This window comes from Cricetulus griseus, chromosome 2 (genome assembly GCF_003668045.3).
Source record: "Cricetulus griseus strain 17A/GY chromosome 2, alternate assembly CriGri-PICRH-1.0, whole genome shotgun sequence".
NCBI lineage: Eukaryota > Metazoa > Chordata > Mammalia > Rodentia > Cricetidae > Cricetulus > Cricetulus griseus.
The window spans coordinates 225,873,882-225,931,680 of NC_048595.1; the positions used below are offsets into that span (position 1 = coordinate 225,873,882).

The 57,799-nt window shown below is 39.9% G+C and overlaps 1 protein-coding gene across 11 annotated transcripts; it reads left to right on the forward strand.

The window, feature by feature from the left end:
* The first annotated feature begins 11,756 nt into the window (after positions 1–11,756).
* On the forward strand, positions 11,757–55,693 carry Esco1 (establishment of sister chromatid cohesion N-acetyltransferase 1). Of its 11 annotated transcripts, none has more exons than XM_027404316.2 (12): positions 11,757–11,893; positions 15,613–15,703; positions 18,942–19,044; positions 19,504–21,632; positions 29,152–29,263; positions 32,321–32,384; positions 34,788–34,902; positions 36,612–36,743; positions 45,342–45,431; positions 47,711–47,854; positions 49,849–50,036; positions 54,558–55,693. In XM_027404316.2, exons 4-12 carry the CDS (start codon positions 20,100–20,102, stop codon positions 54,703–54,705), a joined length of 2,526 nt encoding a protein of 841 aa, XP_027260117.1. In that variant the 5' UTR covers positions 11,757–11,893; positions 15,613–15,703; positions 18,942–19,044; positions 19,504–20,099; the 3' UTR covers positions 54,706–55,693. The 11 variants fall into 11 exon arrangements, 10 of the variants coding, with proteins under 10 accessions (XP_027260117.1, XP_027260119.1, XP_035296181.1 ...); XM_027404318.2 differs by having other exon boundaries at positions 29,179–29,263; XM_027404317.2 differs by lacking the exon at positions 11,757–11,893 and adding an exon at positions 12,330–12,477.
* Positions 55,694–57,799: the final 2,106 nt, after the last annotated feature.

A 57,799-nucleotide genomic window follows, 5' to 3' on the forward strand; every position in this document is an offset into this window, starting at 1 on the left:
ATCATCTTTTCAGATGTTTGTGCATGTAATCTTATAATCTAGCTGACACCTATTCATTGTCTCTCAGCTATGTGGGCCCAGTATAATTGTATGTATATGCTAGTGCTGAGTCTCTCAGATGTTAAATTGAAAAGCATTGTCAGTGGTGGTGCATGCCTTTAATCCCAGCACTCAGGAGGCAGAGGCAGGGGGATTGCTGAGTTTGGTCTACAGAGTGAGTTTCAGGACAGCCAGGGCTATACAAAAGTAGCCTAAACAAAGAGAAGGAGGAGAGGAGGAGGAGGAGGAGGAGGAGGAGGAGGAGGAGGAGGAGGAGGAGGAGGAGGAGGAGGAGGTAGGGAAGGAAGGAAGGAAGGAAGGAAGGAAGGAAGGAAGGAAAGATAGAAAAGAAAAGCTTAGAAGAGCCATGGTCAACAGGCTGTAGTGCTGAATGCCTTTATTCCCAGCATTTGGGAGGCAAATTCAGTCCAATCTCTGTGAGTTTAAGGCCACCCTGGTCTACAAAGTTCCAGGACAGCCAGGACTATCACACAAAGAAAGTCTGTCTCAAAAAAACCAAAAAAAAAAAAAAAAAAGAAAGAAAGAAAAGAAAAGAAAAGAAAAAAGAGAAAAAGAAAAGCCATTGTTGGTAGATTAAAATCAAGCATGTTTTCGTTTGTCTTTATTTTGGAGCTTGATTTTTTTTTTTTTAATTTAGTATGTTGAAGGGTCAGCAAGACCAGTACTAACAAGAATACTGGTGAAGCCTTGAACTTTTTAAAAAAGAATGTATTGCTCTCTCACAGTATGAAACTGTTGTGTGCTCTGAAGTTAAGAAAGCAGGGTGGAACAAGGTTAAACCCTCTATTTGCTGCTAGCAATAGGGTCAGTTTGAAAGTGGGATTGTTCTGTCCTCTATGAGTTAGTGGAGATTTTGTATCATGCAGCAATTAGATTGGTCACAAGAGAGAAAAAAAAGAGTAAGGGAATGAGAATGTGCCAGGTGGTGGTGCTGCACGCCTTTAATCCCAGCACTGGGGAGGCAAAAGCAGGTGGATCTCTGTGAGTTCGAAACTAGCCTGGTCTACAAGAACTAGTTCCAGGACAACCTCCAAAGCCACAGAGAAACCCTGTCTCGAAACCACCCCCCATCAAAAAAAAAAAAATGGAATGAGAATGTGATGAATGTGGGGGGCAATGTGCCTGTTTAGAGAACTGGGTGGGTTTGTTTTATTTTGTTTTTTGAGACAGGGTTTCTCTGTGTTGCCTTGGCTGTCCTGGAACTAGCTCTGTAGTGGTCCTCAAACTCAGAGATCTGCCTGCCTCTGTCTCACAAGTGCTGGGTTTAAAGGTGTGTGGAATCACCACCAAGCTTTTTTTAAATGATTTATTTCTATTTTCTTATGTGCATTGGTGCTTTGCCTGCTTGTATGTCTGGGTGTCAGATCCCCTGGAACTAGAGTTACAACAGTTGTGAGGTGCCATGTGGGTGCTGGGAATTGAATCAGGATCTTTTGGAAGAGCAGCCAGTGCTCTTAACTGCTGAGCCATCTTTCCAGCCCCTGAACTGAGTGTTACTATTACAAGCAAGTATGGAAAGCCACATCTTGAGCTAGAGATATAGTTCAATTGGTAATGTTTGCCTAGCAAGCACAAAGCTCCATATTTAGTCTCCAGCACAGCATAAACTGGGTGTGGTGGTGTATTTCTGTAACCTCAGCACTGGGTAGACAGGAGCAAACAACTCAGAAATTGAAGGTCATCTTTAGCTGCATAATGAGTTCCAGGACCCTGTCTTAAAAAACAAAACCCCACACAAACAAGTTTGGAGTCATTGAGGAAAAGAGATGTGGGTAACAAGTCCAGGAGATAGATTCACAGTTCTTAGCTAAGCCAGCAAGGATATTTGTAGGCACAGCCTTTATTTCAGGCATGGGCAAAGTTGAACCAATCAGAACTTTCTCCAAGGACTTTCATTCGGCTGATACTAGTTTGTGCTGAGCTTAAGTGATCTTTGTCCAGTTGCCAGAAGAGCCTACTTGAGAATGAATACAGAGCAAAGAAAAGGTGTAGCGTAGAAGGTCTTTGCACACTTCTGGGGCTCCAAATCACATCAACCCCTAAGCTTGTCCCACACCCAGAGTTGAAATCCCACCAATACCCACCCTGGAAAACTCCGCCTGTAAGAATCCCAATATAAGCCCTTCTCCCCCTCTGTTGTATTTTCCCCAAGCAGAGGCGGCCACCCTCCTGTGTCCTTCCCAATAAATGTCATTTGTGAGGTTTGTTGTGTGGTGTGACTGTGTAGTAGATTCCTTGACTCCAGACTGCCAAGGTACTGTTTTCCCTCAGAGAGGTGAGCTTGCAGTGTTCTGTTGATGTAAAGGGAGTTTTGAGTTTCAGGATGGCCTGAGGTCAGCTGCCCCCCCCCCAGCTTCCAGCTGTGATAGTAAAAACAAAACAAAACAAAAAACTGTAAAAAATGTTGCCTATATTAGTTTTAGATGGATTTTTAATAATTTCAAACTGACAAGATCTGGCTAATTTTTATTTGGATTATCAAACATTTCTTTCTCTTAAAAATAAAAGAATCATGGCTGAGTCATGATGGTGCTTGCCTTTAATCCCAGCACTTGGGAGGCAGATGCAAGTGGATCTCTATGAGCTAGAGGTCAGCCTGGTCTATAGAGCAAGTTCCAGGACAGCCAGAGCTATAGCATGGAGAAACCTTATCTTAAAAAATAAAAAATAAAAAAAATTCCCAGGGAGATGCAACACATGTATCTACTCACCCCAGATAGGGAGCCCACAAAGACCAAAGTACAGATACCTCCAAAGTCCACCTTGGTGAACCAATGAGTTTTAGCAAGGTTACTTACAAGAGTGTGGGTATGGGGTGAAGGAGACACCGGCTTAGCAGGGCTTCCTCCTGGACCCCAGATTAGGCACAAACCACACCCAAACACCTGTTTTCACTGAGATCCTTTATTAAGCAGGGAAGAAAAATGAAAGTGACTGCTTTCTGCTGGGTGGTGGTGGCACACGCCTTTAGTCCCAGCACTCGGGGGGCAGAGGCAGGTGGATCTCTGTGAGATTGAGGCCAGCCTGGTCTACAAAGTGAGTTCCAGGAACAGCGTCCAAAGCCACAGAGAAACCCTGTCTGGAAACCCCCCCACCCCCCCAAAAAGAAAGTGACTGCTTTCTGACTCCCGCAGGAAACAGCAGCAAATGACACTGCAGGCATCACTGGTAAGAGAAGGGGAGGTCTGTGTTAGAATGGGCTCCGATGCAGTGTTAAAGGAGATAGGGAACAAGGGAGATGGAAAAGGTCCTGGAGGGACCAAGGACTGCCTCTGCATAGAGAGGAGACACATAGGCAAATGGCAGCTTATTTTATTTTTATTTTCCAGCAAAGCATTTTTTTTTATTTTAAAACAACCTTTTCTCATTTTACATATCAATCCCAGTTCCCACTCCCTCCCCTCCTTCTGCTCCGTGCACCTTCCTTCCACACTCTCCCCTTCACTCCTCAGAGAGGGTAGGTAACACTTCCCATAGGGAGTCCACAAAGTCTGGCAGGACAAAAGCCCTTTCCCCTGTATCTAGGCTGAGCAAAGTATCCCTCCAAAGAGAATGGGCTCCAAAAAGCCAGTTCAAGCACTAGGAATAAATCCTGGTCCCACTGCCAGTGGCCCCACAGACTGCCCAAGACACACAGCTTTCACCTACATTCAGAGGGCCTAGTTATCCTATGCAGGGTCCCCTGCTGTCAGTCCAGAGTCAGTGAGCTTCCACTAGCTCAGGTCAGTTGTTTCTGTGGGTTTCCCCATCCCTGTCTTGACCCCTTTGTTCATATTATCGCTCCTAGCTCTCTGCGACTGTACTCTGGGAGCCCAGCCCAGTGCTTAACTGTGGATCTCTGCATCTGCTTCCATCCGTTGCTAGACAAAGGTTCTATGATGATAATTAAAGTAGTGATCAATCTGATTAAAGGGGAAGGCCAGTTCAGGCACCTTCTCCACTGATGCTTAGGGTCTTAGCTGGGGTTGTCCTTGTGGATTCCTGAGAATTTCCCTAGTGCCAGTTTTCTTGATAATCTCACAATGCCTCCCTCAATCAGGCTCCTCCTCTCTGTCGTTCCCCATCTCAACCATCCCATTCCCCCCCTAAGTTCTCCTCCCTGCTCCTTTCCCCTTCTGCCCTCCCTTCTCTCCCCCCCACCCCTGGCTCCCAATTTTCTCAGGAGCTCTTGCCTATTTCCCGTTCCTAGGTGGATCCATGTATGTCTCTCTTAGGTCTTCTTTGTTACCTAGCTTCTCTGGGGTCTTGGACTACAGGCTGGTTATCCTTTGCTAATATCCACTACCAGTGAGTACATACCATGTTTGTCTTTCTGGGTCTGGGTTACCTCACTCGGGATTTTTTTTTTCCTAGTTCCATACATTTACCTGCAAATTTCAAGATGTCATTGTTTTTTTTTTTTTTTTTCCCCCAGAGAGTACAAATGAACCACATTTTCTTTATCCATTCTTCAGTTGAGGGGCATCTAGGTTGTTTCCAGGTTCTGGTTATTACTTTTTTTTTTCCCCCAGAGAGTACAAATGAACCACATTTTCTTTATCCATTCTTCAGTTGAGGGGCATCTAGGTTGTTTCCAGGTTCTGGTTATTACTAAAAATGCTGCTATGAACATAGTTGAGCAAATGTCCAGTGTCCATCTTTTGGGTATATGCCCAAGAGTGATATTGCTGGGTCATTCCCAATTTTTTTAGAAACTAACATACTGATTTGTGGCTGTACCACCAGCAATGGAGAAGTGTTCCCTCTACTCTACATCTTCTCCAGCATAAACTGTCATCAGACAGGCCATTCTGACAGGTGTAAGAAGGTATCTCAGAGTATTTTGATTTGCATTTCCCTGATGGCCTAGGATGTTGAGCACTTTCCTTAAGTGTCTTTCAGCCATTTCAGATTGAGAATTCTCTGTTTAGGTACCCCCATTTTTAATTGGATTATTTGGTATTTTGGTGTCTAGTTTCTTAAGTTCTTTATATATTTTGGAGATCAGGCCTCTCTCTGTCAGAAGTGGAGTGAGTGAAGATATTTTCCCATTCTGTAGGCTGTGAATTTGTTTTTGTTTTTTTTTTTTTTTTTCATGTCCTTTGCCTTACAGAAGCTTCTCAGTTTTAGGAGGTCCCGTTTATTCATTGTTGCTCTCAATGTCTGTGCTACTGGTGTTATATTTAGGAAGTGCTCTCCTGTGCCAATGCATTCAAGGCTACTTCCCACTTTCCCTTCTGTGAGGGTTAGTGTGGATGGATTTATGTTGAGGTCTTTGATCCATTTGGATTGAGTTTTGTGCTTGGCCATAGATAAAGATCTATTTGCATTCTTCTACATGTTGACTCCAGCTATGCCAGCACCATTTGTTGAAGATGATTTCTTTCTTCCATTGTACAATTTTAGCTTCTTGCTGGGTATTAGTGGCACACGCCTTTAATCCCAGCACTCAGGAGGCAGATGCAGGTGAATCTCTGTGAGTTCGAGGCTAGGCTGGTCTACAGAGCAAGTTCCAGGACAGGCTCTAAAGCAATACAGAGAAACCCTGTCTAGGAAAACAAACAAACAAACAAAAAACAAAAAAACAAAACAAAAAACAATTTTAGCTTCTTTGCCAAAAAATCAGGTGTTTATAGGTGTGTGGATTAATGTCAAGGTCTTTAATTCAATTCCATTGGTCCACCTGTTTTTATGCCAATACAAGCTGTTTTCATTACTATAGCTCTATAACAGAGCTTGAAGTCATGGATGGTGATGCTTCTGGAAGTTGTTTTAGCTATCCTGGGTTTTTTGTTTTTCCACATGAAGTTGAGTATTGTCTTTTTGAGGTCTATGAAGAATTGTGTTGGGATTTTAAAGGGTATTGTATTGAATCTGTAGATTGCTTTTGGTAAGATCGCTGCAAATGGCAGCTTATATGTTAGGATGAGGTGTTTAATTAATTGGGCATGTTAATTAGATGAACCAAAGGGAGATTCTGATTGCTGGAACTTGGTAGTCAGCCTCAGGAGGAGGAAGTGTTCAAATAAGGAACTAGACCTTGGTGGCCAGCTTTAGGAATATAATCTAATGTTTTTTTAGCAAGGTAGAGGGAATACGGGAGAAGGGCAAGGCCTGCCAGAGTCACGTGTTTGAGTGCGCTAGTGACCCTTCAAGGGGTCACACACAGGAGCAGAAATAACTCCAAGACAGCTATATCACCAAAGCCCACCCAGCATAGGCTGAAAGGATAAAAAGCAAAGCTAATTGGATACATTTCGGTGGGCCCTGCCAAGGTATGCCACTAAGTGAAAAAGACATGCACAAAAGAGTTAGTGCACAGGTTCATTGGGAGAGGGGGAGGGGAGAGTGAAAGGGTGAAAGGGTGAAAGGTTGTATCAGATTGGGGGCATGAGAGAGAGAGAGAAAGACAGACAGGTGTTGTAGAATATTATTTTAACTATGTAAAGATGTGTTACATTTGTTTTTGCCACAGAACATTACTTTAACTGTGTAACAGTGTATTACTTTGGTTTATGTTGCATTTACTTATGTTTAATTATGTAAAGATATGCTGCATTTGTTTGACTGCCTAAGGCACCTAATTGGTCTAATAATGGCTGAACGGCCAACAGCTAGGCAGAGAAAGGACAGGCAAGGCTGGTGGGCAGAGAGAATAAATAAGAGGAGAAGTCTAGGCAAGTCAGCAGACATGGGAAGCAATGGAAAGCAAGGGATACAGGAAAAGTAAAAAGTCCTGAGGCAAAAGGTAGATAAAGAGAAACAGGTTAATTTAAGTTTAAAAGAGCTAGCCAGAAACAAGACTAAGCTAGCTAGTCGAAACTCATTCAAAACTAATGAGTTTCTGTGTCATGATTTGGGAGCTGGTTGGTGGCCCAAAAGAAAAAAAAACCTGGTACAAACAGGGAAGAGGCAAGAAACAAAAAAAGACGAGAGAAGCAGGAGAGGAAAGAAGAGGCATGAGAGGGACAAGAAGCAAGGGACGAGAGATCAAACTGTGCTTGGTGAACACTTTAGGGAAGAACATGCTGCACTGCTGATAATGGAACCGCCCCCGGCAACAGGTGAAGATATACGGTAGAGGAAGCCTGCTGCTGCAGAAACTAACATTGGTGACAGCTCACAAAACTGGGAGCCTAGAGTTCACTGCACAGCCTGCAGGAAGCTCAACAGGTTGGAGAGTGTTCTTTCTACATGCCTCAGTTGGACTAAACCTCTTCCAGTAGCTCAGCAGGTTTCTGCTTCTTCCAGGCAACTGGTCTGGTCTCAGAGTCTTCTTGGCAGCTCAACTTCTCTGAGAGTCTTTTTTGCAGCATGGCTCTGCTCTTCTGGGAGGGACTCTCAGCTTTGATTGTTTACTCTGACAAGGAGGGGCCTAGTGAATCCACTCAGTTTCAGGGACTACTGAAGCTGTTTTGAGTTGTTTACCTTCCTGCTTAAGGAGCTTCCTCCAGGTTGGAATGTTTTAATCTTGGAGAAAACTGTTAGGCAACAGGGCATAAGCATGAAGAGCATGACAAATTGCTGGGGTGGCTCTCTCTTTCTACCTCCTGGGTTACAGGGATCAAATTCAGGTGCCAGGGTTGGTAGTAAGCTCCAGCACTAAACCACAAGACAGCTTCCTGGTCCATTTTTGTTTGAAACCATTAAAAATTGTATTATTAGACACTTGTGCCACGGAGCACATATAGAGGTCAGAAAACAACTTTGTGGAGATAATTCAGGCAGACAGGCTTCAGGAGCCTTCATCAGCTGAGACATTCTACCCACCCTTTGTTTCAAGAGCAAGTCTTGCTATGCAGTTGTGGCTGGTGGACCCTGCCTGGATCCTCCTGCCTTTGCCCCATCCTTGCTGAAGGCTGAGATGGTAAGCTTGAGTTCCCACATCTCATGAGCTGGGGAATCAAATCTAGGGCCTCAAGGATGCCAAGCATGTGCTGTATAGCTGTTTCTTCCTAAGGTGAATGTCTTTCTATGCAGCAGCTTTTTTATTTATTTACTTTTGTTTTCCAAGACAGGGTCTCTCTGAAGCTCTGGCTGTTCTGAAACTCACTCTGTAGACCAGGCTGGCCTCAACCTCACAGAGATTTACCTGCCTTTGCCTCCTGAGTGCTGGGATTAAAGGTGCCCTGGTGTACAGCAGTTACATAACAAAATATTTTTTTCCTAGTCTCAGATCCCTAACCCAAGACTTGTTTTTTTTTCCCCCATTTGTGGCTTATATTCAATATTAGTCTTCTCATTTACCATTATTTGCAAAGCCTGAATTCTTTATTGTGTTGGAAGAGACTAAAAATTCAGTCAAGGGCTATCTTGAGTTTTTAGTGGGTAACCAGATTAACTGAGCCAAGTTCCAAAGTTCATTGACAGATAGTTGTAGAAGAAAACCATTGGCAAAGGCAAAAAAAAAAAAAAAATTGTAGTATGTGACATTACAGATAATTGGGGCTTAGTTCAACTATAGAGACCTCTGGTATTGAATCAGAGGTGGGAAATGCTCTTCAAATTATAAATAATAATGCCAGGAAAAGTTATTTTTCCCCAGGTGTTGTACAATGCAGAGTCCTCTGAGCTGTTCCTGCTTGCAAGAGGCTCTCACTCTTGATGAGGTTTGTTGACTGCTGCTGGACCCTCACAAAAGGAGTGGGTGGGGCCCTGGTTACACTTTTGGCAGCTCCTCCCAGGCATTGTACACAATTTCATGTGGTTGTATCTGGGACAGGTACCTCCTGAGGTGCTATAGTACATAGGCAAGGAAGGATAACTGAACTGGGACTCCAGCTGTGAGGGTATAGGCAAGCTGACATCCATGTGGGGTCAAGGCTTTACACTGCAGCTGCTGTGACCAAACCTTCATTCACCCTGTGAGCAATCCCAGTTTTCCAGGATGAAATTTGGTGGAATCATACTTTGGTTTGCTGTTGGGACTTTACAAGGAAGTAGACAAAACATTTTGTTCTTCATGTCACATTTAAGTAACTGGCTATATATAATTGTGTTTATTGTGTTTGTTCATTTGTTTTTTTTTTTGTTTGTTTGTTTGTTTTTGAGATAGGGTTTCTCTGTAGCTTTGGACCTGTCATGGAACTCTGTAGACAGACTAGCCTTGAACTAACAGAGATCCACTTACTTCTGCCTCCCGAGTGCTAGGGTTAAAGGTGTGTGCCACCACCACCCGGCTGGGCTATATCTAGTTTTAAAGTTGAACATCTACAACAAGCAGATTACTAATTATACTTTAAATTGCTTTTTGAGGGACTGTAACAAGATCTCCCTCTGTAGCCCAGGTCAGCCTTGCCTAAAGCTCATAATCTTCCTGTTTCAGCCTACTAAATTCTAGGATTATAGCCGGATGCTATGTATATTGTTAATCCTAAAGATCTGAGGAGAAAGATCACTAACCCAAATCATCATGGCAAAACTAATTCAAGCAAGCCTTTTAAATTTGTGTACATGGGCTACTTCCTCTTAAGGTGGGGTTCAAGAGGTCAGCACTGGATGTGAGGAAGACAAAGTTTTTATACCTCAAGGATAGGGGTTTCCAATTGGGGAATTTAGCAGGTAAAACAAAACAGGTGAGGTTACAAAAGCGGAACATAAGCATAACAAGTTAGTCATAAACGATCTCCTGAAACAAAGACATAATTGCACAGTGGTCCTAAGGTGGGTATAGTAGTTAGGGTTTCTATTCCTGTGAAGAGACTTCATGACCATGGAAACTATTCTAAAAGAGTTTGATTAGAGGTGGCTCACAGTTTCAGAGATTTAGTCCATTGCTATCATGGCAGGACACGGCACTGGAGAAGGTGAGAAGTTCTCCATCTTGATCTGCAGGCAGAGCAACAAGTGTGAATTGGACCTAGCTTGATTATAGGAGACCTCAGAGCCCACCCTACAGTGACACACTTCCTCTGACAAGGCCACACCCACCCCAACAAGCCACACTTAACAGTGCCACTCCCTATGAGGGCCATTTTTTTCAAACCACCTTTGTGGCCATAACAGGTAACCCTAACAACTGTTTGAAACAAAGGTAGGGTTGCAAGCAACTTTTTGAAACAAAGAAACGATTGCCATTCCTGGAACAGGCAGTATAGAACCATGTGTAGTTAAGTTACAGGTGTGGCAAAGCCTAATTCTTGAGAAAATGAGGTTTGATCATAAACAGGAATGAGCCTAGTTTGTCTTTACTATAAGATGGCTTTCAAGCCTAAGATGGAGACAGGCTGGCCCATCAAAAATAATTCCTGGTTTCAAATTACTTCCTCCCCCCCCACCCCCCGCCCCCCAGGGTTTCTCCGTGGCTTTTGGAGGCTATCCTGAACTAGCTCTTGTACACCAGGCTGGTATCCAACTCACTGAGATCCACCTGACTCTGCTTTGAGTGCTGGGATTAAAGGCGTGCGCCACCAATGCTGGAATTACTTTTCTTTTTTTTTAACCAAAAATAAGTACATATTGTTTATAGGGTCTGACACGGGTTTTTATGTTCTTATCTAAAGCTAACAGAGTAGAACACATTACTTAGAAGGCCTACTTGTAAGTGTGTGTGTGTGTGTGTGTGTGTGTGTGTAAAGAGAGAGAGAGAGAGAGAGAGAGAGAGAGAGAGAGAGAGAGAGAGAGGGGTTAGTGAAGATAAACTGAATCATCATACTAAAAAGAAACTTTACTAGTTGTTCGATCATCTTAAAGTGAAAAAAACTTTGAGTCATTTCCTATATGCCATTAGCATACATCAGTAGGCTGGGCATGGAGGCTCAGACCTTAGAGGGTGGAGACAGAGGATCTGGAGTTCAAGGTCATTCTAAACTACACAGAAAATGAGAGCCCTTCCTTACATTAAACTGTCTCAAAAAAAAAAAAAAAAAAAAGACCCGAAAAACAACCATTTTTTTTTTTTTTTGGCTCTTTCTTTGGACATTTCTAAAAGCCACAGCCTGTTTGAATATCACATTGACTAAACTTAGTGGGTTTAGGGTCTTAGCTCCCACACATAAGAACACTTGGTAAAGAAAGGGTGAATCCTGTGTTCTGGTGGCGCTTTCTGGTAAGGAGAATGGTCACTTAATCCCACCTCTTTTCTTTATATTGGCCCTTATTAGATCAAAGGTCTTGGAACAGCTCTCACAGAACGTGGTGCACACCGGGGGCAAACCCTCACCTTTTGGGGCCAGGGCGAGCTTATTATTTTAAAGGGTTTTTACAAATTCATCATAGTTCTCATTTATGTGTGTGTGGGGGTGCCTATGCTATAGCTCGCGTGTGGCAGTCCGAAGTCAGCTGTCTTCTCCTACCACGCGGCTCACGGGGATCGAACTCCGCTGTATTATTTGGCAGCAAGCTCTGTCCCCCTCCGAGCCATCTCACAGGCCCTAGAGCGGGTGCGGGAGACGATCACAAGGGCAAGCCGTCGTCAACAGGGGGCGCTGCCACCTCCTCGCAAGGCGCCCACCCGCGGAGACGCGCACGCTCGGCCTCCTACCGCGCCTGCGCCAAGTGTGGACGCCTGCTCGCCTTTCCCCCGACCCGGCTGGCCGTGTCGGCCCGGGTGAAAACTGCGTGACACGCAGAGAGCGTAGCGGCCATCTTCGTCTTCGGGGCACGTCAGCCGAGCGGGCTCGGGGCTGAAGAGGAACGCTGCGCAGGCGCACCCACGACGGCCGCAGGTAACTCCCATCTGACGGGAGAGGCGTCGCCGCCGCCGCCGCCGCCAACGCCGCCGCCGGAAGTTTGGTGTTTGTGCCGCGGGGCGGCGACGGCCGCGGCAGAAGCAGCTGAGTGTCCCCGGGTACCCGGATGTGAGGGAGGCGACCCGCGGGCTGCAGTCGGACCCCGGCCGTCGCGCAGCGGGAAGGTACGTGAGCATCCCCCACGGCTCCCCGCGTCCTCGCCGCCCCGTCCCGTCCTCCCTGCCTAGAGCCGACGGCCGTCCCGGCCCGCCCTCAGCGTCGCGCCCGCCGCACACCTCTTCCGCGTGGGTCCCGGCTCCTCGCGTCCCCGGAACCAGCTGGGAGGCTCGCCGACGCGGGCGCTCGAGGTGGGCGGCCGCGCGTCACCTGCCGCGGCTGTCCGGCTGTCAGTGCGCAGCAGCCGGTCGGCTTCCCCGGACGGCTGGAGGTGGCGCGCAGCAGCCATGGCGACTGCGGGCAGCCTGCGCTCCGACCCCGCAGGTAGCCGGGCCTGGTCCCCGCCCCCGGCCTCCCCCTCTCCCTCCTTCCGTCCGTCTCCCTTCCGCCGCCGCTCCCCAGCCTCCTGCAGCACCGGGCTGCGGCTCCTCGCCTCCCGCTGACCCGGCCTGAGCCCTGAGGCCCGCCCTGCAGCCTGCTGGGCGGCATGTGCGGGATCCCGGCTCCCGCGACTTCTTCTTGGGAGGGGAGCGATGTCCCGGTTCCCCATCTCGGGAAATAATACAGGCTGGAGATGGGGGCCGAAGCACAGGTAGGGTCCTCTGAGGGCCCGGGGGAAGTTTTGTGTCGGTAGAGAGAGGTGTGAGCGGAAGCGAACTGGGTCTTAAATTTTGATCGCACTCGTTAGATCATAACGAAGGTTTGTTTTGCACAGACAGAGTAACCTGTCTGTGTCACCAGAAGTCTAAAAACCGGATCCCCACGCCCCACATCTTAATGGTGCGCGATGAGAAATGCGACGGGTACAGAATTTTGTAGTGGGTGGCGGTAGGCGGGGGAGTGGGAAGTATAGAAGAAGATGCTAGAAGTACTGTAGTCTTAGCTGAAATGGGTTTCTTGTAGCAAGAAGCAGTGGCAGCAAACCTAAATGGTATTACAAATTACAAAACAGCTGTTTTTTTCTTACCCTTTCTCTGAGACTTTCCTCTTTTTAGGCTGGCCTGGAACTCAGATCCACCTGCCTTGCCTGCCTAGTGCTAGGATTAAAGGCGAGCACCGCTATGCCAGGCACAAAACAGTGTCTTATTTGGGGAAACGATAAGATGTGACCCGATGCTTCTTCTCCCCCAATCTAAACAATTTTTAAAAAGTAGGATTGAGAAGAAATAAAAAGAATGTACTTCTGAAAAAAAAAGAAAAAGTAGGAATGAGGGGCCGAGGAGATGACCCGGCTAGTTAAAAAAAAAAAAGGCTACTAAGCCTGATAGGCTGAGTTTTGATATCTGATGATGTGGAAGGAGAGAAATAACTGGAAGGGTCAGGTGTCTGCAGTATACATACATGTAAATAAATAAATAAATGCAGGCATGGTCTGGGCATGTCGTTCTGTGTGTAGAACTTAACATGAGCAAGGACCTGGGTCCAGTTACTAGTACAGAAATAAGAAACTTTGTGAAATACAATTTCAGTTGTGCTGGTCAAGGTTTCAGTGAACTAAGCTGTATTTGGCTTCTCTGATTGCATTTTACATAGGGTGATTTTTTTTTTAAACTTGAAGAAACTTTAACATTCTCATCGAGACTGTCGTGAACAAAACAAAACTAAATGAAAGTGCTTAATATGGATGCTCCTAATTCAGGCCTTTATTATCTAAGGAAATGAGGAAGTTAGAATTGTAGCAGATAGACTCTTCCGTGTGTGTGTGTGTGTGTGTGTGTGTGTGTGTGTGTGTGTGTGTGTGTGTGTGTGTGTCTGTCTGTCTGTCTGTCTGTCTGTCTCTGTCTGTCTTGTGTGTGTTTGTGGTTTTTTTTTTTTTTTTTACTGTATAGCAAAACAAGTGAGGATATCTTTTTTTGTGGTAGGAGGGTTTTGAGACAAGGATTTGGCAAATTTGAAGCTGGCCTGAAATACTTAATTTTAAAAAGTTGCTTAAATTTTAACTGTATGCCTCTTTTGTTCCCATGTGTGTCTTTGTACCAAATGTGTGCCCAGTGCCCTCAGAGGCTAAAGAAGGGTATCAGATCCCTTGGAACTGGAGTTACAGATGCTTGTGTGCTGGAGCCCAGTTCCAGGGGAGTTCTTGTCCCAAAGAGGAGGTGTGGAGATGTCGAAGGGAAGGAAGAAACTGACTTGATCTAAGGGCCAGTTGATCTAAGGATCAGTCAGGGTAGCTGCTGCTTTATTGAATAAAGGCTACACCTTTTTTTTTTCTTTTTCTTTTTCTTTTTCTTTTTTTTGAGACAGGGTTTCTCTGTGTAGCTTTGGAGCCTATCCTGGCACTCGCTCTGGAGACCACGCTGGCCTCGAACTCACAGAGATCCGCCTGCCTCTGCTTCCCGAGTGCTGGGATTAAAGGCGTGTGCCACCAACGCCCAGTTTAAGGTTACACCATTTTGTACTCCATAAGGGGATTTGAGAGCTGGGGTGGGGCTTTTAAGCAGGAATTGAGGTACCTATTAACCTTGACAAGTTAGTAGGCATCACAGTTATGTTAATGAGAGGTTCACAAGTTCCTCTTGCCAGAGATGAGGAGAATGGCTCCCTTTGTAGCAAGCAGGAACTTTCAAGTCCCTGAGGAAATGGGGGCTTTTGTTTAAATGCCTGACTTTAGGAGAGAGAACCTCTCAGGACCAGACACACCATTATAGATTATTGCAGTTTTTTATGTGGCTTAGTTTATCCAAATAGCTAAAGCTTTATTAAAGTGAGCAAAGATGAAGCCAGACAAATACTACTGTGAACCTGAGTAGACCTTAGGAATTTATAAATCTTGATTATCAAGTATACCTTATTTATCAAGTAGAAGCTAGGAGGTGGTGGTATACACCTTTAATCCCAGGACTCAGGATTAAAAGGTAGATGCATCTCTGTGAGTCCAAGGCCACCCAGGGATACACAGAGTGAATCAGTCTAAAAGATATAGAGCTCACACCTTTATCCCAGGACTCAGGAGAACTATTTAAGACAGGAACAGGGTCAATTTGAGGCATTCATTCTCCAGCTATGCTGAAGAAAGGCAGCAGTTTGAGACTTGGTGAAGAGCTCATGCCTGTATTAGCCCTTTCAGCCTGAGCTTGAGATAAGAGCTAGTGGCCGGCTGCTTTGCTTCCCTGATCTTCAGGTTGGACCCCAATATCTGTCTCTGGGTCTTTTATTAATTCATGTTACAGACCATATTGTAGTTCTGGGACATTCTGCATGTATTAAAAAGTCATCTGTAGACTGGTGTTTATAGGTGAACTTTTCTTAATCTACTTTTTTAAGATTTATATTTATTTTATATATGAGTGTTTTACTTGCATGTGTTCCTGGGGGCCTTGGAGGCCAGAAGAAGGTGTCATCAGATTCCACGGACCTGGCATTTCAGATATTTATAAAGTACCACGTAGATGTTAGGAACTGAATCTGGGTTCTCTCTGTAAGAGCAGCAAGTACTTTTATCTGCTGTGCCATCTCTTCAGCTCTGTTTTGGGTTTTTTTTTTTTTTTTTTTTGAGACAGGGTTTTACTGTGTAGCCCTGGCTGTCCTGGAACTGGCTCTAGAGACCAGGGTGGCCTCAAACTCACAGAGATCTTCCTGCCTCTGCCTCCGGAGTTCTAGGATTAAAGGTGTGAGCCACTGACACCCAGCTTGGTAATTTCAAATAACAATAGACTATTCTGTTTTTTGAATTCTGTAGTTTTTCAATAGCTTGTTTTGCTTCAGCTGTAGAATTTTTTTTTTTAAGGTTCCCAAGTATACAGAAGTAATTAGAAGTATCATTTAGAGGCATCATCAAGAAACTTAAAAAGATAATATAGGATTTCCATTTCATTAAGGTAAGTGGCTTCGAACTTCATTAATTTTGTGTATTTTGAGATGATTAAAAGGCTAGATATGTTTCATATTTTCAGGGAAGTTTTAGATTTATTTTGACTTTGAATGTATAAATGTTTTGCATATATGCATGTATGTACACCAGGTCTTTTCTTGTTGGATGCTCTGGAACTAAGGTTGTGGATAGTTGTGAGCCACTGTGTGGGTACTGGAAGTCAAACCTGGATCCTCTGGAAGAGTGTATCCATGGCTGACTTGGAACTTGCTATATAGGCTGAACTGACTTATGATCTGTGTGCTGAGATTAAAGGCATGAATACCACACCCAGTTTAAAATTTTTATTTTATGTTATTGATGGGATTTTGCCGTCTGTGGGTATGTTTATGTGTACCATTTGCATTTGGAGGCCACAAGAGGGTATCATATCCTCCCAATTGGAGTTATAGATGATTGTGAACTGTCCTGGGGGGTGCTGAGAACCTAGCCCGATCCTCTGGAAGGGCTACCTGTGCTCTTAACTGCTTTCTCTCCAGTCTCTACAGTTTTCCACTTCTCTTTCTCTCTGTCTCTGTCTCTAATTTATTTATCTTGTGCATGCAGGAATGTGTGTGTGCATACACAAGTGCATGTGTGTGCCTGCGCCTGCCAGATTATGTATATGGAGTTTAGGGAAATCAGTTCTCTAGTTCTACCATGTGGGTTTTGGAGGTCAGGCCTCAGGCTTGATATCAAATGCCTTTACCTGCTGACCCTGTAGTATCCCATCTTTGTGGGGCTTCAGTTGGATCCAGCAGACTTGCCTGGTTTTGTACCTGAGAAGGGGGGAGTGTGGATTGAGAAGCAGCAGAGACAAGGCAAAGACAGAGACAAAGAATAGAGTTGGGAGGCCAATCCAGTGTACTGAACGTGCCAAGTTTATTCTTCAACATTCTTTTTTTTTTAAGATTTTATTTATTATGTATACAACATTCTGCTTCCATGTATATCTGCTGGTATGAGAGGTGTGTGCCACTACTGCCTAGCCTCTCTTGGTTTTTGAGACAGGGTTTCTTTATGGAGCCCTGGCTATCCTCGACCAAGCTGTCCACAAATTCAGAGGTCCACTTGTCTCTGCCTCCCGAGTGTTGTGATAATTCGTGTGCTCCACTATAAAGCCCGATTTTCACTGTTTAAAGTAGTTCTTTGGCTTTTATACATGATATACATGTCCATATAATTTTTTTTTTTTTTTGAGACAGAGTAGTCAAGGTCTCAAGCTTTCTATATGACCTTGGACTTTTGACCCTCTTGTTTCTACTTCACAATTTCTGGACTTACATTCGTGTACCACCAAGATTTGTTTTAAAAACAAAAAATTATTTTGGGGGCTGGCATGGTGTTGCACACATTTAATCCCAGTACTCCTGAGGCAGATTTCTTTGAGTTCCTAGTCATCCAAAATTACATGGTGTGGTAGTGTGAGTAAGAGTGGCCCCCATAGGCTCACAATGGTTAGTCACCAGGGAGTGGACTTCTGATAGGATTATGATGATTGGGACAGTTCCATGTTAGAGGACTTGTGTCACTGGTGGTGGCCTTTGAGGTTTCAAGAGCCCATGTCAAGGCCAGAATCTCCTTTCTGCCTGTGGATCATGATGTAGCTCAGCTGCTTCTCCAGCACCATGTCTGCCTGCCTGCTGCTGCCATGCTCCTCACCATGAGGACGGTGGACCAAACCTCTGGAACTGTGAGCAAGCTGCAATTAAATGCCTTCTTTTCGAAGACTTGAATTTTCATGTACACATGTACACACAGCAATAGAACAGTGACTAAGACACGTGGTGAGACTGTCTAAAATAAAACAATAAATAAATTTGAAATAAAATTAAAATTAGGGTGTCACTTTGTATATGAAAAGGTTGTGGGACTTGGTGAGAAGTTGAATCTTGGAACTATGACACAGTTGCATGCTATTTTATTGTATAGTTGTCATCAATGATGTAACTAGTATTACAGTGATACTTATTTGTTGGGGTAATCTTTGTTATGGTATTGAAGTCAGTTTTGTGATTATGTATCTATGAATTTATGTAGGTATATTTGTAAAGTCCTAGAAATAAAATTCTTTGAAAGTCAATGTTTATAGTTTTTATTTTGTCTGTGTGTAGAGTATGTGAGTATACATGTTTATATGCATGCCTGGGCATGTACTTGTGGATGCCAGAGGTTGACACCCTGTGTCTTTCTGTATTCTTCCTCTTGTGTTTTACTTATTTATTTAGAGACAGGGTCTCACTTTGTAGCTCTGACTGTCCTTCTGTCTGACTGTCATTCTGTAGAGAAGACTGGCTTTGAACTCAAAGAGATCGGCCTGTCTCTGCCTCCTGAGTGCTGGGATTACAGACTTGTACCACTGCATCTGACTTTATGAGGTGTTGTAATTTTTAAAAAGTGGTGCTCGTGAGAAAGATGCTATGCACCAGTGTTCAAGTGGAGGGTTTTGTTTGTTTGTTTGTTTTCATTAGGGAAATGGATCATAAAAAAGGGAAAGGGGAGCAGGGAGACTGGCCTTTGGGGACAGGAGCCATGGGAGAGAAGCGAGAGGGGAGAGAGGAGAGAAAGAAAGAGAGGAGGATGGGGTGGGCAGGGCCCTCTTAAAAGGGAACGTAGTGAATGTGCACAGGTAGGGCTGCTCTTAGTGGCTGCAGCTGAGGGCATAGCCGGCCAGAACCTAAGGGCAGGACAGTATAGATGGAGTTTTGTGTGTTCTAGGCAATCATTCTACCAAGTGAGCTACATTTCCAGCTCTTAATGTCTTTTTTTTTTTTAACTTCTGTTTACTATTTTAGTATTGTTTATCTAATTCATAGATTTTCTTTACCTACTAAATGTTTTTAATTAAATCAACTTATATGCCTCATTTTTTCTACCTTGTATGTGTAGTTTTTTCATACAATTTTGCTTTGCTAGTTTAATCCATTTAATGTTTATATTGTGAAGTGTTTTTTTGTATTTTAATACTTCCCCCCCACAGTATATAATGGATGTATATTGTTCCAATGAGTGCATGTACCATAGTGTTCTTCAAAGTAGAAATAATGAAAATAAATTCTATGTATAAAATGAGCTTTGGTAAATATTAGACTAATGGTTGGTCAGGGTGGGAGGGTGGGATTATAGGATGTTATATTTGATGAGAGGTTACTAGATGATTACATCTTTATCTTTTTATACAGTTTAAGTTTCTTCCCTTTTTTTAGGTGCTGTATAATGTGTTAAGAAGAGATTATAAGGAATGGTTTTATCACATTATCTTGAGTTATGGTGGCTGAAACTTCATTTCTATCTTGTTGGGAAAGAACTGTAAGTGAATCTCTGGATGAATTAATTTTTAAGTATTCTATGTTTTTAATAAGATAAGTTGCTATTGAAGAATATATTGGGGGGGTTGGAGAAATGGCTCAGTGCTTTAGAATATACGTTGTTCTTGCAGAGGACCTGAGTTCTATGACCCTCACTCACGTGTTAACTCATGACCATCCAAATCATTGGCACCTCCCGTTTCCGGGATCCAACGTCTCTTTCTGACCTATGGGCACCAAGTGTGGTGCACATATATTCAGGCAAAATATTTATACACTTAAAATAAGTCTAAAAATGCAAGAAATTTATTTGGAAGACTTCATTGTGTTATTCTAAAGAATATGATCTAAAAGAAGGAGTTAAACTTTAATTAAATTGAGGTGTTTTTCTGCATAGTATTATGGTTGACCTGCTTCTTGGATTATATAAAAATTAATGTCTATTTTTTTAATTTTTCAGAAATGGCAGCACAAAAGGAAATCTAAATTAATAGAGTACTTTATTAAGCGAAGGAGATTAAATAGAAGCCACAAACCAACAAACTTGGCAAACAAGGAAAGAAACCTGTTAGCCATAAGACATGTTACAAATGCATCAATGTACAGTAGCTGTAGCCTTCAGAAGAAAAAAGTTGTCAGAAATTTTGTCAAAGCAGACAGGTCAGTGATAAATAGCTCCTAGTAATAGGGTTAGGCCTGAAACTAAAGTAATTAAAACAAATTGGATCTGAATGAAGTTTATTTTCATTAAAAAATAAAAACTTCTGAAAATATTAAATTAGAATTAAATTTTCTTCAGATTTCCATTTCCCTGTTCAGCATAAAGCAAGTATCTTTCAGCATTCACGCCAGCTTTTCTCATTCATGTCTTAGAAATTTCAGAGAGCAACCTTACTTGAAACAACCTGATATTTTTGTTGGAAATGTACATCAGTATAAGTTAAAGTTGATTTTTAAGATCTACTCCTTAGTAATAATACTAAGTACTTAGCATCTGCACCTACCTGGACACAATCCTCAAAAACTCCTTAGAAAGGAAGGCATTACTCAGGAATAATGTCCATTCAGGAGAAATCAAAGGAAAATTCCTCCGAAGTTACTAAAGAAATTGAAGATGAGAATTTAGAACTAGAAATTCAAGGTTCTCAAAACAGTTTAGCAAAGAGACCAGGTTCCAAGGAAGCTGAAAAGGCACTACTTAGATCTTCCAACAAAAGTAAAATAAATCAACCTGAATTGGGAACACGAATGAGTACAAGGTCAGGATCAGCAGCTGATAAAAATGCCACTAAATCCATTAATAAAAATATGATACCTGTGAAGGGACAATCCCAAGAATCTACAAAAAGGAAGAGATTATGTCAGGAAAAGTTAGCACTTGGAACCTTCAGAGGAAATGATCAATGTACCCGGAGATCGAAAAGACTACAACAGTTAACAGAGTGTTCAGTCAGGTCTTTGCGAAGTAGAGGGATTCACAGTCAAACTCAAGCAGTTAAACAGAGTTTACAACCAGCAAGAAGAGAACAGTGTAACAGTCCTCAAAATAAATCTAGCAAAGTTACAGTAAATCAAAAGCACGTGAAAAGAAAAGTGCTTGAAATAAAGTCTGATTGTAAGGAGGACAGAAATCCAGTTACAAATGAAGTAGTAAATTCTCCCAAAGGAAAGAAGCGTAAAGTGCAGCACCAGACATCTTCTACTTGTGGTTCTCAGTGCATCCAAGGATCTGAGAAGTGTTTCCAGAAGACTACTAGAAAAGAAGAAGCAAAACCTGTGCCTGAAACTTCTGAGATTAGAAAATTAAAAGCAGCTATTTCAGTGGTCTCTAAAAAGAATGAACCCAGGAAAGCAGCTCATACACAAGTGAATAATAGCACAAAATCCCCCCAGATTCCACAGCCATTAGTGCCTGAACAAAGTATTGATCATGAATTGGAGCAAGCTGGGAAGAGCAAGCGAGGAAGCATTCTCCAACTTTGTGAGGAAATTGCTGGTGAAATTGAATCAGATACTGTAGAAGTAAAAAAGGAATCATCACACGTGGAAAATGTAGAGGAAAGGCCGACAGAAGTAAAATCAGAAGGGACTGATGGTGAAAGACAAATACTCCATCAGAAAGAAACAAACCAGGATGTGCAGTGTAATCGTTTCTTTCCCAGTAGGAAAACAAAGCCTGTGAAATGCGTGCTAAATGGAATAAATAGCTCAACTAAGAGGAATTCCACCTGGACTAAAATTAAACTATCAAAATTTAACTCTGTGCAGCAACATAAGTTGGACTCTCAAGTATCTCCTAAATTGGGCTTATTACCAACTGGTTTTTCACCACCAGTTTTAGAAATGCCTCATTCAGTGTCTCAAAGTACATTTTTAGAGATGAAACCACATAGTAATGTAACTTGCCAACAGGATAATATGAAAGGAATTAAATCTGAAGAAGTTAAAGCTAATAATATTGCAATTGAAATTAATAAAGCCACAAAAAGGGCTTCTGGAAATTGCCATTTGGATAATCATATTAAACACTCTCCTGACTCACCATTGGATAATCAGATGAAACATTCTTGTGATTCAGCACCAGATAAGGTAATCAATCATTCTTCTTTGTGCTATAGAGCTGCTGAGTTCTTTCTACTAATAAATATTCGAAACACATTTTTCTCAAGAAATGATACAATTGTTCACCTAGTTTTATAGAGATGAAACTGAGCAACTCAGAATGTTCACCTTTATGTGTATGCTTCTCATGTAGTTTCTTTTTTCTTTTTTTTTTCAAGACAAGGTTTCTCTGTGTGGCCCTGGCTGTCCTGTAACTCACTTTGTAGACTAGGCTGGCCTTGAATTTACAGAGATCTGCCTGCCTCTGAGCGCTGGGATTAAGGCATGCACCACCACCACCACCACCACCACCAGTTCCCTTTAAGAAAAAATTTAATTTTAACAACAGAAAGCACATCTCTTAGTGATTTAAAATCTAGAACATAGAACTTGTGCCCCTTTCTGAGATATTAAGATTTTGGGTTGGAGATACATTTCAGTGGTAAAGGGCTTGCCTAGCACGTGTTCATCCTTGGCGCCCCCCACCCTAAAAAAATGAAAATGTAAAATTGATTTCAACTGTGATAAAACAACCTCTGTTTTATCTGAAGAAATGCAAAGTTAAATATCTTTAAAGGAATACCTTTGTGTTGATTTGTATGGCAATTTTGAACAATTGGCAAAGGAAATTTCTAAAAGTATAAATCAGTATTTTAAGAGAAGAAATTATAGTGTTTTGTTAAGTGGTGCTGAGGATCAAACTGAGAAGAGTCTTAGGTAGGCTTAGCAATCCTTATTTTACCACTAACCCAAACCTACCAAATCAAAAATATGAAATATTTGAAAACCAGAGCTTTATATCTGGAGTATCTAATACTTACCTTGAGAAATTATTTTCAACCTTTATAATGATGGATGAAGCATTTTCTTTCTAATTTCAAAGAAAGAATGATGATTAATGAATATCTTATGTGTTGAACTTGGGTGCTCTCCATAAGTAATACAAATTAATTATGTTAATTTAATTTTATGAGAAAACAGCAGAATGTGAAATAAGTCTCATGTATGGTGATAGATTTTAGAGCTAGCACACAAGTATTGTGATTCTCAGCACAGAGCTCTCTGTCCACCATACCCTAATACCCTGAACATGAGAAAATGATACAAGCCAAAAGGTCATTGTTAATAGACATAAGTCACTCTGAAGTTTTCAGAATACTTGAAATTCATATTAGAGACATTTGGGCTATGACCAGACTTGAATTCAATGAGATTGAATTTACAAAAAAACAATGAAAATCAGGGTCCATTGTTCCTGGATTGAAAACCAAAGTAAACTTAAAAAGAACAGATGCTAGTTCGTGCTTTTAGATTGAATTTTCTGTGTGAATGAAAATGAAAGCATAAATTAAAAAATGATCATTTAAAATGTTTAATAAATAGAAAGTAGCAGCAATTAGAAGTGAGCAGTGAATAGTATTATGAGCAAGTTGTAGGGCTGGAAATGTAGTTTAATGGTGAGCTGCTTGCCTAACATGTAATGTGCTGGTTCTAGTTCCAAATACAATGGGGGAAAATGTGGCTTTTTATTTGGGGTTGTGTCCAAGTGTAACCTGAGTGTATCTTCTAACTCCTGCTGCATAGATGCATTTCAAACTCTTAAGAGGTGGTTAATGAGAGAGGCAAGAAACCAAATCCATTTTTTTTTTTTTTTGGTTTTTAGAGACAGGGTTTCTCTGTGTAGCTTTGGAGCTTATCCTGACACTCGCTCTGGAGACCAGGCTGGCCTCGAACTCACAGAGATCCGCCTGCCTCTGCCTCCCGAGTGCTGGGATTAAAGGCTTGCGCCACCAACGCCTGGCCCAAATCCATTCTTTTGGACTAAGCTGTGCTAGAAGAATATTTAAACATTGTTTGGCCCTTTCTAACACCCTTCATAGTGACAAGTACTTGAATTTGTGCATTTTTTTTTCTTTTAACACACTAATCCCAGTTTCCCCTTCTGCTACCCCACTGCCCATTTGCTCCTCAGAGAGGTTAAGGCTTCCTTCCCATCGGAAGTAAACCAAGTCTGTCCCATCATCACCTGTAGGCAGCCCAAGGCTGTCCCCAACATGTCTAGGCTAAGCAAGGTATCTCTCCATAGGAAATGGGTTGCAAAAAGCCAGTTCATGAACTAAGGATAGATCCTGACCTTACTGTCAGTGGCCCCACAAACTGCCCAAGTCACCCACTGTCACCTGCATTCAGGGGGCCTAGTTTGGTCCTGTACAGGTTCCCCAGGTGTCAGTTCAGTGTCCATGAGCTCCCACTAGCTCTGGTCAGCCGTTTCTGTGGGTTTTCCCATCATGGCCTTGACCCCTTTGCTCATATTATCGCTCCTCCTCTTCAACTGGACTCCAGGAGCTTGACCTAGTGGTTAGTTATGGATCTCTGCATCTGATTCCATCAGTTACTGGATGAAGGTTCTATGGTGACAATTACTGTAGACCTTAATCTGATCGTGGGGGAGGGTCAGATTATCTGGAGTCATCCTTGTGGATTTCTGGGAATTTCCGTAGTGCCAGATTACTCCTAATCCTATAATGGGTCCCTCTATCAAGATAATTCTTTCCTTGCTTTCCTTCTCTCTGTTCTTCCCCCAACTGGATCATCTTGTTCCCTCATGATCTCCTCTCCACTCTTCCCTTCCACCCTCCCTTTCCCTTCCACACTCCCAATTTACTCAGGAGCTCTTGTCTATTTCCCCTTCATAGGTGGATCCACTATGTCTCTCTTAGGGTCTTCTTTGTTACCTAGCTTCTCTGGGGTTGTGGGCTGTAGTCTGGTTGTCTTTTGCTTTATGCCTAGTAGCCTTATGAGTGAGTACCATATTTGTCTTTCTGGATCTGGGTTACCTCACTCAGGATGGTTTTTTTCTAGTTCCATCCATTTGCCTGCAAATTTCATGAGGTCATCATTTTTTACCACTGAGTAGTACTCCATTGTGTAAATGAACCATATTTTCCTTATCCATTCTTCAGTTGATGGGCACCTAGGTTGTTTCCAGTTTCTGGCTATTACTAATAATGCTGCTATGAACATAGCTGAGCAAATGTCTTTGTGGTATGAGTGTGCATGCTCTGGGTATTTGCCCAAAAGTGATATTGCTGGGTCTTGAGGTAGATCGATTCCCCATTTTCTGAGGAGCTGCCGTACTGATTTTGAAAGTGGCTGTGTAAGTTTGTACAATGGAGGAGTGTTCCCCTTAATTCACATCCTCTCCAGCATAAGCTGCCATCAGTGTTTTTGATCTTAGCCATTCTGACAGGTATAAGATGGTATCTCAGAGTTGTTTTGATTTTTATTTCCCTGATGGCTAAGGATGTTGAGCATTTCCTTAAGTGTTTTTCCACCATTTGAGATTCCTCTGTTGAGAATTATCTGTTTGGATCTGTACCACATTTTTTAGTTGGATTATTTGGTGTTTTGGTGTTTAGTTTCTTGAGTTCTTTATATATTTTGGAGATCAGCCCTGTGCCAGATGTGGGAGTGGTGAAGATCTTTTCCTATTTTGGAATTTCTTTCTTTCTTTCTTTTTTTTTTTTTAACCATGTCTTTTGCCTTACAGAAGCTTCTCAGTTTCAGGAGGCCCCAGTTATTCATTGGTGCTCTCTGTGCCTTTGCTACTGGTGTTATATTTAGGAAGTGCTCTCCTGTGCCAATGCATTCAAGGCTACTTCCCACTTTCCCTTCTGTGAGGTTTAGTGTGGATGGATTTATGTTGAGGTCTTTGATCCATTTGGATTGAGTTTTGTGCTTGGCCATAGATAAAGATCTATTTTCATTCTTCTACATGTTGACCTCCAGCTATGCCAGCACCATTTGTTGAAGATGCTTTCAAAAGAAAGCATCCATTGTACAATTTTAACTTCATTGTCAAAAATCAGGTGCTCATGGGTGTGTGTGAATTAATGCCAGGGTCTTTAATTCAATTTCTTTGGTTCACCTGCCTATTTTTATGCCACTACCAAGCTGTTTTCCTTACTGTAGCTCTATAATGGAGCTTGAAGTCATTGATGGTGATGCTTCCAGAAGTTCCTTTGTTGTACAAGATTGTTTTGGCTATTCTGGGTTTTTGTTTTTCCATATGAAGTTGAGTATTATCTTTTTTGAGGTCTGTGAAGAATTTTGCTGGGTATTGATTGAATCTGTGGATTGCTTTTGGTAAAATTGCCATTTTAACTATGTTAATAGTTATGGGAGGTCTTTCCATTTTCGGATGTCATTGTCTTTTTTTTTTTCTTTTTTTCGACAGGGTTTCTCTGTGGCTTTGGAGGCTGTCCTGGAACTAGCTCTTGTAGACCAGGCTGGTCTCGAATTCACAGAGATCTGCTTGCCTCTGCCTCCCCAGTGCTGGAACTAAAGGTGTGCACCACCAACGCCCGGCTCTGATGTCTTCTCTAATTTCTTTCCTCAAAGACTTAAAGTTCTTGTCATATGGGTTTTTCATATGTTTATTTAGAATTACCTCAAGATATTTTGTTGTTTGTGGCTATTGTGAAGGGTGTTTCTCTGATTTCTTTCTCATCCCATCTGTATATAGGAGGGCTATTGATTTTTACGAGTTAATCTTGTATCCTGCTACATTACTGAAGGTGTTTCTCAGTTGTAGTAGTTCCTCGTAGAATTTTTGGGGTCAATTATGTTATCATTATCATCCTCAAATAATGAAAATTTGGCTTCTTTTCCGATTTGTATTCCCTTAATTTCTTTTTGTTGTTTTATTGCTCAAGTTAGAACTTCAACTACTATATTGAATAGATATAGAGAGATTGGACAGCCTTCTTTTGTTCCTGATTTCAGTGGGATTGCTTTGAATCTCTCTCTGTTTAGTTTGATGTTGGCTGCTGGTTTGCTATAATTGCCTTTATTATGTTCCTTGATATCCTTGCTCTCTCCAAGACTTTTATCATGAAGGGGTGTTGAATTTTATTGAAGGCTTTTTTGGCATCTAATGAGATGATCATTTTTTTTCCCTTTAAGTTTGTTTATATGGTGGATTACATTGATGGATTTTTTTATATGTTGAACCATCCTTGCATCTGGGATAAAGTCTACTTGGTTCCATGGTGGACCATTTTTTGATGTATGTGTTCTTGGATTCAGTTTGCTAGTATTTTTTTTTAATTAATTTTTTTTATTAGTTCAAATTAGGAACAAGCTTGCTTCACATGTCAATCCCTTCTCCCTCTCTCTCCCATCCCCCCAACCCTCTCCCCAACCCTCCACCTGCCCCCCATGCCTTCCACCCGTCACTCCCCAGGCAGGGTAGGGCCCTTGACAGTGGCTCCCCAAAGTCCACTACAATTCCTGGGCGGGGCCTAGGCCATGTGTACAGGCCAAGAGTGCATCCCTTCACATAGGATGGGCTCTTAAAGTCCCTTCTTACACCAGGGAAAAATACTAATCCACTACCAGGGGCCCCCTAGAGTGTGGAGGTCATCTAATTGACATCCATGTTCAGGGGTCTGGATCAGTCCTGTGCTGGCCTCCCAGACAGCAGTCCATGGGGCCCATGTGCTCCCCCTTGTTCATTTTTTTTTTTTTTTTTTTTTTTTTTCTGAGACAGGGTTTCTCTGTGGCTTTGGAGGCTGTCCTGGAACTAGCTCTTGTAGACCAGGCTGGTCTCGAACTCACAGAGATCCGCCTGCCTCTGCCTCCCAAGTGCTGGGATTAAAGGTGTGCGCCACCACTGCCCAGCAACTGTAGCCTCTTAAAAAGAGTTTGGCAATGTTCAGTTTCTATTGTGTGGAGCAATTTTAGGAGTATTGGTATTAACTCTTCTTTGAAATTCTGGTAGAATTCTGCAGTTGAAACCATCTGGCCCTGGGCTTTTCTTGATTGAGAGATTTTTGATGACTGTTTTTATTTCCATAGGGGTTATAGGTGTATTTAATTTGTTGATCTTGATTCAATTTTGGTATGTGATACTTATCCAGAAAATTGTCCATTTCCTTTAGATTTTCCAATTTTGTGGAGAACAGATTTTTGAAGTATGACCTGATAATTCTCTAGATTTCCTTAGTGTCTGTTGTCATGTCCCTCTTTTCATTTCTGATTTTGTTTAATTTGGATATTTTCTCTCCCCCCTTTTGGTTAATTTGGATAAAGGTTTGTCTATCTTGCTGATATCTGCTGCATCTGGGATACAGTATGGAAGATATGTTTCCTGCTTTAAAGAATTTATATTGTGGCCAACAGTGTTGGCACATGTCTTTAATCCCAGAACTCGGGAGGCAAAGGCAGGCATATCTTTGTGAGTTTGAGGCCAGCCTGGTTTACAAAGTGCTGTTACACACAGAAACACTGTCTTGAAGAACCAAAACCAACCAAACAAACATACAAAAAACAAACAAAAATCTACCCACAAAACGGCTAAGAGTGCATGCTGCTCTTGGAGAATAACTGAATTTGCTTCCCAGCATCCACATCAGGATGCTCAGAACAGGCTGTTGACTCCAGCATGAGGGGAGTCTGATACCTGCACTCCATTGGCTCCTACACTCAAATCTGAACTCTCCTAAAACACAGAAAGTAGTGTTACAAGATACCCAAAAAGTTGATTCCATGGATAGTCAACTTTGATAGAATTTGAAGTATATATTCTTGTTTCTAATGGACTGTCTGCTTTGATAAAGTTCTGAAATGAAGGTGTAGGTAATAAGCAGGTAGTTATAATATGGGCTTTGTGTTTTTAAGAGTTATTGATAAGTAAACTGATTAGAAAGTGAGAAGTGCATGAGAAAGTAGATGATGGTGGTAATTGGAAAAAAAATTGGAAGGTCTCATGAAAGGTTAATTTTTAAGTGATGAGTTAAAACTTTATAAGGGTAAGGGAAAGAACAATATAGAAATTTAATGTGAAACAGATTATGTAGTCATTAATGGAGCAGAAACTGGTAAAATTGTCTTTAATATATTTTAAATAGTCTATTACATAAAAATACTGTCATTTTAATGTGTGTGTACATTCTTGAATGTGCGCACATGTGCTGTAGTCTGTACATCCCACTTGATATGTGTTTACTACACATCTCAAACCATACAAATTACATTTCAAGTACCTAAAGTACCCACTAATCATGGTAGTGGATACCATATTGGACAGTACAGTAATGAAGTATTTTGAGGAAAGGCATAGGGCTAGGTGACTGTGAAGATAACATCTTTTTAAGTGTTTTTGTTTGTTTGTTTTGAGATAGGGACTCACTATGTAGTCCTTGCTGTCATAGAATTATATATGTAGACCAGGGTGACCTTGAACTAAGAGAGATCTGCTTGCTTTTGCTTCTTGAGTGTAGTAGGGATTATAGAGCCAGTGAGTTGTTTTAAATTTAGAGTAGGACTAATGGTAACTGATGCTTAGATGGTTACTTTTAAAGATCATGGATGAACTTTAGGCGTATCTATGAGAATTACTCCAGTTATAAAGTATTATCTTAATATTTTTAATAGGCAGAATTTTCTGGAAATGTATTAGAATAAGTCCCAGAGATTGACTTAAAAATGTTGGCATATTGTTCAGAATTTCAGCTTATGTTCGTTATCTAAGGTGGAAAATAGCTCATTAGAAGATATTGCTGCTGATTCAACTCTTCCCAGTCAAGCAAAGATTGATGGAGAAAGAAAATTGCCAGGTAATATTTTGACATTTTAATTTGAATTTTACAATGTTTAATGCTATATTTGTTACTGTTAGAGAAAATTTTCATGAGAAACAGGCCTGTTGACCATTGTTATATTTTTTGCTTTTGCGGTTTTTCAAGATAGGGTTTCTCTGTGTAACAGCTCTGGCTGTCCTGGAACTCACTTTGTAAACCAGGCTGACCTGGAACTCAACAGTGATCCATCTGCCTCTGCCTCCCAAGTGCTGGGATTAGAGGTGTGTGCCACCATGCCCAGTTTCTTTTTTTTTTTTTTAAATTCAGCTTTGTAACACTAACAGTTTATTCTTTTTTTTTTTAAGACCTTACATATTTAATACAGTGCATTACCCCTGTACAAATGGAAAAAAATTAAGTTCAACATTTCTAGACCAATATGGCTGTTAATTTCTGTACAATGCCAACTCAACATGGTAAACTGGGATACTTTTTTCCAAAGTTGACAGCACAGCTAAAGTTTCCAAAAATTCAAATTATATATATGTATATATATATATATATATATATCAATAATAGCAGTATGTTATGCATCAATAGCAGCAACAGCTTTTCCAGGTTCTGCAGTCATTTGAACAAAATTGTAGAGACATCCAGCACACTCCATTTAAAAACAACAACAACAACAAAAAGTAAAAAGCAAAATCCCAGAAAACAGCACAGTTCTGTTACTCTTGTGGTACCTGGCACCATTTTTTTTTTTTTTTTAAATTAGCTTCTCAGTCATCATCTGGGAGGAAACCATTCTGAGCAACATCATTAAAAACAGATCTGATAAAGCACGTCATTACTATGTATCATAAAGCAGGTCCACATATGAGTGAGTACATATCATGTTTGTCTTTTTGTGATTGGGTTACCTCACTCAGAATGGTTTCTTCGAGTTCCATCCATTTTCCTGCAAATTTCAAGAATCCATTGCTTTTTTCTGCGGAGTAGTACTCCATTGTGTAAATGTACCACATTTTCTGTATCCATTCTTCAGTTGAGGGGCATCTAGGCTGCTTCCAGTTTCTGGCTATTACAAATAGTGCTGCTATGAACATCGTTGAACAGATGTCCCTGTTATATGAATGTGCTTCTTTTGGGTATATGCCTAGGAGTGGAATTGCTGGATCTTGTGGTAGACCTATTCCCGTTTTCTTGAGGCGTTGCCATACTGATTTCCAAAGTTCACGCCCTGTTGTTATTGCTGTTTTTTTTTTTTTCTTTTCTAAATAGATTTAGAGAGTGTGTGCGTGCGTGTGTGCATGTGTCCCTATTTAGTCCAGAAGAGGGCAGCAGATCCCCTGAAGTTGTAGGTGGTTGAAAAGAATAGCAAATGCTCTTAGCTACTGAGTCATTTCTGTAGCCCTTTGATATGGTGGGGTTTTGTTTTGTTTTGTTGCCTTTTCAAGACAAGGTCTCGCTGTATAGTTCACTGTCCTGGAACTTGGCTCTGTAGACCAGGCAGGCCTCCAACTCAGAGATCCACTTGCCTCTGCCTCCTGAATGCTGGGACTAAAGGAGTGCACCACTTCTGTCTGGCCTTCTTGGTGTGGTTTTTAAATCTGTGGTTATTATTCATTCTTTCAGGGGAATTGCTTCTATTGACTGGTTTGTGGCAGTACCTAAATACTGTCTTTGCCTGCCTACCAAAAGTTCTTTTGTTTTGGTAGCTCCTGTTTTGAACTGAACTCCTAGAGAGTGCTCCTTAATGAATTACTTAAGTTGGGGATAGCAACTTATTTCTCAGATTTTTATCTGTTGTTTGTGCTTTAGCATTATGGGTTTTTCTCCTTGACCCGCAGTACTCAGTCTGTCTTTGAAATAAGGGTTATCTATGCTTCGTGACACTGCACAAAAGCTTTATCTATTTATTTATTTATTTAGCTATTTTATTTTTTCCGAGACAGAGTTTCTCTGTGTGTTGCTCTGTAGACCAGGCTGGCCTCTGCCTCCCAAGTGCTAGGATTAAAGTGTGTACCACTCCACCTAGCACAAAAGCTTTATTCTTATAGCTTATATTCTTATTCTTATATTCATGAATTTTAATATATTTTGAACTTTTGGATAGATATTTTCTCACCTGTGTCAAAAAAAGCAACAGAGGATCTAGAATTCTAATGTATGATTTCTTCTAAAGCAAAAGTATACTTGGAGCAAAGTGCCGAAGTCAAATAATCACAGCTGTTACTGAGTGTCTCAAATTTAGTCTGAGTAGGGGAGGAATGAGTATCTTACAAACATGAGAAATCCATTTACTGATTACTGCTTTAATTGAATTGAATTATTTATATAGTTAAAATTCCAAAAAAACCCAAAATTTTAAACAAAATGTTTTCCTTTATTACTTTTAGAGTTTAGTTATGCAGGCATTGAGCCAATTTCTTTTATTCAGTATCTGTTAATGATTGCTGAAATTAAGAGGTAAACTGAGCTGGTGGTGGTGCATGCCTATAATCCCAGCACTTGAGAGGCAGAGGCAGGTGGATCTGAGTTTGAGGCCAGCCTGGTCTACAGAGTGAGTTTCAGGACAGCCAGGACTACACAGAGAAACCCTGTCTTGAAAAAACAAAACAAACAAACAAAAAGAGTAAACTGAATTAGTAGACCTCTTTCAAGCATCTTAGTCTGACTTTGTATAGTACAGAGCTTTTCTGCCTTATTTTGAAAGGTTATTTCCAAAAGGAGATTCTGATTTTATTAGATGTGTATTTTAAAATTTATTTTTGAGATTATGTAATTTTCCCATTCCCTTTCGATCTCCTACCCTCCTGTGTACCTCTTCATGCTCTTTTTCATATTCATGGCCTCTTTTATTAAAGTAATTTCATGGGCCAGGAGAGATGGCTCAGCAGCTCTTAAAGTATCCAGGTTCAATTCCCATCACCCTCTTAGTGGCTCACAACTATCTGTAATTCCAGTCCCAGAAGATGTGATACCCTTTTTTGACCTCTGAGGGCCTAGACATACATGTAAGCACTCATACATGTAAAAAGAAATCTTTAAAAACTGTTTACTGTATGATCCATGTGCTTTATTAACTCACAGGCTCAGCTCCTAAGCCGCTCCATAGTGTACTCAGTAGTGAAGCTTCTATCAACAGCAAGCACAGGTAAGGCCTCACTTTAATTTACGACATTACACTTAGAGTTCCTAGACAGAGTCGCTATATAACAAGCCAAGCCTAGTGATCATCATTTACTCACTTTTTTTTTCTTGTTGAAACTGTTCTAGTCCTCTCTTCCTCCTCCTCCTCCACCTCCTCCTCCTCCTCTTCCTTCCTCCTCTTCCTCCCCCTTCCCCTCTTTCTGAGACAGGGTTTCTCTGTGTAGTCCTGGCTATGGACCAGGCTGGCCTTGAACTCAAAGATCCACCTGCCTCTGCCTCCTGAGTGCTGGGATTAAAGGTGTGCACCACCACATTTTCTATTCATGTAATAGACTTTTAAAAACTTCTAATGGTAATGGGCTCTGAGTATATTTTTCTACCTTCCTACCTCATCTAAATTCTACATTTTGATTTCCTTGTGAGAGCTTTTCTTGGTCTCTTATGCAGCTGTCTACTTAATGGACATTAGGTTAGTTTGTAGATTTTTTCTATTAAACAACAATAGTGACTGCTTATTCAGTGAAGACATAATATCTTTGTCCACTTGGGTGAATATATATGTGGGATAACTTGCTCAGCTGTCTTTTTCACAATTGTTATGATTTATGTGGCCAACAGTAGTGTTTAAGAATGCTGTTTTCCCTTTACTCTTTGAAATACTGGGTGTCATAGATATGTAAGTGTTTTAAGTAAAGGACAGGTTCTCTCTTTAATGCCAATGGTAAGTAAATCCTGACTTATTTGTTTGATCACCAGATAGTCTTTAGGACAAACTGAAGTGATTTAGGTGGCTAAAACTATAAAACCTAAGGCATTCAAGCAATAGAAGATGCTACAATTTTGTTTATTGATAATTAGTAGCCTTTTTTTCCTTTTGACTTAATTCCATCCTTCCTTCCTACCTTCCTTCCTTCCTTCCTTCCTTCCTTCCTCCCCCCTTTCTTTCTTTCTTTCTTTCTTTCTTTCTTTCTTTCTTTCTTTCTTTCTTTCTTTCTTTCTTTCTTTCTTTCTTTCTTTCTCTTTCTTTCTTTCTTTCTTTCTTTCTTTCTTTCTTTCTTTCTTTCTTTCTTTCTTTCTTTCTTTCGAGACATGGTTTCTCTGTATAGCCCTGGCTGTCCTAGAACTCACTTTGTAAACCAGGCTGGCCTCAAACTCATAGACATTGACCTGCCTCGTCTTCTTAGTGCTAGGATTAGAGTGTACCCCCACTGACTACCCGGCTTTTGACATAAAAGTTTTTAATTGATACTTAATGAGATACACTGTGATCTTTCAATATAGGTATCTAATGTGTAATGATTTAATAAGAGTAACTGACATAGTCATCACCTCATACATGTCATGTCTTTGTGTAGGAAATACTGGCAGTCCTTTCATAGCTATTTTGAAATACAGTTGTTTTATGTGCTATGAATATTAGAAGTTATTTTTTCTTTTCGTTTGCAGACTCCCCACCTGTCAGTCATCTTGTTTCCATCTTTAGACTTCCCTTTTTTCCTCTTCGCTTTGGCAACTACTTCTATGAGGTTAACTTTAGCTTCCATATGTGAGAACATACAATATTTGCTTTTTCTACCCTTGGTTATTTCATGTTACATAATATCCTCCAGGTGTATCTGCAAATGCCAAGATTTTTAATGCCTCCCCCAACTTGGTTTTGAACCTTTAATGAGAAAAAACAAAAACAAAAACAAAAACTACAGGTCTTAAGAACACTGTGCTCTGTGTGCCATTGGCGGAGATCTGATCACACATTTTATAACTAGTTAACAGATTGTAGCACCATAAATACAGTCACATAATGCCAGCATGGCTACTACTAGCAAGGTTATTTTTGGTTTTCTTTGTCACTTGGCAGCATTTTGGGAATCCCATGTCTGGAGGAAAGACAACCAGACTCATCATAGCCCTCAGTTGACTATTTGGGTACCTGGGGCAGGTTTGATGTGTCTGCTGCCTGCACAAGCACCTCCCACTTCACTTTGGAGATCATTGCTGCCACAAAGTCAGGGTTGATGAACTCTGTGGGATTGGTGTAGACCTCTAAAGCCTGCACATACATCAAAAAGTCTCATGTACCTATACCTGCACATAATATTCAGATACACCTACCCACCACATTTTCTTTACAACCCATTGGTAAAATATCTAAATCAATTTTATGGTTTGTCTTGTTTATTTGATTTTTATAATTCCCCTTTTAAATTTGATACTGGGTGTTGAGCCTAGCCTAGGGCCTTGTACATGTACTATTACCACTGATTACATCTCCAAAGAGTTCACCTTGGTTTCTAAGAGGTTATCTTTTTCCTCCTTGAAATTGAAATTTGTTGTATAGAAATGTGTTCTTGTCTTTAATGATTGACATTATATGGATGTGTATTATCTAATAATTTCTTTTTTTAAGGGCTATACCACCAAATCATTCTCAGCTGAAGTGTAATTCTCATTTGGAGATAACAATTCCAAAGGCCTTGAAACTGAAAGAATCAGAGAAAGTGGATGAAAAACAGCTGGTCATAGTAAGTACCCAACTTACTCATTGGTAAAAGTATTGTTGGAAACAAATTATTTATGCAGGGTTCCTTTTTCTCCTCCCTCCTTCCCTCCTTTTTTTTCTGAGACAGGGTTTCTCTGTGTAGCTCTTGGTCTGTAGACCAGACTGGCCTCAAACTCAGACTTTGCCTCCTGAGTGTTGGATTAAAGGAGTGCACCACCATCTGATGCAAGGTTTTTAAAATACAAATGAATTCTTTCTTGGTCATTGTAAATTTTCATTATAGAAAGCATTCCTGGTATTAGTATAGTCTCATCTTGCCACAATAAATAATAATATTTCAGCTTCCTTGCTTCTGGTTTTATTTATAACAAATTATTATACTTTGTTTTTTAAACATCTATAGCTTTCTTAGATGAGTGGCTTGATCACACCCTCCTCCCAGAAGTTTATTTAAAAATTAAAATGACATGGAAGTTAGTACAAATAACTATGTTTGTGTAGCCTGTCTATGCAGTGCCAAAGGATAGAAGAAAGTTGGTTGTCCATTGGTAGATGAGTATATAATTACAATGGCTAGTTATCAGCCCTTAAAAAGAGAACACTCAGCATAAGGACCGTATGTTAAGTGAAGTAATAAGTCAGTCACAAAAAAGACGAAGACCAGGGGATTTTATTCATGTGAGCTGCGAAGAAAGTCTGGTGACTGCTAGAGATTTGGAAGGATAGGAGAATGAGAAGTTACCGCTTGATGGATGTAGAGTTTAGTTTCACAGTGAAAAAAGTTTATAATAGTGTGAATAAAAACAGATACTATCAGCCAAGTGGTGGTGGTGCACACCAGTAATCACAGCACTTAGGAGACAGAGGCAGGTGGGTCTCTGATTTTGAGGCCAGCCTGGTCTACAGAGCAAGTTCCAGGACAGCCAGGGTTACACAGAAAAAAACCCTGCCCCAAAAAACAAAAAATCAAAAAAATAAAAAGAATTTTTTTAGGTTACATTTTAGTGTGTGGTCATGTGTGTACGCATATACTTGAGCATGTCTACACCTGTGCCATGGTGCCGCAGTGGCGGTCAGAAGACATCTGTTGGGAATTGGTTCTCTTCTTCCACATGGGTCCCAGGAAAGTCTACAATCCATTATTTTCTCTAGTTTGCAGTTATGTTAAATATGAAATATAAGTTAGTTTTCCTGTGTAGATTTATTTATTATTTGGTACCTTTGGACTAAGTTTATATTGATACATAATTTTTTCAGTTCTTTTAATGCTTGAACAAGTAAACAGGTTATTAAAATGGAAAATGTTGATGTGATGCAGGTACGAGTGCCCGTGTGTGAAGGACAGTACATAAAGGTGTTTTTAGTCACTTTCCACCTTAGTTTTTGAACATGGAGCTCATCAATTCTGATAGGCTGGCTGGCCAGCAAACTCCAGGGCTGAAATTTGAGACTTGTGCCAGTGTGCTAGCTTTTTTAGATAAATTTTAATTTATTATAACCATGAGAGGAAGAGAGAGGAGAAAGAGTATATGCACTTGTGTCCATGTGTAGGTCAGAGCACAGCTTTACTGCACACAAATTTTAGACTTCAGTGTCTTAATTTTTGAAAGAAATTTAAATGTTCATAAGTTAAGCAGTTCTTGTTTTATGGTCACATTATAGTTTTGGAGGTTGTGTTCAAAAATAGTTACTTTGGCAAGGAAGAAAACTTTTTTTCTATTTTATAAATAGGATGCAGGACACAAAAGATTTGGAGCAGTGTCCTGTAATATCTGCGGAATGCTTTATACGGCTTCAAATCCAGAGGATGAAACCCAGCACCTGCTTTTCCACAACCAGTTTATAAGTGCTGTAAAGTATGTGGTAAGTAGGCTTTGTGAATTAAAGCATACATTATAGGTAATTAGGTAAGGTTCTTAATGAAATGAATTGCCAAGTTTAAGTCGTTGAATTTTTTTTTGTTGTTTGTAGAAATCAATGATATACACAAAGCACACATAGCATGCATAGGTACTGGCTTCCTTTAAAACAAGGCCAAATATGCTGAGCATTGATGGCGCATGCCTTTAATCCCAGCACTTGGGAGGCAGAGGCAGGCTTGATCTCTTGAGGGCAGCCTGTTGAACCGAGTGAATTCCAGGACAGGCTCCAAAACAATACAGTGAAACCCTGTCTTGAAAACAAACAAACAAACAAATAAATAAATAAAAATAACAAACAAAACAAGGCCAAATATACAAACCACGGAATTGATCCCAACAGGTTGATACTGGGGGATTTTTAACTTAGGTTATTTATGTTTTTCAGTGTAATTGGTTTTCAAAGTTATAGAACCTTTCTGTTCAGATTATATATAGTTCTTAAAATTTTCCTTTGATTTTAATAATTACTGTGGATGAATCTATATTAAATATTCGCATGACAGTGAAATCTGTATTTGGGAATTGGTAGTGTATATCTTGTCAAATAGGTGGTTTGGGAACTCTTTCCTGTTCTTAGAGTTTGTCTTTATGAAGTTAAAAAAGAATTCTAGCCCATTTAAAAAGATGCCATAAAGTAACTATGGTTTAATGTAAAATGTATTTGAGCACAAGTCAAATTTTTATCATAAATGCATTTAAGGCATAATAGGTTTTGTTCAGTTTTGATCAATTTCAGATATTTATAAAAGGATAATTTAGTATAATTGCTGTTTACCTTGACTGAAGTGGGCCCTTTATTCTATACTTTACCTTCTGTATTATGCATTGACATTAAGAAGGCCTCCACAATCTCTGAATTGAGCTCACTAATTCATTTCATTAGGAACTAGATACTGGATCACTTAAAGGTCTTGATAGCCTCCTATCTAAATTCATGTACTTGGCTTTAGTTCAAAGGTTTATGTTCATTGCTTCATGGTTAAACTGGGTATCTTTTTTCCACTGTTACTGCTACCCAGGCTAGGTGAGGCCTTTGTTTTTAGTTCCCTACTCTGTTTACCCTTCGTATTCCTTATTTTCCACATATACTACCTCCTGCAACTTTACTAAGTAAAATATGTGTATGTGTGGATACAAACTATAACTTGATTTATCCTTTGCAATTTCGGCTTTTCTTTTTCTTTTTAAAGATTTATTTATTATGTATACAGCCTTTTGCCTGCATGTATTCCTGCACACCAGAAGAGGGCACTAGATCTCATTATAGATGATTGTAAACCACCATGTGGTTGCTGGGAATTGAACTCAGGTCCTCTGGAAGAGCAGCCAGTGCTTTTAACCTCTGAGCCATCTCTCCAGCCCAATTTTGGCTTTTCTAATTTGGCTGTTAACATTTGTTGTTGTTGTTGTTCTTTCAAGACAGATTTTTCTGTGTAACTGCCTTCGCTGTCCTAGAACTCCCTCTGTATACAAAGGCGACCTAAAACTCCTGCCTCTGCGTTCTGAGTGCTGGGATTAAAGGTGTGCACCACAACAGGCTGGCTGGCTGGCTGTTAACATTCTTACATCTGGAAAAGAGAGTGGTGCTGTTAGGTAACTAATTATAGAATATTTAGGGCCAAAATACATGAACCTGATTCAAGTTCTTTGTATTCAATTTAAAGTGTTTAATTCTCATGTTCATTTAGTTGCTTTCTTTTTTTTTTTTTTTAATTGAGACAGGATTTCTCTGTGTAACCCTGGCTGGCCTCAAACTCAGAGATGAGCCTGGCTCTGTCTCCTGGATATTGGGATTAAAGTCATGTGCCTCCACGACATAGTTCATTTAGTTTCTTAAAAGTATATAAAATATTACATTTAAAAGGCTTAACTGGCTGGGTGTTGGTGGCCCATACCTTTAATGCCAGCACTTAATACCAGAATACTAGCACTTGGGAGGTAGAGGCAGATGAATCTCTGAGTTCAAGGCCAGCCAGGATACACAGAGAAAAACCCTGTCTCAAAAATAATTTTTAAAAAATTAAAGAAGAAAGAAATGTAGATCTACTTAGTGTAGACAGAAGTTTCTGTCTTGCCTTGTCCCATAGCCCCATTTAGTCCTAAATAAGCACACAGAGGCTAATATTAATTATAAACTGTTTGGCTGATGGCTCAGGCTTCTTACTGGTTAGCTTTCTCTTAATTAACACATTTCTATTAATTTATGTATCTCCATGTGGTCTTGTCTTTACTGGAGAATGCCCCAATGTCGTACCTTCCTGGTAGCTACATGGTGTCTCCCTGGTGACTCACTCTCTGTGTTCCTCTTCCCAGAATTCTCCTAGTCTGGTAGCCCCACCTATACTTCTTGTCTGGGTACATCCTGCCTGTTCATTGGCTGAAACGGCTTTATTCTTCAACCAATAAGAGAAACATGTATTCACAGCACACAGAAGGACATCCCCATCAACTTAGTTTGAGGTAGAGACTTTCAAAAAATTACATTAGTATTTTATAGCATATAAAGAGAGGATTTAGAAAGGCCTTTACATTCCACTTTGATCAGCTCTAGATTTTGGGTTGTGATATTAAAATAATTTGTTAGCTACTTGTATTGTGCCTTGCAGAGTACTTGTCAATCAGCTAATTTTATTTAGCATGAATTTTATGTTTTATATAAAGAAGGACATGGGCCGGGCGTTGGTGGTGCACGCCTTTAATCCCAGCACTCGGGAGGTAGAGGCAGGCAGATCTCTGTGAGTTCAAGGCCAGCCTGGTCTCCAGAGCAAGTGCCAGGATAGGCTTCAAAGCTACACAGAGAAACCCTGTCTCCAAAAAAAAAAAAAAAAAAAAAGAAGAAGAAGAAGAAAAGAAAATATGTGAGATTGTGGGATTGTGGTATTTCGATTTTGAATGCTATTTGGAATTCTTTTCATTATTTCAGGTGCTGAAGAATTTTGAGTTGCATGAGATATATTTATTTTTGAGACAGGGTTTTTCTGTGTAACAGCCTTAGCTGTCCTAGAGTTCACTCTGTAGACCAGGCTAGCCTTGAACTCACAGAGATCTACCTGCCTTTGCCTCCCGAGTGCTGGAATTAAAGCTGTGAGCCACTACCAACAGGCCATGAGTGTTATTTTAAAATAATATTTTGGTGAGATACAAGAAAAGGGATATTTCATTGTGGGGTGAGGGTAATAAATAAATAGGCTTAAGGTGTACATTGTGCTGAATTAATATGCTGTTATTGGATACAGGACTGGGGGGCTGACCACAAGAGGTACTTGGAGCAAAGACTGACAGATTCCAAATGACTACAGAAATACGCTGTTCAGCATGGTAGCCAATAAGCCACATGGAACTGAAAATGCTGTACCTCAATCACAGTTGTCAGTGCTTAGTCTGCACATGTTGCTAGAAGTTACCATGTTGGACAACATAGATACAAAATGTTTTTATCATCACAAAAATTCTCTTAGTGCCACTGATAATTGAAAAGTTATATATGACCAAATATATAATGTAGGGAAATCACGATCTAGTGAGACATTAATTTTAATTTTAAATTTAACTTTAATTGAAACTTGAATACATAAGAACTTCTGTGTACTTTGTCTTCATTCTTTTGAGAGATGACTCGGAAAAAGAAGAGAGTGGCATGTTAGGTGAAGGAGAACTGAACAGAGCAGAAGTCAAGGGTGGTTTTCCAATTTTGTGCCCTCTGAGACAACAGGCATTGGATCTCCTGGAACTGAAATTACAGGTGGTTGTGAACCACTCAGAGTAGCTACTGGGAACTGAACTCTGGTTGTTGTTTGCCAGGATATCAACTCTGGTCCTCTGCAACAGTGGAGATTGCTCATACTCACTCAGCAAAGCAGGACATCTAAAGGTTTTGGGAATGGGGAAGGAATCTGGAGCAAAGCAACCATCTTAGTCAGGGTTTCTATTGCTGTGATGAAACACCATGACCAAAAGCAACTTGGGGAAGAAAGGGTCTATTCACTCACAGTTTATTCTCAAAAGCAGTGAGGGCAGAAACTCAAGCAGGGCAGGAACCTGGAGGCAGGAACGGATGCAGAAGCCAGGGAAGGGTGCTGCTTACCAGCTTGCTCTCCATGGCTTGCTCAGCCTGCTTTGCTATGGAACCCAGAACCACCAGCCCAAGGATGGCAGCACCCACAATGGGCTAGGCTCTTCTACATCAATCGCTTTATTTTATTTTGATTTATATATGACTTAATATAGTGTATTTAATTATTTAATACTGTATTTAACAATGTACTTAATACATTATTAAAAATAATTTAATAATGATTTATATAATATTAGTCATTAAGATAATGCCCTATAGTGGGTCCTATGGAAGCATTTTCTCAATCAAGGTTCCTTTTCTTCAGGTAACTCTAGTTTGTGTCATGTTGACATAAAACTGCCTGGCATAATTGACCCCTTGTCAACGTGACAAACACACCACTGTTAAGCCACAACCTTTCCTTTCTTGCCATCTCCAAGATTACACATTAAAAAAGACATCACAATACAAAACATTTTACAAACTTAAAAATTCCACAGCTTTACATATTCAAGCACTTAAAAGTTATCTCTTTAAACATATCCAGTCTCTTTTAAAGTCCAAATTCTCTTAAAACTCCTAAATCTCCTTTTTTTAAAAGTTGAAAGTCTTTCAACTGTATTGGTCTACAGCATCAAAAATCAAGAGGGAAGAACCTTGGTACAGTCACCATCTGAATGAAGCAAAGCTAAACTCTTAACAGTGTGAATAACTCAATGTCCAACATCTGGAGTTCTCGCATGATCATCTGGACTCTTCCAAGAGGCTTGGGTCACTTCTCCAGCTCTGTCCTCTACAACATACACAGCTTGCTTTCTAGGTTCTGGCTGGCTCCACTACACTGCTCCTGCTGTTCTTGGTGGTCATCCCATGGTATTGGTATCTACACAATGCTGGAATCTCTTGCTGCAACTGGGCTGCACTTTCACCAGTCTTTCATGCCTTCATAACCAGTACCACATAGGTGACCCATTCTCCATTGCATAACTCTGTGGGTGTGTGGGTGTGTGGTGTGTGTGTGTGTGTGTGTGTGTGTGTGTGTGTGTGTGTGTGTGTGTGTGTGTGTGTGTGTGTGTGTGTGTGTGTGTGTGTGTGTGTGTCCGTCCTCGGGACCCTATCTGAGTGCCTCATGCTTATATCCACACCTTACCCACCAGACTCTTTGAGGCAATCTCTGTGTGGCCTGGCTGGCCTGGGACTTGTAGCAATCTTCCTCCCTCTGCCTCCTGAGTGCAATAGGGTCTTGGTATTTGATTTAAACTTCCAGAATCAGTTTCCTAAGTGCTAGAATTGCAGCTGTGATGCTGCCATGCCTGGCTAAGTTTGATTTGTGTTTTCCAGGATAAGTTTAATAAATGTAATCACTTCTGTTGTTTTTGTATCTCATTTTCTGTCTTTTTTCTGTCTGTCCTGCCTGCACTTCCTCCACTGCACAGAGAGTAATGAACTCAGACTCACAGAGATCTTTCTGACTGCCTCCTCAGTGCTGGGATTAAAGCGTGCACCACCATGCCTGCCACCAATGAACTTTTATAGTTGTTATTGGCACTTCACTAGAATTGATACATCTTCAAAAATGTTGTGGCTGTTGGGTGGACTTCTCTAAATTGCACAGCCTTCACCTCTGCCTTATTTTCAACCAGTAGACAAATTTCAACTTTTAAAATTCTCAAGAGTCAAGTTGTCAGTGATACTGGCAAAGCACTAACTGTACTTGAGTCACATAAATGCTTTGAGTAGTTTAGTTAACTACTCAAAGTGGTTATTTTATCTTTGTCCATGATTGTATGTATTGTACTTTGGGGACATTTCATTGATCAGCTGAGTTGTACAATATTTTTATTTGGACATATCAGTAGGAAGAGAGAATGGAAGCTCCTGAGTTACGAGGTAGCTGCTCTGTGCTACCATTTGTCTTTAATATAGCCTTTTGGTGGGCTGGAGAGATGGCTCAGCGGTTAAGAGCACTGACTGTTCTTCCAGAGGTCCTGAGTTCAATTCCCAGCAACCACATGGTAGCTAACAACCACCTTGAATGAGATCTGGTGCTCTCTTCTGGCCTGCAGGCAGAAGACTGTGTATGCAATAAATAAAATCTTAAATATATATATATATTATATATATATATATATATATATATATTGCCTTTTGGTGATAGCCATTTTCTGGATTGTTTAGATTAGGAAATAGTTCCAGAGTTGTAGTAATTTGCTCAAAGCTACTATATATTTTAATTCTCAAGAACCCAAATTTGGGGCTGGACAAATGGCTTAATGGTTAAGAGCACTGTTCTTTCAGGGGAACCAGGTTTGGTTCTAGAATGCTCATGGTGGCTCACAGCCATCCCTAACTACAGTTCAGGGATCTAACACCCTCTTCTGACCTGAGGGTACCAGGTACACAAAGTACGAGCAAAACACTATACACATAAAATAAAATATTTTTTAAAAAATTAACCTAGACTTTTACTGCAGAACTCTTAGAACGTTTCTGCTGAGTTATGCCCTCATGAAGATCAGTGAAATCTAAATAGTAATACTTTTGTCTTTCACAGTTCCTTGTGTGCAGAAGCTTATTATGGTATATGACAAAACAATATTTAAAATAAAATTTATCTAATCTAAAATTGTGGTGGTTTTTATATAAGCATGTACATTTCAAGTTATTTCATGAGAAAATTTTATACTGAGATGTAATTAAAACAAAATAATATAATGTTCATGGGGTGACATAATTGTACCAGTTTTGTTATTTTTAAAGGCAATTAATGAGAATAATCTATCTTTAGATAATTCAGTTCAGTATGACTTTGTATAATTTAAAATTACTTAAATCTACAGATTTAAGTTCTTTATTTTAATTTATAGTTTGATTTTTCTCCTCTCACTATATGGTTTGATTAAAAAAAAAATAACTTCCCTTTTCACTTTGTAGAAAATGGATTGGTTTCAAAGGTTTTCCAAAAAGTAATGTTAATATAAATTTCTTTTTCTAAAAGAGGTGTTATCTTTTATGTCTTTAAAAATTGTGCACTTTATATCCAAATATGTATGTGATTCTGATTGAGTTTTTTATTATCCTGATTTCTTAGTCTTAAAAAAATGAAATTTATTCATTTTACTTCATGTGTATGAATGCTTTGCTTGTATGTGTGATATATGTATGTGTGCCATGTGCCTGCCTGTTTTTAGTTCTCCTAGAACTGAAGGTACAGATGGTTGTGAGCCAGTTTATATGGGTGCTGGGAATCGAATCAGTATCCTCTGCAAGAACAAATGTTCTTCTGCTGAGCCGTTTCTCCAGCCTATTTTCTTAATCTTGAGATAATTTTCCCATCCCTAGTTCATTTCAGTCACTTGAATTTTACTTGTCTTTGAATATGTATTTTTTAAACAGATTTTGAATTTTAAATATTTTGTTCTGTAGTCTTATGTATCCTGATCTTTATTATTGGAAATTTTTGACACCAACTAAGATCCTGCTCCCATTTCATTAAAAAAACAAAAACAAAACAAAAAGATGACTTAGAAAACCAGTTTCCCTCCTTTCAGACTTAACCTAGTATATCAAAAAATTATCTGATTTTTTTATTGAGCTTTTATATTTTTAGAAGCAATCTTAGAATAGAATTTTCTCCCAAGTATAATTACAAATTGCTTTTAAAAAGGCCTTTTTTACATAAAATTGGTTGGGTATGACAAATGGAACATCTAGTTAAAGCTCATTCCTTCTGTAATTATTTTGAACTTCAAAGTTCCTAGTTTTAACCTGGTTCAGTCCCATCTTACTAGATTTAAGTGGCTTTTGTTTTGTTTTGTTTTGTTTTATGCAGGTTCTGCTCATTAATCACCACGAGTGTGGATCTGAAGAAGAGTTTATTACCTCTCTTTTTTTGAGTATGTCTAACTTCAGATACACACAACGTAGCCTCTCCTTCCCTATTAGATTCTTAGAAGGTAGTTATATTTTTTTTTTATAGTTTCCTTCTTGTGGCTTTGATAGTTGTGACCAATAAGAGTAAAAGCTGTTCTTTCATTCTGGGCTACTGCATGCAAATCGGTTCACCTGGAACCTCCTGGAGGTCTTTGGCATGCCAGACATAAATATGAGTGCTTATTTATGGAGGTAACCATGTTCCAAAGAAATCTCAGAATTGAGTTCTTTTGTCCAGAGTCTGGGAGAGTTAACATTTCTCTTTTGGGGATCCACTGACTTTAAGGGGTTTGATTGTTTTTGGTGTGTGATTTTCAGAATTTGTTAAGATGATAAATTAGAAATTTTGTGGTATGACATCTCTCTAAACAAGCATTAGAAATTAGCTTGCATTCAATCACTTAACAAAGGAGATGATTGATCACGCCTTATTAGTTAAGCATTAATGAATGTGTACTTTTTGTTTTTGCAACTTTTAGACAAGTGGATGTACTTTTTATCTTGTACATGAATGAATAAAGTATAATATAAAATTTATTCTTTTATATCTAGGGCTGGAAAAAAGAAAGAATTCTGGCTGAATATCCTGATGGTAGGATAATAATGGTTCTTCCAGAAGACCCAAAGTATGCTCTGAAAAAGGTAAATTTTCAGTGACATTTCATACAGAAAACTTGGACTTTGCACATTAATCACCAATTCTGAAAACAAGAAATAAGCATTTAAAGAATATAACCCACCTGAAGAAAAAAATTAATGCAGCTCATTTGAAAAGTTATGCTAAATCTTTTTTTTTGTAAGCTAAATCTTATTACATAAAAATATGTGAAATAAATTGAATACCAGTCCAGTGAGTGATTAACATGTAAGGCATAATTATGCCTTAAGTAATTCATAGAGTTTATTGAGAAATGAATTAAATTATGAAGTGTGGCTCTGTTGTCATACAGAATATTTGAAAGGGACCATGACATACGCTTACATGTGAATCTGAGTTCAGTCACCATTAATGCAAAAATAAAAAAATCTTTCTTGTCTTCTAGATTACTTTTTTTCCACAAAAAGTATTTAATGTGGGTGTGAGTTTAGTTATTTATCTGAAAACCTAGTTATACTCTAGTATGTATCCAAAATGTGTAGAACCACAAGGGAATTAACTTGCTATATTTTGTTTTTAATTGAACATCTTTAAAATTAGGACTATGTCACCTGAAAAGGAGGCTAACAAAGCACCTATTGTTTGAAGATGTAGCTAATGTCTTTCTTGATATAAGAAGTTTATTATCTTACTTACCTAGTAAGAAGTTTCAGACATCAGATTAGCTCTTGATACATAGAATGACACAATGCATGTGCAGTTTGTCTTGTATTTAAAACATTGATCTTTGCACAAAGACAAATGCTTGTGGAGTTACTGAGTAATGGAAATTCAAATATGGGATATTCTCAACTATCATTCAGAAATGCACAGTAGGAACTTTGCTATAGTACCTTACTTGACAGCCACACTGTGTAGTAAGAATTGCCTTAATGACTATTAATTTCTTCAATTTCGCTTTTCTGGGAAAGCCTACAATCAGTTATATTACTAGTTAGTAACATAATAGCCTTAAAATTAAAATAGAAGGAATTGTGAGCAACCTACCTTTAGGAACCAGTTAGGGATACTCTTATAAAATTATGAGGAGGTGCGTTTTCATCATTGACCACGTGATGTGTATGACAGAAGCAAGAGTGGGAAACCACTCTAGAGGTTGTTTGCATTTTAGGTTTAGTGACGTGAATGGTCATTAGATGGATCCTTTGCAACTTGTATTGTGTCCTGTCCACCCATCCTGTTCCTATACCTGAGTTGTGAGTCATTCCCCCCACCCTACTCCCACCTCACCTCACCTCACCCCACTCCACCCCTCCCCTCCCCTCCCCTCCCCAGACATCTCACTGTGCAGACTGGTTGGCCTAGAACTTGTTATTTAAATTAGACCAGGCTGGCCTCAGACAAGCAGAAATTTGCTTACCTCTACCTTGCAAGTGCTGGGGACCCTGTTATTTTGACTGGAGACAGAATTAGTATGCAGGTCTCTGTAGAGTTGTGATTTGTCAGTGCCTGTAAGAGCTTCAGCTTGGAAAAAGCATTTTGATGCCATGATAATGTTGAGGGTTCAGATCTCTGCCCCGTGATTCTCTAGATGTTTAATGTATGAAATACGAAAATTATGTGACTTTTGAGTTTGTTTTTTCCACTTACAAAATGAAGAATTACAGTACTCCAAGGGATATTGGATTGAAATGGGTAGAGTTTTTGGTTTGTCTCACTTTTAGATGCTTGCTAAATAGTGAACATGAATTGCTTTCTTCTGTCCTATTAATTTTATTGTTGAGAGTTGTAAGGCTTGTGGAGAAAAGTGTCTTGCTGGCTAAGATTGTTTTCTAATCATTGCAGACACATGATACTCCTTAGGAAGTCTTAATGTTCTTACATGCTTAGTGCTGGCACTCTCACTCACCCTTCGTGTTTCCTACACTGCTGTATTTGACAGCACCCTCTGTTTCTTCCCCATTTTTTTTCTCTTTTCTTTTCTTTTCTTTTTTTTTTTTTTTTGCCAAGTGCTTAAAAAAAAAGTTAACAATCATTACATACATCTAAAAGAACTCTTTAAGCCAGGTATGGTGGTACACGCCTGTGATTTCAGTATTCAGGGGCTGAGGTAGAAGAATTGCCATTAGTTCAAGGCCAGCCTAGGCTACATACTGTGAACACCAGGCCAGCCAGAGGTACCTAGCAAAATAGCAAGACTCTGTCTCAAAAACCAAAAGCTCCTTAGAGAATATTCTGTTGGGAATAATATATTCAGCTTATTGAATGTTTTTATCTGTATACAGTGTTTTCTTTGTTATTCTTTGTATTCTTCACTTGGCAGGTTGATGAAATCAGAGAGATGGTTGACAACGATTTGGGTTTCCAACAGGCTCCGCTAATGTGCTATTCCAGAACTAAAACACTTCTCTTTATTTCTAATGACAAGAAAGTAGTGGGCTGCCTAATTGCAGAACACATCCAGTGGGTAAGTGACTTCTAAAGAGTGCTTATAAATAGTTTGGTATCTAAATTAGCTTATTACTATGTGATCTTAAATAATATCCTAATAAACCTATCTACATTCTAGATCAGGATCTAAATTCAAAAATTACTATATGTAATTCTGCACTATAATAGAGTTGTGTCTTGTGTAGGAATTAATTTTTCTTTTATTTTTTTTTTGAGACATAGTCTATGTAATACAGCCTGGCCTGGAATTCACTATGTAGCTCAGGCTGTCCTCAAAGTTGGAATCCTCCTGAGTTCTGGGATTATAGTTGTACTCCACCATACATACCCAGGTGGGAATTAGTCTGTGTCGTGTCCCCACCCCCCACCCCAGGTTCTCAGAATGTAGTTATGGTTGGCCTGGACTCTGCTCTCTGTCTCCTGGGTGTTGGAATTAAAGATGTGCGCTACCATACTTGGCAGGAATTTGTTTCTTCAAATCAGTAAACTAAAGGTATAGAATTATGTTAGAGCTTGTTTCGGAGGTTTTGTGCTATATACTAATATGTCTCTCAGTTAATCCTCCTAACACTTGAGTTACAGGAGGCTAGGCAAGGTATAGTGGGCAAAGTCTGTTTTGTTTTGTTTTGTTTTCCAACAAAAGTAGGTTCTCACATAGTCCTACCTTGAAGTTGCTTATAGCTGAGGTTGTTCTCTGACTCCATTTCCCAAGTGCTGGGATTACAGCTATGGCCTGCTATATATATATATATATATATATATATATTATATATATTTTTTTTTTTTTTTTTTTTTTTTTTTTTTTTTTTTTTTTTTTTTTTTTTTTTTTTTGAGACAGGGTCGCACCCCTGACTAGCCGGGAACTCACTATGTAGACCAGGCTGGCCTTAGACTCAGAGATTAGATTGGTAGCATGTGCTACCATGCTTAACTGTTTTCATAAATACAATATTTGTAATCCTTCCATACCCATTTGTTCTCTCTCTCTCTCTCTCTCTCTCTCTCTCTCTCTCTCTCTCTCTCTCCCTTCCTCCCCATCCCCTCCTTTTTGGTTTGTCAAGTCAAGGTTTCTCAGTGTGACAGCTCTAGCTGTCCTGGAACCCACTCTGTAGACCAGGCTGGCCTTGAACTCATACTACAAAGACAGAGCAGTTGTTGTGTCTGAAATACTGTCTGCCTGCCTCTGCCTCCTGAGTACTGAGATTAAAGGCAGGTGCCACCATACTCAGCTTGTTTGAGTGTTTTGCTGCATATGGTTCCTATACTTCGTGTGTGCCTGGTTCTGTAGAGTTCAGAAAAGGGCTTTAGATCTCTCGCTACTAGAGTTACAGTATGTGGATGCTGGGAACTTAGCCTAAGTCCCCTGCATGACCAGCTCAACCAATGAGCCATCTCTCCAGCTCTCAGAAAAGGCTTTCTTAATTCCCCTTCTCTCCCTATCCTTAGTTCTTGTGTAATGGTGAGCTCATGAAATGTGCAGTCAGTCATTATGACTGCTGAACATGTACTTTTCTTCCTTCCTTCTTTCCTTCCTTTCTTTTTTTTTTTTTTTTGTGTGTATTTTATTTTTTGAGACAGAGTTTCTCTGTATAACAGTCCTGGCAGTCCTAGAACTCACTCTGTAGAGCAGGTTGGCCTGGAACTTACAGAGATCTGCCTGCCTCTGACTCCTTAGTGCTGGGATTAAAGGTGTGCACCACCACCGCCTGGTTCAACATATACTTTTGCTGCTTAGAATGCAGATGGTAGAGAAAAACACCTTCCATTCCTGTTGTGTTCACTTTTGATGGCAAAATGCCTTGTTTTCCTGTTTAATCTCTCGAAACTATTAATGATAAATATGATAAATATGTGATCTTATAATGGGTTGAGTCAGAATGGATATAGACCCAGATTGGTAAATGGTCTGCTAGTTCATTAAGTAGCCACACAAATGTTGTCAACACCTAAGCAAGATTTACACTAGACTACTGCCACCTTTATCTCCCTTCCCATTTTTGACATTTATAGGGCTATCGAGTTATAGAAGAGAAACTTCCAATTATCAGGTCAGAAGAAGAAAAAGTCCGATTTGAAAGGCAAAAAGCCTGGTGCTGCTCAACGTTGCCAGAGCCTGCAATATGTGGGATCAGTAGAATATGGGTGTTTAGCATGATGCGGCGGAAGAAAATAGCTTCTCGAATGATTGAATGCCTAAGGTAAGGCATTGCAGTAGTTTAGAGTTTAGTATAAAGACTGGTACTTAGTCATAGCTGTATAACTTTTATTTGTGTTAGCTGTAAATTTTATATAAATAGACCAGGTCTGTAAATCCTTTCTGTTCAGTCTGAAGGGGAAAATGTTTGAGAATAGATGAAACATTATTAAACCTCTTTGATTTTAATTATTTAAAACTGTGACATTAGGCCAATATAACAGACATAGTTTAACCTATGTTCCCTATTAGAATTTTTTTAAACAAAATTGGAGAAATGTGGACAGTGTCTTAGGAAATCAGCTTTTAGAGAAAATTGTCTTAAGAATATTAGTTTTGGGCCAATGACATGGCTCTACAGGTGAAGGTGCTGACTGAAAAAGCCTGATGACCTTAGTTCAATCCCCCAACACACATAAAAGTAGAAGGAGAGATCCCACTCCACTGAGTAGTGTAACTTCTGTACAAGCACACACACACACACACACACACACACACACACACACACACACACACACACACACACACACACATGTTTAAAAGTTTTAAAATGCTACTTTTATATTCTCCCCAGTGTCATTTGTATTTCTGTTATCATGTGGTCATTTAATCAAAAATACAGAGAAAAGAATTAGACTTTTTTCTTCCAATAAAATCCCTCAGATAAAGAATAAAATGAAGTTAAAATTAATCATCATAAGGGGTTAGTGGGTAGCTAGATGATAGAACACTTGCTGACCAAGTGTCAGGCCCCAGGTTCAATCTGTAGTGCTTAAAAAATTGTTTTTATTTCAGTTTATTGTTAATTTATAGATAGCAACAGTTTCCTATAGGAGTGGGTTTTGAAATAGCTATTACTGTTATAGGCGAAAGACCAAGGCTCTAAGAGTCTTTGCTGTGTGTATAATTAATGGACAATACCTCCTAACTGCTCCTTATGACAAGAGACCTGTTTCTAGTTCTTGTAGTGCTAAGCCTGGGAAACAAGTTGATTGAGTACAGACCGTCCTAAAGGAATGAGAGAATTTATTTTCCATCCTTTAAATATCGGGGCAAACTATATAGATGGCTCTTGTTCAAAAAATTGAACATCAGTGTTGTGATTAGTCTTATGATAGTGAATACGCTCCCTGTTAAAGCAACCTAAATCCATCTATTTGCCATTCAGTGGATTTTTAATATACTCAAAATATATGTAACCGTCACCCTCTAATTTTAGAGCATTTCTACTCCCCTCCTGCTTTACCCCAAACCCAACTCCTGCAGCGATTCATTTCCTCCCATGTAGCTGCTGGCAGCTCCAGCCTACTCTGCATCAATGTGCTTTTCTATACTGAACAATTCATAGATGTGGGGTTCTAAGTGTCACCACTGGTAGCACCTGTCAGTCTGCTGCTTTTTTTATGTGTTTGTGTGCATATGTGTGTCTGTGTGTGTGTGTGGAGACCAGAGGGCAATCTCAGGTGTCATTCCTCCAGTGTTGTCCATTTTGATTTTTGAGTCAGGATCTCTTACTGGCCTGGAGCTCACTAAGAAAGTAAGGCTGAATAGCCAGTGAGCTTCGGGGATTTGCCTCTGTTCACCCTGTAGTGTTAAGATCACAAGCCCATGTGCCACCAGATTTTTTAAAATGTGGGTTCTGGTCATTGAACTCGGGTCCTTGTGCTTGCCCATTAACAACTAAGCAAGTTATCTTCCCAACCCTTGCTTTTATTTATGATTGCCAAATAGTAGAGTACACCTAATTTGTCGTTTTATTTGAGTATTTGGTGTGTTTCTGCCCATCGGTCATTGTGAGAAGTATTGACATGACCATTTGCACACCAGTGTTTGTGTGAATGTGTATTATTTTGAGAGTGTATACTTAGGTGCATAATTGGGAATCTTGTACTGATGAGTTTAATGTTTTGAGGAACTGCTGAATTCTCTTCTACAGTGCCTACACCATTTTATAACTCAGGCAGCAATATATGAGGGTTCCAAGTCCTTCATTTCATTATCTTTAGAACAAAAACCTATTGAGAGGCTGGGAAAATGTCTGTCAATAAAGTTCAAGTCCCTGGCACCTAGGTAAAAGCAGGATGAGGTGGCACTTACTATAATCCTAATGCTAGGGGCTGGAGACACACAGAGCCTAGGAGTTCTTGGAGAGTCCGTCTAGGCAAAACAGTAGGCTCCAGGTTCAAGTGAAAGGCCATATCAAAAGATGGAAAGCTAGGCATGGGGCATGTGCTTTTGTTCCCAGCATCTGGGAGGCAGAGGAAGGTGAATCTCCTGTGAGTTTAAGGCTAGTCTGCTCTACATAGTGAGTTCCAGGCCAGCCACAGCTATACAGTGTGAGACCCTGTCACAGCAGCCAACAGCAGCAAAAGTGTGAATGGGGGTATGGATGGTGGTGGGGTGGCTGTAGAGATGGTTCAGTGTTTCAAGAGCACTTGCTGCTCTTGGAAAGGACCCGGGTTCAATTGCTAGCACCAGCATAGATGCTCAGAACTGTCCATATCTCCAGTTCTAGGGCATCTAATGACGCCCCCTAACTGCTGCAGGCACCAGTCACACATGTGGTACACAGATGTGCAAAGAAAACTCATACATTAAGTAAATCTAAAAATATAATAACATGTGGAAGAGCACTTGGAGATGGTATCCTTATGCCAGCTGTCAACCTGTAGCCTTCCCACCTGTGTCAGCCTTTGTTTGTTTTTTTTTTTTTTTTTTAAGACAGGGTTTCTCTGTGTAATAGCTCTGGCTTTCCTGAAACTCACTTTGTAGACCAGGCTGGCCTCAGACTCACAGAGGTCCACTTGCCTCTGCCTCCCAAGTGTTGGGATTAAAGGCAAGTGCCACCAATGCCCGACCTGTGTCAGCCTTTGAATTAGCGTATTTACATTTTCTTTGTTGAGTTACAATCTTTATGTATTGTGGACACATCTCTCTTCATATATATGATTTGTAGATGTTTTCCACCATTTATGATTGTCTTATCATTTCTTGATAATGTATAAAGCCCAGGCTGACCTCAAACTCCCCCCCCCCTTTTTTTTTTATTGAGACAGTGTCTTACTGCATAGCCTTATCTGGCCTGGAACTTCCTGTATAAATCAGGTTGGCTTTAAACTCACAGAGATCTGTCTGCCTCCCAGAGTGCTGGGATTAAAAGTCTTTGGCCTCAGCTATGGTCTTAATTTGATCCTTTAACTCACTTCCCAGATGCTAGTATTATACACTATGTCTGGGTATGTCCTTTGACATAAGCTTTTCATTTGATGAAATCTAAGTCATGATTTTTTTCTTTTTGTCTCTCGTCATATATACATGATCCCAAAGATAAATGCCTATCTTTATAAGAGTTCATAGTTTAGTTTTTATATTTATACTTTGGCTCTATTGGGTTTTATTATTGTATGAAAAGTGATGACCACATGCAGATATACTTTTTGGCATGTGGATATCCTGCTCTCCCACCATTTGTTACAAAGACTGTACCCCTTTGAATAGTTGTTGGTCTTGGCATGCTTGTAAAGGTTTCTATCTGTGCTTGTGTGTTTGTCCCATGTTTTGTGTGTCTTTGCTGGAGTACTAGAGCTTTGTGTGGTATATTTGGAGATGATGGTGTATGAATCCTTCAGCTTTTTTCTTTCTTCCTTTTTTTTTTTTTTTTAATGTTTGACTCTTCAGTATCCTTTTTATTTCCTTGAGAATTTTAAGATCAGCTTACCAGTTTCTTCAAGGAAACCAGCTATGGGTCAATTTGTGCAGTAATAGCATTTTAACAGTATTAAGTTTTCTGTTTTTTTTTTTAAACATGGAGTGTCTCTTTATTAGATTTTTATTTAAAGAATATTTTACAGTTTTTTAGCTTACAAGTTTTTTTGGTAATTATTTTCCCAGGTGTTACGTCATCTTGGTGTTCTAGGTTGGTTGTTTTCTAGGTTCATGTTGGATTGCAGATTTCAGGGATATAACTAATACAGTTCACACTTGAATATCAATCTGGATGGCAACCCTTGAGGTCATTATTGAATATTAAGTGGTATTTTGGTAAAACCCTCAGAATTTCCTATTTGCAAGATCACATCATCTGCCAAAGAAAGAGCTTTCTTTCTCTCGTTCCAATCAAGGTGCTTATTTCTTCTCCAGTTTATGCGGTTTAGAATTGTCATTGATGTTACTGAAGGGGAGGGGACAGCCGCACCTTTTTCCTGATCTGAGAAATAGTTCAGTCTTTGACTGTGAATTCATGTTTTTTGATAACTTGATTGAGAAGTTCTTCAACTCTTAGTTGTTAAGTACATATGATGTTGGGCAAATGTTATTTTATAATTATTGCTTTTCTAAAAATCTTCCTACTTGAAATTATAATATTTAAGATGAACAGGTACTTTGTTTTTTAGAATAGCATAGCATTGCTTAAGTCTTGTGTAAATGAATTTGATAAATTGTTCAGTTTCAGTGAACAGAAAGATTAATTTTTCAATCTTCCCCCTCCCCCATCCTTCTTCTTCTTCTTCTTCTTTTTTTATAGGAGTAACTTTATTTATGGCTCATATTTGAGTAAAGAAGAAATTGCTTTCTCAGATCCCACTCCTGATGGAAAGTTGTTTGCAACACAGTACTGTGGCACTGGTCAGTTTCTGGTCTATAATTTTATTAATGGACAGAATACCACCTAATCCAGATCTTGCCTACTGTAACAGAAGACATCTTTTGAAGAGAAAGAATTGGTTGCTGACTTTAACCAGGAACTAGGGCCATTTTTATTACAAATGAACTCAGGACTGGCAACAACCATATGGTTGTTCCATTTTCATAAAATTGGAAACAATGCAGTAATAGCTTGTTATTGTTTTGTTTTTTTAAAGAAGATATTTTATTATCTTTTACAGAAATTTATGATTGTATTTTATCTATACTTATTTAGACATGTTTACATGCAGCAGATAATTGTTCATAGTGGACTGAAAATTAATTCAAGGACTATGGTCTCAGTGATAAGTATATTTTGAAGTTCTTAATATGGAAATATACCAGTGTAGCTTGGTACTGTATTTTTTATATTGATCTGCTGATACCAGTTATAGGTTTAAAGATTGTATTTTCAGAGTGGAAACCAATGTTTTTGAGTTATTCGAGGACAGTACAGTATTATGTGCTCCAGAATTTGAAGCTACTAAAGTGTACTCTAAGAAAATCCCTAGGAAAAGGAGAGTTCCAAAGGAAAGAACTTAAAATAGAGAGTCTCCATTGCTTACTTTTCTGTCACTGATGGTGGCAGTGGGAAGCTCTCTCATGTGGCGCCATAAATGACTAGAGTCACAAAGAACTACAGAATAGTTGTAAACTAAGTGTGGGTGGCTTGGTATCGGCGTTGTTATTCCTCAGAAATACTGCACTGAGTATAAGCCCTCATTACTGGACTTCATTTTGATACTTGTCTATCCTTCATAGTGCCCTCTACTTTTAAAGGGTTTATATGTTGAAAAACTGCTGTGGCCTTTTATGACCTGTATATAATGTAGAATAAAACAATAAAATACTTGATAGCTTTTTCTAAATGATAAATGTACTGAGATGATGTTGTGTTGAATGTTTGTACCCTTTCAGGGAGTTTCTTAGATTTGAGACTGAAATAAGATTAAAACATAGACTTCTTAGTTTTCATCAGTTTGTCAATCCTTCCTGAATATTTTAATAACATGATACTTAATTAACTTTCAAGGAAATAAAGAACCACAGCCCAGCCCAAAAATGAAGTACCACTGTGGTTTCAGTTAGATTTTCTTTACGTGCTGAAATGATCATTTCTCCATCGAAAACCTATTAAAAAAATGTAGGGACTTGTATTATGATGACCAGTCAGGTGTACATTTTATCCCTGTAAGTTTGTTCTTTTGTTATTTATAGAGTGATATAAGACTATTCTTTTTCCATGAATAGAATGGTTGGGAATGTAACCATTCTGTCTCAAGGAGTGATGCAGCTTTTTTTTTTTCCCTAAGAGTTTTACATTTTATTTTATGTGAATATGTGAATGTGTATGTATGTGTACCATATGCATGTCTGGTCCCTGGCGTTGGATTCTCTTAAAGTAGATTTACAAGGTGGTTGTGAGCTGCCTGTAGGTGCAGGAACAGAATTCTGTAAGAGCAACAAGTACTCTTAACTACTGAGCTCTCTGTAGCCCAAATCTCTTCCTCTCAGCCCCAATCATCATCTTAATTCTCCTCTTCATCATCATCATCATCATTATTATTATTATTATTTTGAGACAGGGTCTCACTATGTAGCCCTGGCTGGCCTTGAGCTGAACTCAGAGATATGCCTGCTTTTGCCTCCTGAATGCTGGGATTAAAAGCATGTGCCACTACTACCTCTTATCCTTCTTATTTGTATGTATATATGATTGCATGAGTTTATGTGTGTGTACCATGTGTATGCCAGGAACTGAATGCTACAGGAACGGTGCTTTTGACTGCTAAGCCACCTTCTCAGCCCCTGATCTGACTTCTGGCATTATCATTCTCCCTTGGAGTAGAGACTCTTCTGGTCAAATTTATTCTCCTTATTTGCCTAATAATTATCTCTACTTTTATACGTACAGTGGAATTTTGGAATATTGTTAGCTCTCTGGTACTGTTAACTTCATTAATACAGGTCCCCTTTCCATGTGAGCCTTAACACATTACTTGATGAAGACCTAAAGGAGAGAGAGCATGGTAAATAATGATTGGTTGCTTTAAATATCATTGCTGGGAGGGACACATATTTTTCATGGTAATAATGTTTTGAAAAAAACCCAGCCCCTCAAATTTTCCAATCTAGGTATTTTCTAAGAATAGTTGTAAGGTAAAAGGGCCAGTCAAAGAAACCAACCAATCTCTGAGCATGGCATCTAGTACCCTGACCCTGAACCCAGAGCCAGTGAAACACCCTGGCTCTGAAACCTGAGCCAGTGAAAGAAACACTTTTAGAAAAACAAAACCCACCCTGACCCTGAGACCAGAGCCAAAGAAACACACTTTGGCCCTGGAACCAGAGCCAGCTCTGCCCCTGAGCAGGAAAACTAACCAACCAATCCCTGAGCATGAAATCTTCTCCCTGGGAAAACACTGCACCTTAGAAACCCTATATAATATATAAGCCCCTCTGCCAGTTCAGTTGCAGGCTGCCCTTCACCACCCTGGCAGAAGCAGCCACTCTCCTGGACTCTCCCAAATAATCTCTTACTGAGACATCTGTCACCTAAGGGATGGAGCAGAAAAAAACCTTGCTGAGATATTCCCTTGGGGGGCTTGAGCAAGGCTGAGCAGAAAAAAGTAATTTTCACCCTGTGCCAGAGGAGATTGCTGCATTTCTGCCAGGGTTTACCTTTTAGCAGAGTGAAGCGGAAGAAGCAACATTTTGGACCAGAGAGCAGAAGAAGCGAGCTGTGCTGGGAAGCCCCCTTAGGGGAGAGGGGGCAAAGCTCAGCTCTAACAACTCTCTCTAGGAGAGGAGCAGGACTGCTATAACCTGCAGGGAGACCATCCCCCACTGCACCCTAGCTTCAGACATCACTCACTTCGTGCCCTCCAGTGCTAAGCTGTTTGTCCTATTGTGTCCCCAGCCTCTGGAGCTGTCCTATTGAAGCTTTAGGTATGTATAGCCTGGCTTCCAAGCGAGTCATACCTTTCCCTCCAGAGCTGTAACACCAGTGTGAACTCGCTTACAATAGTAGTCTGAAAATAGCACTTGTTTGATTATATCAGACCCTGTTTTTAGTGTTCA

Coding starts and splice junctions, on each gene's coding strand:
- Esco1 (XM_027404316.2), top strand. CDS start 20,100: ATGTCCATTCAGGAGAAATCAAAGGAAAATTCCTCCGAAGTTACTAAA. Junction 32,385..34,787: donor TCTATCAACAGCAAGCACAG/GTAAGGCCTCAC, acceptor TCTTTTTTTAAG/GGCTATACCACCAAATCATT. Junction 50,037..54,557: donor CGAATGATTGAATGCCTAAG/GTAAGGCATTGC, acceptor CTTTTTTTATAG/GAGTAACTTTATTTATGGCT.